The sequence below is a fragment of the Callorhinchus milii genome, unplaced genomic scaffold (genome assembly GCF_018977255.1).
Source record: "Callorhinchus milii isolate IMCB2004 unplaced genomic scaffold, IMCB_Cmil_1.0 Scaffold19, whole genome shotgun sequence".
NCBI classification, from domain to species: Eukaryota; Metazoa; Chordata; class Chondrichthyes; order Chimaeriformes; family Callorhinchidae; genus Callorhinchus; species Callorhinchus milii.
The window spans coordinates 7950062-8022150 of NW_024704760.1; the positions used below are offsets into that span (position 1 = coordinate 7950062).

At 39.9% G+C, this 72089-nt stretch overlaps 1 protein-coding gene across 1 annotated transcript; it reads right to left on the reverse strand.

The window, feature by feature from the left end:
- Positions 1-3670: 3670 nt before the first annotated feature.
- On the reverse strand, positions 3671-51184 carry LOC121848031 (protein phosphatase 1 regulatory subunit 12A-like). Its single transcript, XM_042342229.1, has 10 exons — positions 50776-51184; positions 19622-19752; positions 16229-16347; positions 11027-11186; positions 9319-9463; positions 8503-8577; positions 7144-7214; positions 5734-5891; positions 4525-4640; positions 3671-3765 (listed from the first exon to the last, which is right to left on the reverse strand). The coding sequence occupies exons 1-10, from the start codon at positions 51028-51030 to the stop codon at positions 3685-3687; spliced, it is 1311 nt and encodes a 436-aa protein (XP_042198163.1). The 5' UTR covers positions 51031-51184; the 3' UTR covers positions 3671-3684.
- Between the last annotated feature and the right edge of the window lie 20905 nt (positions 51185-72089).

Here is a 72089-nt window from a genome sequence, read left to right on the forward strand (position 1 = left end):
ACTATATGCTTGCAATTTGATTCCCTTTCACCCGAAGTTCATCTCCCTGCTACAAGAAAAACAGTCTAGTTCAAAGCATCTTCACAAAAAAGGTCACTGTTGCTCCTTGGTTGACCTGTCAAGAAGCACGCTCAGATAGTATAGGAGGGTAAGCTTGGCTTGCTTTCTCCTTCCATAAAACTGACCAAGGTGAGACTGAACGAATGTCACGCCAGGCTAGACTGAATATTGGGGTGAGGAATCAAATACCCCCAGAGTAGTTATTACTAGGGTGAGGGGGGAGGGGGAAAAAATCTGGAATGGAATTTCCGGCTAAGCGTAATTATACCGCTGGTACGAGCATTTATCGGCACTGAAAAATGCCGGTACCAACATTGTAATTGTTTGAATCCCGCGAGCAGAAGATACCAAATACACTATCTTCTACTCATGGGATTCAAACTAAGTCAAAGTCGATACCACTGGTACCTGAAGGTCAGCAAGAATGGTCGGGGTGGGATGTGGGGCAGTGGGCTGGCGAGAATCTGCACACAATTGGGGCCACAGATTTTTTTTGTTAATTTTCCATTTTGGGCCTAGTCCGGCTAGTTTCAAATTGGGGACACGGAGTCCACCGGGGGCCATTGTATAAAACTGTAGTAGCTGACTAGGTGCAAGTAATATAAAGGGAAAGCTCATTTGCTTCATCCAGGTTGGATGTATAATATCTTGTATGATCCCCTATGTTGTTGCTTCAGTTGATCCATGTATGTAAATGTTGTCAATCTTCTGGTAACGATTGCAAACTATTCATATTTTAAGAAACTGAAATCATAAATGTTTCGTCTCAACAAGTACACACAGATTACTTTAGATACTTTCATCAGAAAAGGCTGCTTATATAAACGGTTTAAAATATTTTATAAAGCCTTACTTAAATCTACATAATGGAAACGTGTGTTTGCTCACCTTCTCTGATAGGAAGGTAATATGTTTGTATTCGATGAGTTTAGTGAAGTGCCTCCTTCATTTCCGACATGATTTACATCCTTTAAATCATCCTTCCACTGCCGCCGGGTGTAAGAACCACTTCGTACGAGACTGGCTGCAGATTCCCTGCAAGCATAAAACGTTTCACGCAACATACAGTTTGCACTACAATTATATTATAATTTTAGGTCCATTGACCTGATCAAAATATTTTCTGAATTAATACAAGAACTTAACAAAACAGTTATTCAAATTTTTTTTTTACTTTGCCAGCTTCAAATGATTACATTTGTGCTGTGTATATTTTGGAACAATATTTTTTGCAGCATTAATCAGTGTGTAGCTTCTGAAAAGCCAGGCAAAGTGCCTTCTCTGTCATAACCTGGATCTGGAAAGGAATTACCTTTTACTCATAATGTAACAATTATATTTGTAAACAAAAGTATAGGTTTTCTAAAAATTATACTTTGGAAAAGCACAATTTAAAATTCCATTTACTTATAACAGTTGACATGCTACAGTGTGATTTTACTGCAAAACAACCCATACCTATTTTCTTTCTCTTCAATATCGGATGTGCTGTGCAGCCTTCTGGTTGGTATTGTTGGTGCAACATATACAAGCCTGGTTTTATTATCTTTATCCTGCATGATTAAACCAAAAAGTTCAGTGAGTTTGGTTATTGTTCCCATATTTAGAACAATCAGCATTACTATTCACAGAAGTCTTAAATTTTTATACCACTTATGGCAGGAGGAAGGAAGGTATTCAAAGCTTTTTACAAAAAGCCTGCATTACATGGTGCTTTCATGTATAATAGCAACTCATAAGCTAGACCAATAGAAAACTACAGCTGCAATTTTCTGTGGAATCTGCTAAAAACACCCTCTGCTAAAATCAGCAACCCCTGTTATAAACAAACACCCCTTCGCTAAAAAACTGGAAACAAAAATTAAGTTTTCTCGTCACCCGGGCCTTTGCGCTGCTGCCGGCTGTTTAATCGAAGCCGCTACTGCGGGAGAAGCGATTTCGGATGCACCTGCGCAGTGTGGCGCGAGCATGAAATCAGCTTCGCTCCACTCTTTGGTCCCACTGTTATGATTGTCTGAATGTCTCTTTCTCCTCTGTTTGTGCGTATCTCTCTCTCCTCTGTATGCGTGTGTATTTCAGTGTCTCTCTCTGTGCGAGGGTGTCTCTCTCCTCTGCCTGTGTGCAACCATATGTGTGTGTCTATAAAGTGTCTGTGTGTGTGTCTCTCTGTATCTGTGTGTGTCTCTGTCTGTATGTGTGTGTGTGTCTGTATGCGTGTGTGTTTCTGTATGTGTGTGTGTCTCTCTCTTTGTATCTGTGTGTGTGTATGTGTGTCACTCTGTGAATGTGTGTCTCTCTCTGTGCGGTGGAGGGCCCTGAGAGGCAGGAAAGTGGGGACCTCCTGTAAATCCAGTCAGAACACTGGCAAGAGCAATGATGTTTTTTGGCAGATCTCCAGGCCCTTCAGGCCTGCACTGGTGTCAAATTTCTCTGCAATTTCCCACAAAATTTGTTGAATTTACCTCACAATTTTTGGCAAATATTTCCGTAATTTTCTATTGGCCCTGGTCATAAGCTCTCTACAGATGAAGTACAGTGGAAAAGGGAGTAGGGAGAAGTGGTCAACAAAGTAGGTCTTTAGAAAGGTTTTGAAAATAGGGAGAGAGGGCAAGTTAAATCAAGTCTAGAGGTGCTAAAGTTGTGGGTGAGGGCGTCAACATTGTGCTGAGCAGTATATGTCTCTCCAGAGAGAGAATGCACACTCCAATCAGAAGGGGAAATGATAATAATAATAAATTACCATGCATATGCGGAAATTTCAGCAGGTTGGTTTGTTTACTCTTAAGCATGACATTGGGTTTACTTTGTCAGATACTTAGGTGACTAAAAATTCTGCATTGTTTTCGTATCCACAATGAAACTGGACCCAATTTGTATAGATGATCAGTTCTTCACTATTCAAATTGAATCTCCTCTGGTCAATCTGAATGCAAAATTACAATCAACACCATTTTGCACTGGTAAACTTCTTGATACCTGCCCAGGTCATACGTACTATGTTATTCAGTTTAGTGCTTCAGTTCTCAAGGCTGAGGATATGATTACATCTCTTCAAGCCTCATCAATAAGACAGATGGTCAACCAACATTGCCTTGGATGATTTATTACTGCCTAGAAGATGGTTCAACCTCAAAGAAACACCATTACTGCATCCACTCCACAAACAGAACAAAGAGCAAATCCACAGCACATTCTTAAGCTCCATTTTGAAAATCTTGAACTCAAAATAGTTAAGCGATAAATGTTTGCTCCACAGAAATAGTATTTTGAGATAAATATGAATATAGCTCTAGAAATTTATAAATTCAAACAAGTTTGAAAACAAGAGCAATATGCATTCATATAAAGTACCCTTCACATGAATAGCATCTCAAGAGCGCTTGAACAAACACCCTTAGCAGCCTTGTTATGTTGCAGCAATTAATTTGTGTCACATTCTACAAAAAAGTGTACAAAATTAGAATAAATTGCAATTATAATGTACCTTTTCTTTTTCCTTGTTATCAAATATAGTTGAAAGGCGGGGACTTGAAGCAGATCGGATAATCCCAAAGGCTTCCTTTTCCTTTAGTGCTTCTCGGGAACCACTGGTGTCGCTCAGTGCATCATGGCTCCCTGTTTTTCTCAGACCCAGTCTCCAAGATGCTGGAGACTCATCCTTACTTCCTCCTCTTTGGCAGTAGGTTTAATGAAAGGGCTAATCACCTGCGAAAAAAATATACAAACTAAGTACAGTAAAACTCACATAATATTGACTTATGATTTATGCAAAGTCCAAGTTACTTATATAAATCATATAAAATCTGATTTAATTAACAATCCACACTGCGCATGCGTAATTCAATGCAACCAGTAAGGTTGTATGTGGTACTTTATCATAACAGCTAGTAAATACGCATGCAGCGACTGATCAAGACTACGTTGCCCACGACTCAATGCGTTTTGATCCATTGCCGCATTCATACTTACCGGCAAACATTGATATTGCAGGCATTAAATTGTGAAAAACATTTTTTGTACACAAAAAGCCTGCATCACATTTCTCAAATAAAACAATGTTGAAATGATATTTCACTTAAGGTAAAGTAGTGAGTATGAACCGAAAGATAGCTGAGTGCAAAAGGCAGGGATCAATAAGAGTGGTAAGCAAGCACCTTTAATCTATATTTTAAAGATTCTCTCACCCCACCCCTACCCAAACTGCTTTGGTAAAATAAAGAGCCCTCATAATCAGGACTAGTTCTGAAATTGTCAGTATGAGGAAGCTAAATTAACATTCATGAATCTACATTAATAATAAAGCTTCTTGGTTTGAGTATAGATTAAGCATATTAATTATTTTGTCCAACTGCTGATGCAAAATCCACCAATTACACCACCAGCTCTTACTGTTGAAGAATATTCAAACAGAAAGACAAACATAAGGGGAAAAAAAAGAGAAGGTAAATATCAGTGATGCCTTACCTTTCTTGCTGTAGGAGCTGTATATCGAGCAAACTGCCCTACCGTGGTGGCTAGCTGTGAGTTGCTGCTGTTCAGTTTGCTGTTTATATTATTTTTAGCAGTCGACTTCATTTTTTCTACAAAGAATAACAACATCTTAATAAATTGCATGCATGGTGTAAACTGGGTATGTTCATGTTGGAAAAGAGAAGGTTGAACGGTTATATGATTGCTGTTTTTAAGATTCTAAAGGGACTAGATATTGTAGACCACCTTGTACAGAACGGTGGAACCCAGAGGACACAACCTGCAATTGAAGGGGGTAATTTCAAAATTAAACTGCGGAAACACAATTTCAGTGAATGAGTGGTAAATCTATCGAAAGACTCCCTAAGGAGACAATGGAAGCAGAAAGTGTCAATTCATTCAGATACAAATTAGATAGATTTCTTTTAGAAAACAATATTTTGGGATATCGTACATGAGGGATTTGAGACAAGTGTAGAATGCTTGGTAGAACCGGGCAACTTTGGATCTAAGATTCCCAAAGCTTTCTACTCGGTTGTAGACTAATCCATACAGAATTAATTGCTATCAACATCTCCATTATTGTAACAAGCGACGACCAGGATGGCAGAAGGCGAACTAGATGGACCTTAGCCTTTTATCATCTAGGAATTACTATGGTGTAAATTCACAACTACAGCTTCTGTAAACATTCTTTTTTTAGAGATGCATATTATAGCATATCATCACTAAAGAAGGTTCTTCGGTCTAATTGATCTCACACCACGTGAATACTCGCCCAACTGTTTTCCACTTTTAGCATCAAGCAGTTTCTCAATCGAGTCCAATCTTTCCTGGTAAGTCATTACAGATCCTGGTGCACCGCACCTAACACCTACCTAGCCTATTTAACCTTCCCTTCAGCCATTTATGAATCCATGTCCATGTCTTATCCTTGATACCCAGTGACATTGGGTCAATGCAGCTAGCAGGGCAGATTTTGCGTTGAGTGTATAGATTAGGTTGTGCATTCTCCTGGTGCACACCTGATGTATAATTAATAGTTCACTGTAATGTGAAGACTTTGTTGTCTGCTATCACATCAATTCCATGCATGATCTTGAAGATTTCAATAAGATCGCCCTCTACACCAATAAACAGGTCAGGTTCACATTAATCATTAACTTTTTTTTAAATTCCTGCCTTGGTGTGTGATCAGCTTACCTGTAGCTGCTTCAGATTCAGAATCAGAGCCATCATCATCTTCCTCAGAACTGGAACTACTCGATTCATCTTTTTTGCTCTCTTCCACTTCATCAGGCTTTTCTGGCTCAAGCGATTTGTGCTTCATTTCCTTCTCTTCGGAAAGTAGATTGTCTTTACTAGGATATTGATGAAATGTAATTTAAATAATTAAAAAATAGAGCATGGACACATAGCCTGAAGAATATAACACTGAATGGGAATGAAGCAGAGGGATCTGGAGAACAAATACATACATCACAAAAAGTGGGACAGCAGGTACAAAAAGCCACCAGAGAGGCAAATGATGTTCTGGATTTTATAAACTGAGGTATTTAATATTACAGAGAATTAAACAATTCCAATTGGAATTTAAATTGGTTAGCCCACAATTAGCGCTGCATTGAGCTACAGACTCCCTATTGTAATAAGGATATCAGAGATGGGTACAATGCAGATTCACCAGGATGATATTGCGCATGTGGAATATACAGGGTAACCCTGTTAAGAAAACACTTGTCAGAACATGCAGTGTGGGTCCACAGTGTTGTACATTTTCAACTTGAACTAGTCATGACCATTCTTAACATTCTGCACAGGAAACCAGCTGGTTCACACCGAAAGCCGGAGTGAAATTATTGGCAGTCTAATAACCTAAAAGTGTCAGCCAATCTTTTTGCTGATCTCTTATAAACGCAGCGTCTAATTTTTAGATCCAAAACAATGTTATACTGTACTTAGAAAGAGAAGCTGGATAAATAGGATTGTTTTCCTATTTATTCCACTGGAGCAGAGGAGATTGAGAAGGGTTGTTTACGATTCTAAATGGCATGACAGGTAAATGAGGGAAAAACGGAAACCAGAAAAACGATCCTGTAATTGGGCATCAGTAACAAAGGGAAAGTTCTCAGAGTTAACAAAATTGCAGGGAGGGAGGAGAAGGTAGAAACAATGTCTTTAATCAAAGTTTTTGTAAGGTATGATATTTATCAAATATGGCTCTGGAATTAAAATTAATAGAATAATTCAAAAGAGAACTGTATTAAAGCTATAAAAAATTAAGTAATACGGGAAAGAGCTAGAAAGTGGGATTAATGGAGTGATTCCTGGTTTTCTTTTCTTCATCCCGTGAGTATAAGAGATCTTTTAAGCACAAGTAAAACTTTGCTTTTAAGTATACTGACTTATGATAAATTAGTATATGCAAAGCCAGAACCATTCTGATTTCTGAACTGTGTTCTCTTCAGCCAGAATGAATGGTTCATTAAAAAGTTGTTTCACCTTTGCTGCAAGACTCGCCAGGATGGATACCGGTGTCACCATAAGCTTCAAAACTAAAAATAGACTTTTTAATATTTCAGAGAAAATCAAACTGTCATTAATTCTATATACCTTAAGTGTGGTTTGCAGTTCACAGTTGACTCAATTAACGTTGACCGCACAGCTCGTTTCTCAGTGCGAAGCTGCCACAGGGAAAATTACATGGTCAGAATTGTTTCATGGTCACACACTGAACATTCTTCAAATATTAAATCTCTGTAAATAGCAATTTTGCTTAAAGAGTATCAATTGGATATGTGGTGGTAATTGCACAGTTTCTACCTCTCTCCCAGTTTAGGCATTTTACCCACTTTTATTGAAATGCTAACTCAATGAAAAACTTTTAATCTGGAGCCACATAATCCACTGGATCAAATATCACATGGCCAAGACAATCTTTCTATTTCAGCGTTCTGCAAGGAACTATTCTCTGCAATAAAACATTGTGTGTAATCTACACTAAAAACATATGTACACATGAATCCAAACCACCAAACTAACTGAACTGAAATGTTTTCTCTAGATTCTCTAGATTTCACAGCTTTTTCCTGCAATGTGCGACCTTTGCACTGAATTGCAACCAGTTTATAAATGCTGAAATTTCACAAAAATAACTTTGGGGACACTTTTATTCATTTATATCTGCACAAAATTTGGCGAGTTACGGGCACCCCTTCATTCCAAGATCTTACTTGCAACTCCTTGGTTGAAGTCATCTCCATATGAGTCAACATCCAAAACACTTGTGTATACATTTATGTGCAACATGCAGGCAGTTAAAAACCCTCACAAGATCACAATATTGGTTCGGATGAAGAAGGCCCTTGGCCCATCTGACCTCATTCTTCCAGAATACCCACCCTACTGTCCTCCCATCACAACATCAACCTGCTTTTTAAATGAGTCTGGTGTGCTGGCCTCAACTGCCCTCCCTGGTAACCTGTTCCAGTTTACATAAGGTTACCTTCTAAGTAATGAAAAACGTCCTAATATTTGTTCCAATTCTGATCTAAAAAGCTAACTAAGCTTTCATAATTTCTTTGTAATGAAATATTTGCATCCCAATACGTCTACTCTAGGGCATGGAGAAAAATTAGACATTTCAATACAAAGCTAAGTAAGGAACAATAATCATTTACGCCATCTATTTACCATATTCAGAGCTATGCAAAATCTTTCCAAATGAATACTGTTAATATTAATTACAGTTAATACTGATGCCATATTATTCAAATCACCAATGATGTCATCATTTTTAGGCTTAAACCAATATCTAGCTATTTTATGGTATTTTAGAGCTCCAAGACATTGCCCCAAGTGAAGGGCACCACATAAACACAAGTTGAGCATGTTGAAAATCATTCATTTTTGAAATTTAAATTTTATTGGCAAAAAATAAGACTAGAAAACTAGAAAATAAATAATACTTACAATGTTCTGTTTCTTCTGCAGTTCCTCTAAATGCTCAACAATACTTTCATCTGCTAAATCGAATGGAGTTTGGCCCTGCAAAATATTACAACAGAATTATAAGTGAAATAAACAAACTACAATAGAATTAGCAGACAAGGGTAAAGAAAGAAAAGTGCAGCAAAATACATTTAGAACTCGGCAAAGATTGCCAACTTTCGTCTTTTAACCTTCTCTGAAAGTAATAAAATTCGGGCTAGACAAAAAAAACAAAAGAATTGCAAGTAACCACAGAATACATCAGAATAGTTACTTCCATTCTGATCTCAAAATGACACGGAATTAAAAATGGCACTCGGGATGGGAGGGTATTCTCATAAGGCATGAAGAAAACACAATGACTTTTTTGCTGTTACCCCACGTGAAGGACGCTAAATAAATGCAAGTTCCTGGTGTTGTTGTTGGTTAACCAGTCGTCACCAAAGTAAGTAGCGTGTAAAAAATAAATTGGAGATTTTAAAAGTGGCTGCATTTTTCACCTGCGCTGTATATTTCTACCAGTCGTGGTAAAAAGATACACCGATATGAAAGTATATGTTTGACCAAAACATGTTTTGTTACCCTTTCACCTTTCGGACTAAATTTTAATTCAGACCAAACAAATGATAGTTCTCTATAGAATTTGCTAAGCTCGTTTGTGAAGCAATATTCTGCCATCTCAATTCATTTAGAAATGCATTAGTTCTAAACAGCATATGCAGTACATGAACACTAAAATAGCAATTTCCATTAAAAACAAGATTTAAATAGTTGCACTACCACGTGTTAAAAACTCACCACTTTATTAACAACATCCATGTCACAAAGACTCTCCACGAGGATCCTACAAGCTTCTTCTTTGCACCAATGGGCAGCTGCATGGAGTGGAGTCCAGCCATCATTGTCCTTGATATTTACATCATATCCAGCCTGTATCAGCAGCCTTCAAGATAACAATCAATGGCAAATTATTGTAAATTGTGTTGCCCTCAAACTTGTTCCCCTTATCCGTGATTGTATCATGTCCAGGCTTGACTACCCCAATTCTCTGCTTGCTGGACTTCCCAACTCTTCCCTCCACAAGCTACAGAATATACAAAACGCAAAATACTGCAGATGCTACAAAATACTACAGACTATTTAGAATTCTGCAGTTCATGTTCTCTCACCCACAAGGCTCCATGAGCCTATCACGCACTCCCCGCCAGGCTCCACTAGCTATTCTTTCCCCGAAGGCTCAAGGTCAAGATCTTCATCCTCTCAGGTCTTGTCTCTGTTGCCTTCTAAAACTATACCACACCAGCCCCTTTCTCTGCTCAGCAGACACTTGGCCTGCTTTACATCCTCTGCCCGCTTCACCATTGGTGGTCGGGCCTTCAGCCTACTTGCTCACTCTCTGGAACTCCATTGCAGAGTCCCTTCACCTCACCCCTTCCCTCGGCTCCTTCAAGGTCCATCTTAAGACCTTCCTCTTTGACCACATCTTCTGTCATCACCCCTCTCCGAACCCCGGCCACACCCCTCCAAAATCCAATCCCCAACTCAGGTGTAAACCCCAATTGTCCAGCATTTTGGGACGTCCTTCCAACATAAAAGGCGCTATATAAAGCGTTTATTCATTTTGGTTATTCTAAACAAACACCATACTCATCATGTTTTATCCCATCTACAAAGCAGTGGGGAGAGAAGGCATTGTTTGTCAAATAGCGATGAGGATTTGGCCCTATGTCACATAGTCAGAATGAAATAAATTGTAATACCCATACCACTGTCTTACAAAGTACAATCTGGGGATTGAACATGGAGAATTCCTGATCATGGAATTCAATGTTAGGTACACATGCAGCTCATTCACAAATGAGACATCTCCTAGACTTTTCTACAAATCTTTTAAACAGTAGTTTCGTCTATAACTACATTTATAAAAGCTTATACAGGAGTGTTCCATTCTGTAATAAAAACTAATAAAATACACCGTTCTATTCTAGATCTAAAGAATAAAGCAAAATCAGAATCTGGTCATAGGGAAATGCACACTTCATTCAGTGAGTCGCAAATCACTACAGATAACCCCTTTATAATGCAAATGGGTTATGGACCCAGACATTTTGCCATTTGAAATGCAAATCCTGTCAATGCCCTTGAAATCCCATCGCCTTTCAAATGATGTCACCATTATACTGGAGTACCACAGGGATTTTGTCAGCTGACAGCAATGACTGTACAGTGCCAATTGGCTGTCTGCATACATGTGCAGTGACATCCCCAGAAGCACTGACTAGCAGCTGCTCTCGAGTTGCTCTGTGGCTTGGGTCATCCTCCCGACGTGAAAGGTGTTATGAAAATGTAATTTATTATTGTGGTGCCCCAATATAAGACAGCCTGCTTTTTTTGTGCACCTCAACTAGCGCCTTACAACAGGATTGTCTTATGAATTATCTAGTACTAATATGGATACTATAGTTAGTAACGTACAAGCCATCTTTTACACCTCGCATTCACTTACTTCAAAACCTCTAGGTAGCCTTTTGCAGCAGCCACATGCAGAGCCGTTCCACCTGATTTTGAATTCTTTAGATCTTCTATTTTACCACTATTTAACCACTGCCTAGCATCCTGGAGCATTCTGTGCTCTTCTTCTTTCCTTGAAGCTTCAACATCAATTCCTATTGAGGAGAAATTGTACATCATTCAGTATGTAAGATGTAGCCTGTATACTAGCAATGTTCCCATCCATCTTAGCAGGTAACTCACTAATTTCACTTTACAGCATCTTTTGTTCATTACTACCCCCTGACGTTCAGTCAAGTCATGATGCAACACATATAACTTTTTTTTATTTGCAAACAAAAACAAGGAAAGTATACTGTACATAAAAGAATGGCCATACTATTGCTTAAATATAGAAGGTTCCATGGTGGTTTAATGTACAGTACTTGCATATTCCGAACTGATTAAATCAATTTTGCCAATAACAGACTATCCCAATTGGTTCATGATCCATTATTCAATACAGAACACATTCGTCATAACAAATAGATTTTACATTATTTACACAATAATAAGATTTATAAGTCAATTGACCAATTAAGTTTCTTTCACACAATTGGGGTCATCTTTGTTGCCTTGACTCTATATTTAGCTGTATGGTAACTGAATCTTGCTCACATCTCATGTCGACTCAGCTGATCTAAAGATACTGAAAGTTACAGAAATTAATCAAGAACTACAATTCTGGGTGCCCCACTTTAGGAAGGATGTCAAGGCCATGGAGAGCATGAAGAGGAGATTCAATAGGCTGATACCACAGTTGAGAGGTTTTAGCTGTGAGGAAAGAAACTAGGCCTGTTTTCAGTACAAAGAGAAAATTAAGTGTAGACTTGATCGAGCTGTGAGTTTTTTTTAATAATGTAAAATAGAGAAACTATTTGCAAAGTCAGTAATTAGATTACATAAATTTAAGATCATTTAAAAAAGTGTGAGGTTGGGTGAAATGTTCTTAGACAGAGTGTATTAGAAAATGGAATGCTCCATAAAGGATTATGGTTGAAGCAGAACAGATATTAACTTTTAAAAGAAATTTAGATAAATACAGCTATTTAGAATTAGATAAATATTTGAAAAAGAAAAAATAATAAAAAGGGTATATACAAGGAAAGTGGATTGGGACTAAATAAATAGTTCTTTCAGACAGCCAGAACTGAGAGCTTTAAAATTCAAGGATTCTACAGTGGGAATAGTGAGGCTACAAATCCATGGTTAAAAGGTTAACCCTCATTCCACTAATTTGCTGGGAACTAGGGCAAAAACACAAATAGTTAAAAATCTGTGACTTATGCGCTTTTCACATACTTTGTAGGCTAAAACAAATCAAAACTACATTAAACACAACATTTTCATGCAATATTCATTAATATTCAGCAGTTAGTGGTTGCTATATTTGGATTTGCTGTATGCATAATATGAAATTTACAAAAGTGCCTCAAGAGGGCAGATTTGTACATTAACTGCTACTAAAATGTAAGATATGCTTTTTCATACTTTCTAAAATATTTTTGCAAAAACAATCTGCACCACACACCAGGTTAAGTTTATTGCTCTGAGTAACTTCTTATTTCTGAAATTGCAGAAACCGGAAGAGATATTGTGAAATATCAAAGATAACAGAATTTCACATTTATACACGAGTAGAATGCTGGTTAATCGTACACCCCTTATAAAAGGATAGGCAGGCAATTTTAATTGTTTAAATTAATAAATAATATGAGGAGTCACAAACAAACTTATTATTAGAGCTCAACTCTACTAATTTCAAACAGTTATTTAGAATTTAAGGCTGCTTCCTAGAAATTATGCCAACATTCATCAAGAACAGGTTTTGGTGGTGAAAGTCAATTTCAAGAATGCAGTTTACATGCTCACATGACTGACCTGTTCTTTGCCACGAGTTCGTACTAATTGACAAAACGGGCAGAGGACAGCACGAGTACACAAATATTACGTATTTTTGAAATTGATCTGTACTGTAACACACAAAACACAACAACCTTCATAACAGACAATGAGCAGAGAATTTTGTTTTGAAAGGGAATATTAGAATGAGTATGCTTCAGTTCCAACTTCTATTATTTTGATACACATCCATTTTCATATTTTTGCACTTGTTACATATTTAGTGCTTAAACACAATAAATGATTAGCTAAGTGAATTTAGCTGAACTCCTGTCAGAATAAAATAATAATACTTGCATTTGATATAGCGCCTTATGTCATAGAAAACATCTTAAAGGGCTTCACTGGATTTACCTAGGGGATTGTTAACCAGAACAAAGGGAGAAATAGCCATCTCTTTTCGAATAGGAATAGCACCTTGGGATCTTTAATATTCACCTGAGCATGCAGATGGGACCCCAATTAACGTTTCATCTAAAGGATTGACTGTGTATTTTGACTGCGTATTTTGTGGTCGAAACATGGCACAGCAATTTGCACACAGCAATGTCGTACAAATGAAGTGAATGACAATTTAATTGGGGGTGGGGGGGGGGTTGTTTGCTAGGAAACCGAAAGAAACTCCCTTTTTGTTTTGAATAGTGCCACGGGATCGTTAACGTCCAACTCAACAGACAGATGGGGATCTCGGTTTAACATCACCTCCAGAAATGGAACATTGCACTGGAGCGTCAGCTTAGACTATTTGATCCCAAGTTCTGATATGAGGCTTAGCCTGTGCGATTCTAAGTTGTTACATAACCTTCTGACTCAGAGGCGAGAGTGCTACCACTGAGCCAGGCTGATATGTATTAAGTAAAAAGTATGTATCAAGTAAAAGAGTATTACTCACGTACTACTTGATCCAGGTCAAATATTTCTGTGGGTATTTTTAATGTATGCTCTGGTTGCCAATTCTGTTTTCTATACAGAGTGAATTGGTACATTGAAGATGATGCAGCAAATACATGTATTTGAAAGCTGAAAAGTTGTTTTGGCAATAGTATTTGCATAATATCTCAGAGAAGTATAGTAGTTATACATGTTCTAGTAACATAATTGCATCCAAAGTAATAAAATGGAGTCCTGTAGTTTAGTGATTAGAGCATCCACCTCACAAGCAAGATGACCTGAGTTCGATTCCCTGGCAGGGCGAAACGTTGGGCAAGTTTCCTTACTCCACAAGCCTCTGTTAACCTGGCAGTAAGGAGGAACCCGGTTGTTAGTCGATTGGGAGATCGATTCTCCGGGGGTAATAATCCCTTCAAAAAAAAATAATAATTTGGTCACACAATCCACAACTGTTTGTTGTACACTGTTATGTGCAATTGTCTGCCGCGTTTCACCCACAAAATATACAATCAATTCACATTACAGTATATTCAGTAAGACGTGATAAGGCGCTATATCAATTGCAAGGATTATTATTGTAATAAATAATCCTTGCATTTGATTTTTGCTTATCTCAAAAGTCAAAATGTCTCAAATTGCTTCACAGGATTTATTGTAAAATGTAGTAACTGTGTATTTTGTAAAATGAACGCAAATAGCCATGAAGTAAATCATCAATTTTACCTAGCGGATTGTTAACCAGAACAATGGGAGGAACTCCCTTCTCTTTTCGAATAGCACCGTTGGATCTCTAATATTCACCTGAGCATGCAGATGGGACCTCAATTAACATTTCATCTAAAGGGTGCACCTCCAAAATGCAGCGCTCCCCCGTACAAATAGTACTGGTGACTGTTAACCTAAACTACAGTACAAGCTTAAAGTCCCAACGTGGGACTTGAACCCAAAACCTTCTGACTCAAGAGGTAAGAGTGCAAACAACTGACAACCGGTCGTATAGTCTCCTGAATAAAATATATACACGCCATACAATGTCACATGTTTCATTGTACATCTTCTTGGATACATTTTGGAAACTGATGACAACTGCAATTTATTAAAATTGGAAATTACAACAATTGAGTCATAGTTGGCAGGACTAATTTACAGGTATGTGGTGCATAATTCAGTGACAATTGGTTAAGGTTTGATGCAACTGAAACTAATCTCACATTTCATCATGCAAGATTATTTGTTTCTATGATGGTATTTATACCCCTGGATGTAAGTCTACAACCAAATGTGTACGATTGCATGCCATTGCTGCAACTGTGCTTAATTTATTTCTATTGCCTAGAGTTAAAATAATAATTCTTAGTGGTTTACAACAGTAAAAAGCCAAATAAGGTCTGGATTATATCAACAGATGAGTGCAAATCAAAACCGATTATAATGTTGCTGTATAAAGCATTGGAAAGATCTGGAATACTGCATGCAGTTTTGGTTACCCAAAGATTCATCTATCTTTGGACAGAAATTGTGTTTAGAGATTCAATGAGAAGGCAGATATAGGATTGAAAACCCATCAAAAAGGGAAAGGCCTTCTCCACTATTCTCCTTATCATATACACTGGTGGTCCAATTTGAAAAACTGGATCCCCACTGGATTTCTGTCATGTTCTTTGTTTATCCTCAACTATCTGCAACCAAGTCTCCTTTAACTGTAGATTTGACCGCTCCAAAAGTCCAAGTTTACTAAATTGCGATTGCAAAATTTCAGTTTGGAACAGTCATTATTTTTGGTACAGAACACTTCCAATCTGTGTCAAGTTTTATTTATGCCAATGTCCACTCCCATTTCTAGGGGTGATTCAAGATTAAATAAAGTTGAGCCAATTTCCTCCTCTGCTGGCTTGCAAAGTTGGTGACTTCAAAATGAATAGCATTCCCCACAATCTGTACCTCATTCAAATGTACCCAGTCTCTCATATAGTTATATTTCTATGGTTGTTTTGAAAACCAAAATAAAATCATTGATAAAACACTTTTACAAAGGGCAGATTGTTGTATCTAAAGGTCTTTTCATGCTCTAAATAATCATGTTCTATGCAATAATTTAGTCACTTGAAAAACAAAATTCTCCATATCCACATCATCACTTAACAAAAATCACTGTTTCGGGATCACCTCATAATTCAATGCTAAAGCTAAAAATTAAAACAAAATCTTACTGCTCATTTCTGGGATACCACCTGTGAGACTGACAGACCATCAAACCTCACTTGCTCATAAATATCCAACTCAATTTCAAGAATGATAACATCTTTGAAAATACAGATCAAGACACTGGCAGAAAATTTAGATATTCTAGAATTGCATACTTTACCTTGCCTACTGATTTCTTGTTGTAAAAGGTCTTTCATTGCTGATTCCTCTGCAATATCAGATGGAATTTCTCCTTCGCTGTTAACAGCAGCAACATTGGCTCCATTATTTATTAAATACCTGCAAAAAAAAGATATCTAACTTTCTACTGGATAATTACTAATACATCCTTTAAGAATTAAATAACTATGGAGAAAGCAAAACAAAGTACAAGCCAAATTCATTGTTGCAGTACTAAGCACAGAAAGCAATTTTCAGCTTTCAAAACTGCATTTGTAGTCATCGATGGCAAAAATGATCATCTACAAACGTCAATTGTTAAGACAACAAATCTATCAAATAGAAACTTGGAATTTCATGAAAACAAAATCAAGGAACAAATAGATAAAAACCAGTGTTGAAAATTATATTCTTGTACTCAAAATATACGGGGTAAAATCTATGGCATTCTTTATATTCAACCTTTATTTAAGCAACATTTTAAAGGCACCAGCAGATGGCACACTTCTCCAAGTAAATGATTTGTTTCTCTCGGGGTCCGGGTGCTGACATTTTCTGACCCTGAGGGGAGATCAATTTTATTTTATGAATTTTAGGCCCCAGATCATATTCTTAATTTTTATTTGCTTAAAATTGATTTCAAAATGCAAGAACAGTAAATCTGCTCCTTCCTCAGTCAAAAAAAGATCAACTTTTAGCAATCAGTTTAGGGTTAAGAAATATTTTTAAAACAAGCACCACAAGTTTTACCTCTATATAATTCTAAATATGAAAGAAAAAACCTGGGTCTAGATTTTCTTATCTTCGACAATTGTGCTATCCACAATGTTTACAAAAATGAATTACAGTGAACTCCTGGAAATAAGACCGTCTTATATCATCTCATGGTTTATAACATCTGTCAATATCCTGGCCGCTTCCACGCAAACTGTGTATAAGGGACCCCCTTACCTCTTTATTTAATCACTCGCTTATACGTATAATGTCGGATTCTATACATCCCAGTAAGTAAAATATCGATACATCAGAATGAATTTACCTGCACTGCTCAGTCAGCCGTACCATGGCCATGCAGTGAACTCTCTTGGGAAAGAATCAGCGAACTCTCGTGTTGAACAGCCTAGTACTGCAGGAAAATGTTGCCCTCAACCTCAACCAGTCGCATGGTAGGCTGTTTTGACACGATCGCTATGTGTAGAAGTTTTAGACCTTGCCTTTTCTGTGAGGTTCTGCCTAATTGTTAAACTTTGATTGTTTCTGCCTATTTGTTAAAGTCTAAGTGATTCAGGTTGTTAACAAATAAACTGACAGTTGTGGGGACTGTTTCCACTCTGTTATACTGACAGATGCACGCTCTGCAGTGCAGTATGTGATGCTGTAGGTTGTAACAGCCAGAGGGCTCTTCGTGGCACCGGAGGACTAATGCCCACCTAGTCATCCTCCCGGATCTAGTCACTGAGCTATTTTCCTTTGGGAATGATGATATATTGAGTTTACTGTATTTACCAGATTGATCATTACTAAAATAGACACAAACTCATAATACCATGGCACTTTCCTATCAGAGAAAATAAATTAGTTAATAAAGCATTGCTTTTATTGGAAGTCTGTTCCACATAGACAACTCCATACTGGATATCAAAATACCTAAAGATATAGCACATTAATGCATTTTAAATTTGGTCCTAAAGGATAAACCCATTTTCAAATTGTTCACAAACTGGCACAAGAGAATAATTCAAACAAGAATTGTGTTGACCTTGGAAACAGTCACCAAACAGTTACAATTGCTCATAATACAAATCTGTCTCTTTTTTTCCCATCCTTCACAGCTGCACATTACCAAACAATGACCGCCTATACTTCCTTCACTTGGAGAAAATTAGCTGGCATCATTGTCTTTAATTCAAGTTCTTTAATTCAGTTAGTAACAGTCCTACTCTTTTCCTGGCACATTGTGTTCCCTTTTATTTCTGAAGCTTGAAGTCAAACATTCTATAAATTGTACACAACAGTATAAAATGAATGATTGGACAATACTAGTTATTTGTGATAAATTTAAAAGAGATTGAGAAACTTAAGATTCAATTATAGATAAATGCTGCTCATTAAAGTAATATCAACTTGAACGCATTTGCAGTGATTAGCTCCAGACTTCCTCTCATCTTTTACACTGTGGTATTTAAGATTATGAAAGGATTTAATAAGGTGGACATTAATAGACTGCTTCTAATTGTTGAGTCCAAAACCAGGGGGCAGCATAGATATAAGATAGATGAACCCAATAGGGAATTTAGTAGGAAGTATTTCATGCAGAGGGTGGCAAGAATGTGGAACTCACCAGCAGTGCAGTGGTCAAAGCAAAAAGCATCAATGTATTGATACTGTTCATATTGATAAGAGTGTATAGTAGAAACCGAGGATAGCACGTCAGTTTGCTCATAGCACAGTTCGGTTTGAACCATGTGGAACATTTAATCACCCAATAATTCCAAAATGCATATGTGGTTCCATCAAAATCCCAGCCAGCATATGGGAAGAGAAAATGTCCAGCTTCCTTTTCCTGAGGTTACTGCCAACATCTCATTGAATACAGAAGAGCTGCCTCCTATTCATATCCTGTCATAATGCTGGTTGGGCTTTTAACGGAGATCCCGAACTATCCATCATAATGGGGGGGGGGGGGTACTCTATCGTAACGAAATAAGTATTTACACTTTTATTTTCATCTCCTTTCATGGATGAAAGAGAGCAGTGTTCCCTGACAACTCCCTAGTGGGAATAATTCAGTGAAGGTTTTTCCTGCTATACAAGATCAGCCAAAGAGAAGTAGCAGGGGAAGAATATCCTTCTCTGTTCTCCTCATTCCCATCCCCTATCATCTCTATAAGGATTTACACTAGCAGATGAGGAATATCATTTGAGTACGTTTTATCCAGTTTCTGTTCAGCTACCAGAATATTTTCTCAATTGGAACAGAATATAGCACTAGCCATTCCCTCCCCCACCTGAAAATGCCAAATGTTTGAATCTGCATAAGTATTTTAGTAGTTATAGTGCAACAAATATATCTTCCAAGCCAGAGAAGGACGGGCAATGGCAAACAGCATTTATGGAGAAATATGAGCACGGTTAAAATCTCATCTGCAAAATACAACACACAAAGGTATACATCATCCAGGAAATATTTCATAGCTATCTACACTACAATAAATTTGTTTGTTGCGGAGTATGTGCTGTTGAAAATGAAATAATACAGAGATTTTCTAATAGAGAAACGCTAAGCAGTGCAGCAACATTGTATACACACGAGTCCTGTAAAGCCTATCATTTCAGCTACATAGCAAGCCTGGAATGTATTTATAAACATTGCCCTGTGCAAACTCCCACTTACTCAGCTATATTTATGTATCCACAGGATGCCACAGCATGCAACGGGGTCCAGCCCTCGTTATCTGGCTGATTGGTGTCTGCGCCATGCTCCACCAAAAACTTCACCATGTCGAGGTTTTCATCTATGCAAGCCTGCAAAACAAAAGTTACCTTACTGTTAAATACAACATACATCTGAAAGTGCATTGCAATTGTTAAGAATAATAAATGTCACGGCAAAATGAAGCTCTTCCTTTTTGTGCAACAAAGTAATGTGAGGCACATTCTTAAAACCATAATTTGACATCTCTGATCAACTAGTGTCCACTATGTTATACCGTATACATCTAAGCCTGTATGCTGGAATCGAGTCTTACAGTTAACCAGTTTAATTTCCCTGGTCAGCATGGACCTGTACTTTCATATCTTACAGCTAGCTTTATATTCTATTTTAACATACACAAGCTGTTCAGTCTGCATGAGACCATTAACTTCACTTTTAGCATACTGCAATAATTGAGATGGATCCCTAAATTTCACATGTGATTTTGCAAAATCACATTGGTAGCACTAGCCATTTTTCACCATTCAGGTGGACATAAAAAAAAGTAAATGTTGTGTTTGACTGAAATCTTGGCATGGGTGAGGTTACTGGTGCACCTTCATATGCCAACCATTATACTTTACTGACATCTCAATGACAAGAAAATAACAAATTGCATATTATAGGGGCTTTCAAGTCAGAAGGACTTCCCAAACTGCTGGATAATGAAGAATTTGCACTCAAACTGGGGGATGGAATCAAGAGGGGTGGAACGTAGGAGGAGTAGGGGTGGAAGGGTGGTCAAAGGCACAGTCTTGAGATGGGCTTTGAAGGAGGTGAGGGAGGAGTGAGGCGGAGGGATTCTGGGATCGAGTTCCAGAGGATGGGGTCAGAAAAGCTGAAGGCCCAATCCCAAATGGTGGGGCAAGCAGGGTAGGGGACATGGGAGCAGACCAGTGCCTGGCGAGCAGAGGGAGCGTACAGATTGGTATGGGCAAAACTAGGTTTCAATCATTTATATCTATGAAATTATATTGTATTAAAATTGACATTACTTCTAACAATGCAGCACTTTTCTAGCACTGCACTGAAGTGTTAGCCTCGACTATGAGCTCAAAATCCCGATTTGGGGCTTGAAGTCACAACCTTCTGACTCAGAGAGAAAAGTGTTTCCAACTGAGCCAGGCTGAAACCTGGCACAATTAAATAGCATGACCTCCTACAACACTTAAAGCAAAATCGCTTAGTCCCATACAAGCAAAACATACCCAATTTCCAAGATATTAAGAAGTAACTGCATTGAATCATACTGCAATGTTGTACATCAGAAGTAATCACTACAATTTCCCTGAAAAAGGATTAGTACAAAGATACTGTTCCCTATAAGTAATCATTTACTCTGAAAAATAAAGTTCAGTCTTTCTTGTATTCTGTGCACAGAATTGGATAACCTGCAGTTGCCAGTTTATAATTCCATCAATATTATGTGGCATAATATGTTATACATGATGGATTTTTAAATTTTCTATGAAGTTTCAATGCGATCATTTGAGATGCAGTACTTTGTCAGCAACTGAAGTCCTGCAACAATTCTATGTGACCCTGCAATATGGCGATGTTACTTCAATACTCAGTCTCAGTATGGATCTTGTTCATAGATGATTGTATAATTCAGACTATCTTTATAAGATAGAACCAGCCATTCAAGTACACTTAATACACTTACAAAAACAAACTTAATATAAATAAACCAACTTGCAAGATGTACTTTGGCCATTAATTACCATTAGTTGAATGCATTTCTTTCTACAAACTGCAAAGGCTACGCATAATAACTATAGGTATATATAATGCACTTGATTCCATAATAATGCAAATAACCTGCTCAGAGTGAGTATAGTAAACGTTCAAAAATCCACATTATAACTCATTTTGAATTAAGTAGGAGCCATTGTATCTCTCCCCCCACCTCTCCCCCGCAGAAAAAAGGCTACAACTCATCATGAACAGTAGAATAACAGTTTGAACTTCAGAAGTTAGAATTTCTTCCAAAATATCCTCTGTGCTTTAAACCAGAACACATACTACAATAGCAATGAATGCAGGATATCCTGAGGGTACAAGTGTTTAAAGAAAATTCCTTTGCATGAACAAAATATCTTGAAATGTGGCCTCAAGAGTTTGTGCTCAGAAGCCAGACACTGCATAGAAAAACAAGAAATATGAACAAGTTATCAAGAAATATTGCAAGTGAGAAATATTAATTGTAACAATTTCTCACTCAGATCTTTCAACAAATGCCTCCAGCTTTGTTAATGAACTTTTAAAAGCTATGTTACAGCAGTCACCTTTCCCAAGCAAAGACCCAATCTTCAGCTTACATTGACAGCCAGGTGGCTGTCGTTCATCATGCACCTGGACCTAGCATTTGCCAGGACGCCAGTTGGAACTTGGCCCAGTGTGAAACCTGTAGAGAACCACTTTAAATCAAACCAAAAAGACTGTCAATATGACAACTGGGACTACTACAGTGGACCATTGAACCATTTAAAGAGCAAGTTTAAAAACACACTCCTTCCAGCCACAAGAATATATTGATAAGATTGTTTATGTAACAGTGTAGTCGTGGATATTAACATGCTCTAAAATCAGACTATTTATTGTAGGAAAACTATTTATTCTGGAAAGGTTTGCGTTGAACTGTCAGTTGGAACGCTGTAAAGATAACCTCACTTCAAACCATTTAAAACCAGCAGAATTCATTGGGAATAATTTTATATCATAACTATTTTGTAGATTTGGTACCAATGGAAGCACTTTCCCACTGGGTCAAAAGGTTATGGATCAAGAATGGAGACCTTAATTTAGGCTGACATTCCAGTGCAGTACCAAGGGACTGCTCCATTGTTTGAAGTGCAAATGTTCTGCTCAGAGATTTAAAACCAGGTTCTTTCTGTCTGCTTGTTTGTTTGGTTAATGTGGGCATTAAAGATTCCATGATACTATTTTCAAGAGCAGCAGATACCTCCCCTTGGCTAATATTCCTCTTTCATCAAAAGCAACAAAAAAGGATTACACTCATTGTTCATCTCATTATGATCATAGATTACCTGCCATGTGTGCTTTTAAGTTTCAAAGCTCACAGTAAAATGGTTTTAAGGCAAGTAAATATTATTAGCACTATATCAAATCAAATATTTTATTTGACTGAAACTTGGAATGTACAATTAAATTATTTAAATATGTATATTTAATGAATTATTGCTAATATACTCTACACATGCCTTTTATGTCATGAATTCAGATGCCAGGTAATGTCTTCCAGCAGCTGTCACCCCAAGCCTCAGAGTTTCCTCATCAGCTATCTGGCAGACATCTGCCTTCAGTGTGGTGAGAGGACCATTACAGGACAGCTTGTGATGTGTTAGCCACTTTGATGTTCTCAAGGTCTCAAGTCCAAAACCACAGACCAGGTCTACTCAGCACCAGCTGCTTCAACCAGATCCCCATACGGGGGGCCCTTGGCAAATAGACATGCCTCCTACGTAGCAGACTCTGTTTCCAGGGTGCTCAGCGACAGTTCAGTGTAGGCCAGAGCCCTCACTCCATGCAGTCGCTTCCTGTGTTTGCCACATATCCACCACACTGCTTGATCCTGGATTTTGCAAATGGGTCAGAGGAAGTCTCTCCACTGCATCCCCTGGAGATTGGATCCATAAAGGAGGACTGTTTTCACACAGGTTTTGTATTGCCAGAAGCTTGACCTGTAATGGGAACTTGCTGACCTTGAAAAGGGACGAGCTTAACCAGAGGGCCAGCGCCCCTTCTCAGCGCAGTCCTTCAGGACAGTGTCCAAACAAACGCTGGTGTCCACCACAACCCCAAGGTACTGATAAGAATCAACAATTGGGACTGATCACCTAGTATCTTCCAATCAATTCCCTCAATGTCATCTCTTGTTTTCTACTAATGCATTCACTATTCTGTGCATCTCTATCTTAGCTATGGGTGGGGGGGGGGTGATTCTGTAATATATATGCAGTACAACATGTTCTGAATGCTCATCTCCTGTCTTGATTGGAAATTGGTTTGAGTTCTGGGAATGTCTATCACACACGCTGACCTTCCACAATTGGCGGATTTTGTTTTCATTATGCTGCCAGATAGTGCTTTGTTACAGTGGGATCGATCCTACATCAAGTAGGGGTCGAGATGAAGGTGAAAGAACCAAAACGAGGACAACCTTCAGAGGCAGTTCTCCCTCTGCAGGCAGTTGCACTCCCAAATAGTCAGTACCACAAAGTCATTAACAGCTGCACTACAGAATAGTGACCATCCTTTCCAATTTCAGGGCAGTAACTGGAATATTCACATTATAGGCCATATAAAAATGCATACAAATATGTGAGCAAAAAAAAATATTAAACTGAAATACACTGAAGAAATGACACTTTCTCAAAATCTTATTCACAGGATTTTACTTTAGTGTATATAGTGGGTTTTAGTTACACTCTTGCACCTCTGCCACATCTCTGTTTAAGAAAGAAAGGGAATTAGTTCAGTGAGCCTAACATCAACAATTTAAAGAAAAGTCCTGTAGCTCAGTGGTTAGAGCACTCGCTTTGCAAGCGAGAGACCTGAGTTCAATTCCAGGCAGGGCGAAACCTTGGGCAAGTTTCCTTACTCCACACAGAGCCTAATAATAATCCCTCCAAAACCAAAAACAATAATAAATTGGTCATTTTCAATCTACGACTGTTTGTGGACATTGCTGTGCGCAATTGGCTGCCGCGTTCGCCCACAAATATACAGTCAATTCACTTTACAGTGTGTTCTGTGAAGCGCTTTGGGACGTCCTCCCGACGTGAAAAGCGCTATATCAAATGCAAGGATTATTATTATTATTATTATTATTATTAAAGTATATAGGATTAAATTGATAATTCCTTCAAGAGACATGGGTTAAATAAAAACGGACAGCCTATGGATTTGTAAAAGGCAACCCGTGCTCAACAAATGTAATAGTTTTTGAGGAAATAACAGTATATTTTCACCCACAAATATACAGTCAATTCACTTTACAGTTTATTCTGTGAAGCGCTTTGAGACGTCTAGAAGACGTGATTATTATTTATTTATATTGATATGAGGAACGTAGTGGATATTCTGCACATGAATTTTCAACTAAAAAGTTTGGTAAAGTGTCACACTTGTTGAAATAATTAAGATTCACAGTATCCAAGGGAATGTAACACTAAGGAAGCAAAGTTGGCTAAAAGGCAGAATACAGAAAAGAGGGTAAAAGGAAGTTTTTCCAGACTGAATGGAGATAAACTGTGCTGTTTCCCAGGGGTCAGTGATAGCATCACTGTTCTTCTCTCTCAAAACATCTAAATTGGGGATAGAGGGTACAATACTAAATTTGTAGACAACCCAAAAAAGTGTGTGACTAACTGCACGAAAACTGTTAGCAATTTCGGGAAGACAGCTTTTTTTAAAAAATAGAAATTGTTTTCTTGCAACAGAAAAACATCACTCACATTTATATAGCATCCTTCACATAAGATAACATCTTGGGAGTTTTTTACAATGATGAGATCAGCATTACACAAGAGAGAAGGGGATAGTGACTATAGGCATGGTCGAAGGTTTCAACATGGGATTTAACGACAGATAGAGAGAGGGCAAAATGGAGAGATAGGGTATTCCAGATGTTACAGTCATAGCAGCCAAAAGCTCAGTAGAGCAGAAGGGGCAGGGACAAGCAACAAACCCAATTTGGCGGTACAGAGAGGATGAACAGAGAAGTGGAGTAGGAAAAGTAGCTAAGGTATGAGGGTATAGGGAAAATCATCCATTGGGAGACTGGGACCCAGTGAAGCCTGGTGAGAACTGGGCTGATGGGCATGTGGGGTTCGATGTCGGTGGCCCGCACTTTAGCTGGAGCTTGTGAATGGAGGAGCTAAGGAGACCAACAAGGAGTGCATCAGAAAAGTCTAGACAGGAAGTAAAGGCATGAGTAAGGGTTTGGCTGGGTTTCGGGTAGAGGTAGGGATGGTAGGCAATGTGGCAAAGGTGAAATAAAGTAGTCTTGGACGGGAGCAAATGTGAGGTAAGAAGGAGAACTGGGCATTGAACCAATCACTAAGGCTTCAAAAGGATCTTTAAGGGGTATAATGCCCCCAATATACTCAAGTACAGTATTTCCCCAAAAAAACTCCAAAACTAAAAATGACAAGAGTTTAATACATTAAAAACAGTAAAGCCACAATGTAAATGCAATCTGTTGTTGAAAACGATATCTACAAAAACTACAAAAGAAGCTATTAAGAAAAATACTGAAAGCAAAGTGAGTACCTTCCTGTCTCTCTTTCCCCCATCCTCTACCCAAAAAAGCATCAGTTGCATTACTTTCCAAATTTGTGAATTATTATTGCCAGGTTGATAATAAATTACAGATATTTGGCAATCCATATGGTCACTGCTCTCTGGGGATGCAGTGTACCATGGGGATGGATGGGTGGAGTACTAAAAAGGAACACGCACTTCATTAATCAGAATGATTGTTTCATATCTCCAGCTATAAATACGCGATCATACAAAATTACTGCTGCAATGAAGCATGGATTCATCTCCGAAAGTTCAATCCAAGTTGGTTTTGACTCCTTTTCAAGAAAGCGAGCAAAGCTGTCAAATCATTTTGCCTCCTCTCTTCTTTCCAAAGAAAATCAAAGAATATCCTGCAAACATTTTGATCCACATCCTTTTGAACTCATAATTTGGACAATCAAGCAGTTTTGAATAACAAATGTTACTCTTAATGCAACTCTGGTATTTATAGACAGACATTTTCTGCATTTTCTGTGTTCCTTTCTAGTACTTCACCCATCCATCCCCTGCTGCCTGTTGATCTTATTCACTGCTGCCTGTTGATCTGAAATTACCCCTTTAACTAATACCACTTTTCAGCTCTTCCCCTAAATCTTTTTACAACAACTTGCAATTATATAATGCTCTTCACGCAGGATAGTCTCCCTAACTAACCCTTAAAAACTCTGGGGCAACAAGACAACAATAATATTTACATGCGATATAGCACTTTATCACAGCAAAACGTCTCAAAAACTTCAATTTTCTGCAAAATGTACCTCATGTATTTGAGGGTGAAAGTGGCAGTTGGTTTGCACATAGAGATGTCCCACAAACAGCCATGAAGTGAATAACTAATCTTTTATCTCTATCTTAGGGGCTGTTGGTCAAAACATTGGGAGAAATGCCTTTTCTCTTTCTGAATAGTATAATGGGGTCCATTGTGTCCACCTGAATAGACAGGACCTCAGTTTTAGCATCTTATCTAAAGGAAAGCACCTCAGCTTCTATTATTTCACTCACCTACATGTCATGAAAATCTTTTAATAATGCTTTATGTCAAATACCCCAAAGCATTTTTGCAAGTAGTTATTAATGTTAAGTGTAGTTTGAGGGCAAACAAGGCAGAGAGTTTGCATACAGCAAGATTCCACACACAGCTTTGAGGCAAAAGACCAATTAATTTAGAAGAGTGCCCAGGGAGAAACGTTTTAATAGTGTAAAGGGATCTTTTATATCCACCTGAACAACAAAATTATATTTGTATAGCGTCCCAAAGCGCTGACATCAATGTTAATTTACTGCATCATTTTAAAATATGATACCCAATTGTTTTCTGACCAGAATCTTCCATTAATACAGCAGAAAGAGGTTATATCATGCATTTAAGGAAAACTATCAAAATAAAAAATTTCTAGCAACATTTTAAAGAAATACATCTTTAAAAATGTGGTGTTAAACACAGTTCCTTAGAAAATCTGTTCTAAAGAAATATTCGAAACAACAGACATCTCCTCACCTATCGCTACTGCTAGTGGGTGGCACATATCCAAGCTTTGTGTACACACTTATGAGACTGTAATGAGAAACAAACAATCTTCCACATCTTCTAGATATAGGCAGAGATCCAACCCTACTGGTGAACAGTGCTGAAAGAAATCAAACATATTACCAAGCACAGAATCACACAATGTCACAATGTCTTCCAGGTCTTTGGATAAATGACTGCCCTGCAATCCAAGCAGACAAGCTCCTAGTTTCCTCCTAACTGCACCCTGATTCTGCATCCCATTAATTTAGCAGGTAACTTGTTTATTGTTGATTCCCTGGATAATTTTCTACAGTGCTCTAACTAAGATATCCCATTCCATAAGGACGATTTTACAGAATGGAACAGAGTGCTGCAAATCTTCCCAATATTTGACCCCATCCCTTGATTGCTGCCAGCAACTGGCTGACATGTCAACAATCTCCATATAGCTGAGGTATCATGAAAGACACATCCACCCATGTTTCATACTGTAAGAGTTCAGGACTCCCAAAGCCATGGCATTGAAGCCAAAAACCCAGACACAAAACGCTGTTGCAGCAGCACAACCACCCTTTGTCGTCCAATAGAACTAGTTACTATTGCAAATTCAGCAAACTCACTACCTCTCACAATTCAATACTCATGTAAACATATGTCTCAGACTCCTGCAATTAAATGGTTGCAATGGAAACTTGTTTTAAATAAAAAAATCAATTCTAACCAATTGACAAACTAAACAACAAGAATACCTTGCATTCATATAGCACCCTTCACGTGGAGTAGCGCCTTGGAGTGTTTAACAGTGCCGGAGCTTGATGCAAAGGAGGTGACCATAGGCACACTCGAAAAGGAAGGTCTTCAAATGTGATCTGAAGACAGGGAAGGAGGAAGAAAAATCTGAAGACAGGGAAGGAGGAAGAGATATTGAGGAAGAGTGTTCCATAGTTTCAGCAATTGAAATAAAATTGACAAAACTTAGGCTAGCAACAAAAAATTGTTTTTGGAATGTTAACTTAAAAACATACTGAACTCCATTAAAATAAATCATCTACACTCAGGCTTAAATGGGCATATTATCAAAATTTACAGATGACACAAAAATAGCAAGTGTGGCTAACTATGAAGCGACTTCAGGAAGACAAACAGACCAGTAGCAAATAGATAGTAGATGAAATTTAATGCAGAAAAGTTTGAAGTGATACACATTGGCAGGAAGAATAAGGAAACAAAATTTAAACAAACTGGAACAGCACAGAACCCTTGGGGGTTAAAGTGAATGAAGGTGAAAGGCACTCACAGAAATTTTACATGTATTGGAAGAAATCAAAACCTTAACACATTCAAATATCATTACAACCTTCACCTTCACCAAGATAAACTATGGTTTATGCCATCTACAAAGCTCCGTTTAAGCTGCTACCAAAATAATGTAATATCCTACTGAATGTAAAAGGTCCCAATAAACATGAAAATTGGAGGCCCTCTACATGGGTTGGCCGTTAACAAGCTTTTTTTAAAGAAAGTGAACAAAACCCAAAGGAATTTGGTATAACATTCACCAAATATAATATAGCAGAAAGAATTACCGCCCCACTTGGGATGTCCTCCCGATGTGAAAAGCATTATACAAATGTAATCTTGTTGTTGTATGTCATTTGGAGAAAATATTGGATCTCAAAACAATTGAAGTCAATGGTTCTCCAGAGCTCAGTCCTAGTATTTATTAAATTACATAGTTTTCCTAGATCAGCACTTCAACACTCACAAATCAAAGCCATGTGCTAAAATAGTTGTTGGCCTGGTAGTCCCCGATATACATAAATATTGCCCTTCATTTATATAACTATAATGAAATTCTTCCTCAGAGAAACAAAATTGGAAGATAATTTAAACTGTCTTTGGGATTATGGGGAATTTAGTGAGGACAAGACCAACCCCATTAGTCTATACTTTATAATCAATGTCCCATAAAATTACATTTCTTTGACATTTGGTTATAATGAGGTAAGGCATTTTCCCAGGAGATGAAAATGGATTGTATCTAATGTTTGCAAGAAAACATTACAGTGCTTAGCAACATTGCAATTATTAAAGTACATTGTTGGAATTCAGTGACACTCTACCGATTACAGAAACCTCGCTGGTAAATCAGATTGAAGATAATTGTTATAGCAAACTATTAATTGACCAAGAATGCATTAAGACAAGCATTGTAAATTTATTTTTTTGACCGTAGAGATTCTTTCCAGCTTTCTGCAACTACAACTGCTATGAAGTATATTTTATTCAAAAATATATATATATTTCAAAAATCGCATTTATATAGCACCCTCCCTGCTGGGTGGCGTCCCAGAGCGCTTACATAAAAAACGTATATAAAACGCTTTATTTCTATCTCCAAAAAATTAAGTTTTGCCTTTAGAGTCAAAGCTAAAAATACATGTCACCAAAATGCACGTTTTAGCTTTAAAAAAATGTAACTTTAAAACATTTAATAATGTTTCAATGAATGTAAAATATTTTCAGCAGGCATTACCACAAAACGGAAAAGAAATGTAACAACTATTTACTTCCATCTACTTGGCCGGAAGGAGAACTCCTGACTCTTCTTTTCCCAAGAACCACTTACTTGTCACTTTCATTCGATCCGCACAACAACAACAAGATTACATTTGTATAGCGCCTTTCACATCGGGAGGACATCCCAAGGCACTGAAATGAGATACCTAATGAGATTTCTGATATCTAAAACTGTTGTCAATCAGCTGTGCTCATCTCCTGCACATTACACTTTTACTTACCAACTCCTTTTCCTCTGTCCCCATCAGTTACCTACCCTACACACCATGGTTTCCATCTTCCCCTCAACTCCCTCCACCCTTATCTCTTGCACTGCTCAGTTTACTCTATGCTTCCCAGCTACTGATTACACAATTACCCTCTTCGACATCAACCTCTCCCTATCTTCCATTAGAATCATCTCTAGTCCCCATTTAAAAACTGCCATCAATACCTCCCTCTCAATGCTCATCCACCTCTCCAAACTGTCTAGCTATCACACCAGCTACAATCTGTCCTTGCTCTTCCAAGGAATTGGAATGTGTTGCAGCCTTTCAGTTCCACTCTACCCTTCCCACCTTTTCGTTACAAGATGCGCTAAATTTATTTCATTTCTTCCCTAGTCAAGTCACTAATCACATCGGTTCTGCCTGCGATTACAGCTCCCTGTGCTTCCTTATCCTCAGTCTCTCCACTACATTCAACATCTTTGACCATGTCATTCTTCTACACAGCACAGCATTTTTCTGGCTTTACCTTACAGCTATACCTACAATCAAGTGTCATCTTGAATCAGTTAGTAGCACTCTCACCTCAGAGTCAAAGATTTTGGGTAAACTTGATCAGGGAAGGCTAGAGGAGAGGTACACATAAGCTGCAGTAAGCAACGGAAAGATTCATATGGTCATCACCAGGAAGTGGACACCATGCCTATGCATAATTTAACCAAAGGGGAGCATGTAGATGAAGTAACAACAACAAATAGCATTTATACAACACCCTTTACAAGGGGTAGAGTCCCAGAGCACTTGACAGTGGCAGAGTCTGACTCCAAGCCAGGGGGAGAGGGAGTGGGGGAGGTGACTGTAAGCATGATCAAAAATGATGGTCGTTGGGCAGGATTTGAAAGTGGGCAGAGAAGAACGTAAAGGAGAGGATCAAGGACTAAAACAAGAAGATATGCGGGGGTAGAAGGAGAAACTGTTGGAAGAGACATAGTGTAGACACCGGGACAGGTAGAAGTGGAACTAGGAAAATACTGAGTCTCAGAGGTATATCAGGGATGAAAGATGATGGAAATGGTGGAGTGGTTAACAGTGTCATAAAATTCAGAAAGATGTAGCAGGATAAGGAGGTACAAAATCTCTGGTTGCAGATGGAGGGGAAGTCATTAGTAACTTTGACCAAGGCTTGCCCACTTTATATCCAAACCCACACTATCCTAAACTAGGGCGTAACAGAGTCAGACTGTACTACTATTATCTTTGTGTGAAGGAGTATTTTCTCAGACTTTCTTGCCACACAAGAAAGGAATGCTATTTGGGACGTCCTCCTGACGTGAAAGGCGCTTTATAAATGGAATCTTGTTGTATTTGGGTATTGTAGTACTGTACAATACCACAACAAGTTACAAAAATCCAGACAAACTCCAGTAGCTGAGCCAATGCATCATTACGAGGGCAGTGAAAGGACATCAAATGATTTAACTTCATGGGTAATTGCACTCCATTACAGCCATTCCAGCCCCACAGAATGTAACCGTACAAGGACTGAAAAATCAGTCAGAAGCTCCAAACAAAAGTGTGGTTTGGAAACATCACTTCAATTGATCTGCAACCCAGTAGTCACGTAAATAAGCGTACTGGAAGCATTACCGCCATTTACTTTTCGTAACAGTTAAAAACAGTGCAGTAACAACAGGTTAGTTTAAAAAATGTAGAACCTTGAAATTATACTTATTATAGTACAATCTTCTATGAGAGCGTGTGAATACCAGCCCATAACAGTCTATACTGCTGGTTAAATGAAATTCAATCTACAAGCACAGTAACTTGCATTTATATGACACCTTTCACATAGGCTAGATTCTCAAAGCACTTTACAGAGTACTGAACAGAGTGTGGACGGGGGTGGGAGGGGGAGGAGAAAGGAAGAAGGCAAGCATAAAGCATAGTTAAAGAGGTAGGTTTTCACACAGTTGTGAAAACTCCTGAAAATTAACAACTCCAGATGGCATCAAAATCTTAATTCCGTGTGATTCATGACCGGTAGCAAACTGTGGCGAAATTTGCAATCACTGCCAATCATGCAGTATGTGATTGCTGGAATTACAAAAAAATCAACATGGGGTTGTTTGGATTAACAACACCACCACTCGGTGGCAATATCAATTAATTTAAGGTTACCTGCTTTCAACAAGCAGTATTTTAAATGACGTTTAACAACTTTAAGTATCTATCAAGATTAAAATGTTATTATGGCTACCAATTAACAATATAGCAAATATGGTACTTATTTTCTTTAGACAAATTCAGTGTTTACAATTTTTTTAAAGTTTTCTCCCCAATGGCATATGCCTATCTGCTCCTAGTCTGGCCCCCTCTTCCATGGGTGCTTGTACCCCGCTCATGGCCATTGTTCATATATTAGCGGTGGCTGTAGAGGGCATCGCAGCAGAGTCTGGCATCTCCCAACCCAGCTGCCACACATGCACAAGCAGTAGAGGGTGATGTAAAGGAACCAGAAACGGAAATCCTGACTGGTGTTCTGCTCCCTACCCCTGTGAAGCCAATTTAATCAATCTCAGCACAGACCAATATTCGGACCAACAAGCTCCTAATCCATAAAATGGCTCCATCTACATCAGGACTGCTCCAGGTAAATACTTATTTCCCAGTGTAATATCTGCATTGCAAGTAACTTGGCTATATTTTGCACCAGAGTAGACTATTTGCAGACATGACTATTAAAATGCATTGCCCTGGAATTGTTACACGTCCTTGAATTCCATTTTCAAGTCTCAACTTAAACGTTCTATTTTACTGAAATCCAACATGAATCAAAAGCAATAAAGTACACAAAAGTAACAATTATAAATTGCTAATCACTGGTAAAACAAGATTTACTACAGACAAACAGAAAAACTGGGATTTAAAAGGTCAGAAGGCAACATTCTTAAACATGGACAAAATACTGCAGGTGCTGGAAATCTGAAATAAAAACAGAAGTCATTGGGAACCCTCAGCAGGTCACGCAGTATTTATGGAGAGGGGAAAGTAAGAACGTTTCAGGTTGATAACCTTTCGTCAGAACTCAAAGATGGTATGAGATGCTGAGAGTGCTAAATCGGTTCTTGCTTGAAAAAATTCTTCAGGACAGAGAGAGGAAGATAAGAGATATGATTAAACTCATAAGACAAAATAAATAGCCAGTGGGTGGATGTGGAGAAGTTGGAATACGCTTGGAATTTAAAAAAAAAGGATGGCAAGACTACTAAGAACAGAAGCTAAATCGAACTGCCTCCATTTTTGAACTATCAATTTAATGAACAGAACAAACTGCAAATAAGCAGCTGAAACAACCAAACGAAAATTCTAGATACAAAAGGAATAAATAACTGATTAAAAACTGAATTTTTAAGCAGGAGCAAGATTAAAATCAACCTATGGCCCTGAACAGAGACCTAAACAGCCAAATCTATATGTCGTTCTCCTATGTTCTATATTAAAAATATAAAACTAGTTTGTATTGAACTAAAAAACTGAAAAATTTATTTTTTGAGACACAACTTCGAACAGATGTGGCTCATTTTCTCCAATACTTTAACCTGCACTTTGTAATTTTTTTTAAAAAAAGTTTGCTTGAAGGTCCAGTGACTATTGTTAGAACGTTTTAAACTGTCATCATCTTCCCAAGCATGGAAATGAGCGAGTCTGCATTGTATCAGAGCACGTGTACTAAAAATAGCACAGCTGACAAGGACAATGCACCCTAGCATTTCTCATTACAGCTGCTATATTTCTTCGAAAAAGCAACTAGAAAATGATTCAAATTACTTAACCTCCATTTTGCAATATATTAGTGAAATAAAAAGATGGTGATTAGGTTTTGAAGACAATGATGACTATTTGAGTTTTACTTGCAAGGATGAAAATTACTATCATGAGAGAAAGATTTGAAAATGTCTTTACATGGTTTAAGCAGAAAGCAAAGGTTAAAAGCAACCATCATTTTTTTTTATCTTGTAAAATAGGAACTAACAAGGTCACATTCCATTTTTCCCATTGAAAACAATGGAATTACAGAACAGCATGTTTTAAAATACTTATAAACTGGCTATAAAGTTATGAGAAACATCAACATTTAGTTCAACATTTCTGTCCAAAATAAAAAGTTTAGATATTTTTTACAAAATTGCTTCATAAATTTGAAAGGGTGGCAAAGTTGAGCAGTTATTTAGGATGCCAAAAATGACCATTTAAACGAGAACTCTTCTGCTGTGAGCAGCTGACAAAAGCTTTCTCCTCCGAGCCTTTATTTTCATTCAGGGTCAGGTCAAGAATGTTTATGGAAACACATGGTAACATGGAATTTACCCACCCATCCAACAGTGTCAAACTCCAGAAAGCAGCTGGGCTCTACATGTCAGAATCTTCGTGTCAATGTTCTTTTCAGAATAAATTATAATGACGCTTTTAATACTTATTTTCTTACCTCAAATTAAGTATACACGTCGAACAAACAATTCTCCACAATCTTAGGTTTTTCTCATCAATCTAGTGTTTTCGTTTACCAGCTTGTGCCATTTAGCTTCACAATGTTTCAACATCTATTAGATTGGTCTAATTAACTCAATGACACAAAACTGAAATCTTTTGTGCAATCTAGTAAAAGATTTGAATGCATTTTCCATTTGTGGTTTTTTAGTGCTGGACAGGATTCTACACTACTCAGTGTAGAGAATCTGCAATATTTACAGAACAGTTAGTTTGTTATAATAATACAACAACTTACATTTATATAGCGCCCTACATGTGGGCTAGTGCCTCAGAGTACGAACAAAGGAAGAGTTTGAAGCTAAGCTGGAGAGAAAGGGCAGGCATTGTTGAAAAGGAAAGTATTCAGGTGTGATTTGAAGAAGGGTAGAAAGGAGCAAGGAGATTGAGATAGGGAGTTCATGGGTTCAGGGTGTAGTGGATGATGGCCAATGGTGGAGTAGACGGGTCAGGGAATGCGCAAAATGTCTGAGCCGGCCAAACGAAGAAGAAGTCAGAGGAGTGAGGTATGATCAGGATGGAGCGGTAATAATAATAAATAATCCTTGCATTTGATATCGCGCTTTTCACGTCGGGAGGACGTCCCAAAGCGCTTCACAGAACACACTGTAAAGTGAATTGACTGTATATTTGTGGGCGAACGCGGCAGCCAATTGCGCACAGCAATGTCCCACAAACAGTCGTAGATTGAAAATGACCAATTTATTATTGTTTTGGGTTTTTTTTTGGAGGGATTATTATTAGGCGTGTGGAGTAAGGAAACTTGCCCAAGGTTTCGCCCTGCCTGGAATTGAACTCAGGTCTCTTGCTTGCAAAGCAAGTGCTCTAACCACTGAGCTACAGGACTCCGAAGGTAGGGAGGTAGAGGTAGGAAAGTAATAATAATGATCCTTGCATTTAATATCGTATCTTCTAGACTTTCTTCTTCTCCCACTTATTACACAGTTCATATTATACATATGGATTTCCCTTGTTTATGGAACATTTGAAAAGAAAGGAATATTAAACTTAATACTGTACATGCAAAGTGTTAACTTTGGCTTCGTAGAAGTACTGTCACCTCTGAATCACAAGGTTGTGGGTTAAAGGCTCATGTCGGGAACTGAGCTCATGGGCTAGATATCTCAAAGCACACAGCAAGCTCCAAAAACAGTCATGAAGTCAATGATCAATTAATCTTGATGGATGAAGCAGTGCACAGTCAAAGTTCAGTTCTTTGGATAAAACTTTAAAAAAAGGTTAAAGATCCCCAGGGCTATGTGAGCAGAGGGGAGTTTTTCCTGATTGTCCAACAATTCTCCAGATAAAATGGTCATTGAATTCATTGTTGTTTGTGGGACATTGCTATATGTAAATTCAATACACAGAAATTACCCGTGAAGTGCTTCGAAATGTTTGACAATATAGGCACTATATATCAAATCCAAGGCATATTTAGTAGCCATAAATTTGGCGAGTGAATTCCAACCACTAATAAACTACAGCATTTCTCTTTGTTACCTGAGTTTCAAAAGTTCTCAACCAAGTTTGACATCAACAACTTCCCCATCTCAATTTGCATTTATATACCCTTCTCGCGGATAGTGCCTAACAGCCGCATTGCAAAATTATTATTATCATTTTTTGACCATATGATTGAAAAGAACAGATTTGTAAGTTCTTATCTCAACTTCTGTTGAAAGATAGTTCATGAGACAGAACAGCACTGTAGTAGAAAATTAGTCTAAATAAACCAACATTATTAACAAGACTGCTGCAATGGGCTGTGTAATCGTATGAGGTAACATTTCAGAACTGAGAAAACACAAATCTTTCGAAAATTTGTTCTTTGGCTCAAAACATTGTAATAAAAATCTATTTGGAATAAAACAAAAGTCTATCGTTTTGTATATAACTCAAGTGTTCTATTCAAATCAAGTAAAATAGGATTGGGAAACCAAGCACTTGTAAGTTCTGCTCCTGAAAACAAGTTAGCACATGAAGCTGCCCAGAGCAAGATACAATTTTCTTGTTTCTCAGATTCCATTTACCAGTCACTGATGGTCAAAAAGATATTTGAGTGTTTGAACCTCAACACAGAAGTTTTTGTTTCAAGCATCTTCGTAAACAGTACACAAAACATTAATGTACAATAACTCCAGTGGCCAATGTTTGGCAGGCTAAAAACTCTAATGGTACATTCAAGGGCATCTCTTGCCAGTACATGTGATCTTATCGCAACTTTTGTTTAAAAATAGTTCATGAGACAGAACTGTATTCTATTTGATAGTCTACTTAATAATCCATTTATATGCCAAGATAATGATAATTAATGTATTGTAGATGATTCCAAACATGTGGGATACGACTGGTAGTTTGCTGCTCATTTGTGAATTTTCAAGATCACAAGGTTAATTTGGATGAAGAAGGCCCTTCAGACCATCTGACCTCATCCCTCCAGAATACGCACCCTATCAGTAAATGTATTGAGTGTCCTAGCCTCAACAATGCTTCCCAACAATCTGTTGTAGTTCCTGATTACTCTGTATAAAGAAACACTTCCAGGTATTGGTCCTGAAATTGCCCTTTGCAAACTCTAAACTTTAGGATACGCAAAAAAGCAGCCTATCGTTTTTGGGTCTGTGGTCATTTTGTTGTGTGTCGTATTATCGTTGCTTGCAGCTTATCCATGCAGTTAATGTACACCATTCACTTTCTTGCATTCATGTAACAGCTGCTGTAAATATCTTGAATCTCAGCTCAAACTGGCACCAGCCTCAATTCCTCCACCTTGCCCCTTCTCTCCCCTTTTACAAGTCCTGCCTGAAAACCTTGCTTTTCAACCATGCTTACAGGCACCTTCCCCCACCTCGGAGTCAGGCTCCGCCACTGTTAACTGCTCTGAGATGCTATCCTGTGTGGAAGGTGCTATATAAAAGCAAGTTGTTGTTGATTCTTTTTTAAAAAGCCTTAAAGAAATTTAGAAACTTCTTTATCGATTTGAGTAGTTTATACTTCCACGATATTGCACTTTGGATAACTAGTCAACACTGATATGTAGTCACTTGAGCTACAGTAAACGACTGATCCTGACCTAACTTGTCACTACCACTGAAGTCATCATGCCCGCCACATTTATTTTTGTTTTCTTAGATATGCCTATCTCACCACGCCAGATAACTCATCACTGAACCCTTTCTCCTTGGAGTGAGGAGTTATCCAGAGTTTGCTGTACTTCCCTTGGTGTGTTCACTGTGGTTCTACATTTAGCTCATGTACATTATACTGTAACACATGAATACAGGATATCATGTTGCACACAATTCACTTCCAAATCTGAATTGATCTGTTCTCTCTGTGAAGATGAAATCTACTTCCATGCTCTAGTATATAACTCTGAAATGGATTTCTATGAGCCTTCCATTGTGGGGAAGCATTTAATCCAGGAAAGCACCAGTTATTCCACACACATAAAACCTTTTACCCTCCTGTTCAATTGCAAAATACTGGACCACCACTCATTCTTGGCTTTGGTTACTAACCTAAACTTAGCACTTTTCCGATTATCCAAGTTCTCTATATCTGCTACAAATTGAGGTTGTGTTTCAGTTCAATGTTATCTTTAAATACATTAGCTAACATTAACCTAATGTCCCAAATTCATTCAGGAGCAGCATGTTGTCTAACATCGTTAAATTAAAAACAATGGTATACATTTCCTTTTATTCAACAGCCTCAAAGTATATATTCTTGTTGGGTGAAAAATTGTATGTAAATAATATTTTACGTATTGATCAGCAATGCTGGTAGCAGTTACTAGTATCCATATTTTACTTAAAAAATTGCAACTGTGCTTTAACAGAGCCATATTAGACATTAATAGATAAAAAAAGCTACATATTCTCGTACAAAAAAAGTTCATTATTCCACTGGTCGAACCAGTTGATTAATTAAACTGGGTTTGTTTTTAAATACAGTATTTTTTGAATATAAGGTATTCTGTGTGTATATATATATATATAAAAGACTCAATTCAAAGACTTGCTAATTTTCAGTTATGGTTGAGAGGGAGAACAACAACAAGATTACACTTGTATAGTGCCTTTCACGTCAGGAGGACGTTCCAAGGTCCTGGACATTGTACAGTATTTCAGACCCAAGCTGGGGTCAGGGGGGAGAAGGGGGGGAAGGGGTTTGTTCTTCTATTATGTCATATGTAATTAAAAAGCACTCAAAAACGAACCTTTTATACAATTTTAGAATGCTGCATTGGGGTACATTAAAATTATCCTAAAAACCGCGATAACCCGTTTTCTAAATTAGAATACTCTAATGCTAGGAATCATAGAATCATACAGCACAGAAGAAGGCCATTCGGCCCATCGTGTCCGCGCTGGTTGTTGGAAAAGAGCTATCCAATTCAATCCCATTCCCCCACGCCCTCCCCATAGCCCTGCAAACTTGTCCTCTCCAAACATTTATCTACTTCTCTCTTAAAAGTTGTTAACGAATCGGCTTCCACCACCCTTTCAGGCAATGCATTCCAGATCAGAACAATTCGCTGTGTAAAAAAAATTTCTCCTCACCTCCCCTCTGTTTTTTTTAACAACTATTTTAAATCAGTGTCCTCGGGTTACCAACCCACCAGTGGAAATAGTTTCTCCTTGTTCACCCTATCGCATCCCCTCATAATTTTGAAAACTTTTATCGTCTCCTCTTAACCTTCTCTGCTCCAAGGAGAATAATCCTAGCTTCTCTAGCCTCTCCTGATAAATGAAGTCCCTCATTCCTGGTACCACCCTGGCAAATTTCCTTTGCACCCTCTCCAATGCCTTGACATCCTTCCTAAAGTGTGAGGCCCAGAACTAGAACGTAGTAGCTGAGGCCTAACCATCGTTTTATAAACAACAACAACAACAACAACAAGATTCCATTTATAAAGCGCCTTTCACGTCAGGAGGACGTCCCAAGGCGCTGCACAGTTGGGTCATGACCCGAGCAGGGGGGAAATGGTCAGGGTGAGGGAAGGGAGGGAGCAAGGAGGGGGGAAATGGTCAGGGTGAGGGGAGGGAAGGGAGGGAGCGAGGAGGGGGAAGAGAGTCGAGAGGGAGTCGAGATAAAGGTTCATCATAACTTCCTGACTTTTGTATTCTATGCCCCTATTTATAAAGCCTAGTGTCTCGTATGCTTTTTTAACAGCTTTATCTACCTGTCCTGCCACCTTCAATGATTTACATATATGAACCCCCAGGTCTCTCTGTTCCTTCATCCCCTTTAAGACTGTACCATCAGCTTTTCGTGCCTCTCCTCATTCTTCCTCCCAAATGCATCACTTCGCATTTCTCCACATTAAACTTCATCTGCCACATATCTGCCCATTTTACCAGCATGTCTATGTCTGTTTGCAGTCTGCTACTATCCTTCTCACTGCTTACTACTTTTCCTTGCTTAGTATCATTTGCAAACCTGGAAATTGCACTCCAATTGTACCCAAGTCCAGGTGATTTATATAGATCAAAAACAGAAGTGGTTCCAATACTGATCCCTGGGGGATACCACTGCACACTTCCCTCCAGTCAGAAAAACAACCTACTCTTTGCTTTCTATCTCCCAGCCAGTTCTGTATTCATGCTGCCACTGTCCCTGTGGGCTTCTATTTTGCTTACAAGTCTCTTATGTGGTACTTTATCAAACACCATATGAACTACATCAACTGCACTACCTTCATCCACCCTCTCCGTTCTTTCATCAAAAAACTATATCGGGTTTATTAGACATGATTTGCCTTTAACAAATAAATCTTGAATTGAATCTTGAATCAAGTTTTTTTTCCAAACAATTTACACCATAAATACACACATTTAGATGGATCAGATAAAAATGATTCTCTGAAAAAAAATGAAATCTCTGGCAGTTTTTAGCTTTCAGAATGTGAGCGCATCACAGGCTTAATGATTGAGGCACAGATTGTTTGGTTCAGAAGGAGGGCATCAGAGAAAGAGCGATCAGAAAAACAGATCAGAATCCTCCGGACATGAAAGGCACTCTATCAAATGCCAGGATTAATTATTATTTATTATAAGAGGGTCAGTAAAGGGGAGAGACAAAAGGGGATCAGTCAAATGCAGGCAGTGGATCATAGAGAGAAAGAGAGAGAGAACATCAGAGTCAGGATCAATGAGAGAGAGGGACAGGATCACAGACAGAGAGAAAAAGGATTCGGGAGAGGTTTGTGTGGGAGCATGAGAGACAGAAAACCGGCTGTAAAGAATGGGAAAGTTATCTTGATCAGCATAAAGGTTCATCTCCTAAAACACAAATCCTTAGGTAAAAAGGCAATCCATATTTGCAAAAAAAAATGAGGACGCTCCATTTCAATTTATAATATTAAAACCATGTTACAAAAAGACCATTAAAAAGATCAGAATGGTAATTATCTTTAAACAATCATAATGTTGATTGACTTTTTTCACAATTTGCCTTTACATATGCATTAAAGTTACATTGGAAATATTGAGATCTGTCTCAGTTACACAAGTGATATTTTTGGTCCCACATATACAATGTATTCAAATAATGCAATGTGTAATATTAATAATTATTAAGCAGCTTTCTTTTTCCATCTCAAAGACTGGGAAAAGGGTAGCTAAGTGAAAGGTTTTGGATAACCAATCATATAATGCAATTTATTATTACAGCACACAAATTATAAAACACTACAGAAAACCTTACACAAAAGTGATCAATAATAATAATTCTTGCATTTGAGATAGGCCTCATCATGTCGTCGAAACATCACAGCGCTTCACAGGATATATGTAAAGTGGATTCACTGTGTATTTTATGGGGGGAACCGATTAAAATATTTAAACTTTTAATAAAAACTTTGCATTCAAAAACTTTTTTTCCTTTCACCAATATTCACAGGTGTAATGGTGCATGGGTGCTAGCACCCTCCCATAAATATTCATAATCAACTTTAAACAGTAAATGATTGCCAAATTATTAGACCATGCAAACTTCACAGCCGAATCCTACCCTCACTCAACTCTCACACATGAACAATACCCATGCAGGATCAATTCATAGAATTCAAGAGCAAGGCTGTCCAAGAGGTCAGTTATCACCCTTCCACCTGAAATAGCTAATCCATAACAGATCTGGGAAACTGAGTATCTTCCAAGTCGCTATGACTCGGTCCCAATTAGAGAGTAAAATAAGTTAATATTAATTACATAACCTTGTTCTGAGCAAACAGTTTTGCTACAGAAAGATTTGAAGTACCTAATCTAGACATGACATCATAAATAAATAGAAAACAAATTTCTAAATTAACTCATTTAAAGAATTTTCCAAAATGTTGTCCAACCCAAATAAGGCAATAATCTTAAGGTTAAGACCCAGTAGTATCATTAAAGTCATTTCTTTTTGAAGTAAAAAAAATGCTGACCCAAAGTTGAGACCATTCGTTTCCATAGGAATATAAAAAGTACCATAGGTTTTAAATCCTTTATTTCTTAATGTTTCACAGTATGCTTTTGAAAGGGCATTTGCAAATGGCCACAATTTTTTAATTATTGTTTGCATTGCTGGTTACCCTACTAGGAATCTTCGTTAAAACACACTCAAGTATTTTCAATGGAAAGAAATTAAGACATAATCCAGACAGTCGACAAATGTGAAAATAATAATTATAGAAATAGTTCATGTGATTTAAATGGTCACTGTAGAACTGTACAAGTCCTGAATAGGGCCACAGTGGCTGAAGACGTGACCATCAACGGTGGAGCAAAGAACGTGCTGCAGGCATGCTGTTGCCATAACAGAGGGGTTGGGCAGGAGAAGGTCACAGAGGAGGATTTGTTTTGGTCAGCCAAGCGTCTGACCCTTGTGGAATCCCATTACCATACTTAAAAGCATCCAAACAGAGTTTCATGCATTCTAGCTATACCTGAAAATTTAATAAATATTTATTGGAATGAAATGAACACTCTCTTCCTGGAGGGACACATCCTGCTTACTTAATTCCAGAGAGTATTAAGCCAGCTTGACAAGAGCCGAGGCTTGAGATCCCCAGAGTACAGGTTGGGGTATTGCTGGAGTCTAACCAGCTAAAACCACATAGCTTGCCATTGAAAGTACTACCTGACAAGCTTTCCCACTGCTTGTTCAGTTAGGACCATCCAACCCATTAGTGCTTTGGCTTGCAGGGTTAACAGGAGCTGAGAGGGAAGAGTTTCTGTCTTCAGTGACTAATCTGCGTTTCCAAGTCCGACCGATGGGCCAGGCTGTCAACAGCAGTGCCCTGGAACCCCAGGAGGATGGGGTTGATGGGCAAGCAAAGTTTAGTGAGTAATAATGTAAGCTGGAGCTTGTAGACAGTGGAGTAGGAATAAGAGTTTTAGGCTGTGAGATCCCTCTCAAGACTACGATGAAGTTTAAAACAATTTCACCGCAATTTTCAGTGGGCATCCACAACACAAAACTGTTCATGGACATTTCACTCAAACAATGCATATGTGGGAGATGTAAAAGTGGCTATGGCTCAGTGAACAGTACATTTCTGACATTAAGATCACATTGAGGTAAATAACCAGCTTGGAAGCGCTCAATGAAAATTAGTTCAAAGTAGCAAGGAATTGACCACTTAGGTGTATTCTGATGGATACAAGGCAAAGCTAGGAAAAAATATTCCCACTATTGACTTCAATAGCTGTGCGTGTGTGTGGGTGTCATGAAAAGAGTCCTCAGGCAAAAAGTAATTTATGATTTGGAAATAATTGTACAGGTGTGTTGCCGCCAGCACTCTGGATTCTGCTCCACAAGTGAAGGGGTGATAACCACGTCACCATTAAGCTTTTGTTTACTTGAATTAGCTCTGCAGAATAAACTCTGGATGAGTACAGTCTAAGAACCTCATTGCCCTATCTTTTTTTAGCAGACTGTTAACAGGTTTACTCATTCAATCAATCGCTGCCTTTCCGGTTTTCAAAACGTTTTATACATCTCAGGTTATAACTAGAGATCTTTAAAACAGCTTTTTTTTATTAAAAAAGTACCAGTGAAGTCAGGTTAGCCAATTAAAATGATTTTAACCAAAATTTACATTATTGTCAAACAGACAACAGCCAGATGGAAGATAAAACAAGGTAGGTTACATGTTTTAAAACTGTAGACAAAAAAACTACAGGTCCGATTGGGTTAAAATAGAGTAAGATTAACTTTCTTTTAAAAAATTGGAAGAGAATGAAAGAATAAAGGGAATCAGATAGCACAGTGTGTTAGCAATGTTAGCCCAGACTGATGGGATCAACACTCTCTTGACTGTACGAGGCCTATGTGAAATTGAATCCAATCTTAATGCAGATCCTTGTGAACGCAGGCTTACAGAAACAAAAACTACCCTTAATTTGACACAATTTCTAAGTGGACCGCAAAACTGTTGGCATAAGAAATGGAAAATGTCACACTGGTATATTAGGGATGCACTTCTGAGGTTATGGCTGAGGTACTTTGTAGAGGCAGAAATCAAGAGAGTATTGCTCTTCAACTGACTGAGCTATAAAATTACCCCCGGAGAAGAGATCAGACAATCAAGTAACAACCGGGTTGCTATTTACTGCAAGATAAACAGAGGTTTGTGGAGTATCGGAACTTGCCCAACCACTCACCCTGCCCAGGAATCAAACCCAGGTCCACTCGCTTGCAAAGCGAGTGCTCTAACCACTAAGTTACAGAACTACACAACAATGCAGTGCACATTTCTGATGTGCAGAAAAGGACCAGCTACACTGCAGATTTTGCATCATACTTATGTAATCTGCGCTGCCTTTGAAACTTTAGCAACTTTCCCAACTTCATGTGGAATAGCATAACAAGATGTGCAGAATATGTAATGCTTTCAAAGAAATAACAGCACAATACATGGGAAAGAAAAAAACTTGCATTTCTACAATGCAGGATAGCAACTCAAAGTGCTGGACAATGGTGGTGTTGAACCCCAAGCAACAACAACTACTTGCGTTTATACTGCACCCAGGTGGCATCTTGGAGCACTTAGCAAGTGAGAAGGGAGAGGGGACCATAGGCGCAGTCTTAAACTGGAATTTTAAAGACAGATGGAGTTAGAGGTTTGCGGACACCACGTTAACACCTATCAAGTTTAAGTGTGATGTTCCCAAGGTCCATTGATCCAGCAAGATTGGTTGTCTAGATTTAGAAAAACAGTCTTTTTTGATCAGCTGGGTATCTAGTACATGCGGAAACCCAACAGCATTCTTTACAGTGTGTTCTGTGAAGCGCTTTGGGACGTCCTCCCGACGTGAAAAGCGCTATATCAAATGCAAGGATTATTATTATTATTATTATTATAAGACCCTCAATTGTCTTTTCTTCCCCACATCCAAGCCATGACCCGCTCTGCCTTCCCTCATCTCCGTAACAACTCCGCCACTACCTCACCCCTCAGGCAGCTGAAACTCTTGTTCATGCATTCATCACCTCCAGGCTCGACTATGCGAATGCCCTGCTTGTCGGCCTTCCCAACTCCTCCCTCCACAGGATGCAGATAATCCAGAACTCTGCAGCTCGTGTCCTCTCCCGCACCAAACTCCGCAGCCCATTTCCCCCATTCTCGCCCGACTCCATTGGCTCTCTATCCTTCAGAGGATCCAGTTCAAGATCCTGGTCTTCATCTACAAAGCCCTCCATGGCCTCGTCCCACCCTATCTCTGCAACCTCCTAACCCCCTACCAACCCGCCTGCTCCCTCCACTCAGCCGGCTCCAGCCTGCTCCACATCCCCCGACCCACCCGCCCCACCATTGGCGGGAGAGCCTTCAGCCACTCTGCCCCCAACCTCTGGAATTCCATTCCCCAATCACTTTGCCTTGCCCCTTCCTTAACCTCCTCCATGTCTCGCCTCAAAACCCTCCTCTTCGACCATGCCATCGGTCACCCACCTTCCCCACCCTTCTCCCTCCCTGACCCCAGCTCGGGTCTGAAATGCTGTACACTGTCCAACTCCTTGGGGCGTCCTCCCAACGTGAAAGGCACTATACAAATATAATCTTGTTGTTGTAATAAGAGTATCCAAACCAAATAGATTTCCATGCATCCCACCTGAAAATTCTTGTGTATTGAAAAAGAATCCACACTCTCTCTGGAGGAATGCATCCTGCTTACCTAATTCCAGAGTATTAGATGCACGCTGGCAAAATGCAAGGCTTGAGAACCCCAGAGTGTGCGTTGAGGTATTGCTAAAGTTTAGCTAGCTAAAAACAGGTAGCTTGCCTGCTGCTCATCTAGCTAGGACCATTCCACCCATTAGGGTACACGGACAAGCTCGCCCAGGAGACAGTGGAAGCAGAAAGTATTGTTTGTGTGAGGAGTAACAAAGTATTATTTGTGTGTAATAAGAGCTGATTGAAACAATCCCTGCCTCCATCTGTCTCTCCAAGTAAAATCTCCTACCGATGAGGTAAGCTAGCTGGGTTGTCATCAGCAATGCCCTGGAATGCTGTGGACCCAACTGGCTTAGGAATCGGACTGCCAAGACCACCACAGAGGGTTGACTCAATTCTGACATTTCAGTTGCAAAGCATGTCAGCTCAAGAGCTGATTCAGCTACAAGGAGACCCCACTTAACTCCCTCTCCCCGCCCCCAACCGGAGAAAAGTTATAGTTGGTGTCCAACAAGGGTAGCCTTGAACCCTCTAGAAGTTTAGAAAAGATGGATACTTGTCTGCTGATACTCTTAGAACTAAACGGCAGTATGAGCCATCTTAAGGAAAGAGACTAAACTGAAAAAACAAATGCCATCAGAAAGCAAAGAAGAAATGATACTGGCATCAATTCTTCTAGGGATCAGTTCAGAACAAATCCGTGGAGTCACTACTTCAGTGTCTTATGTTATTTTACTTTAATTTATTTTGTATTTTACTTCAGTAAACTTATAGAACAAGCTCCCTCTGGAGACGGTGGAAGCAGAAAGTGTTGTCTGTGTGAGGAACAAATTCGATAGTTTTCTGCTTGAAAATAATATCATGGGATACAGTATATAGTTAGGGACACAACATGTCAAGCAACTGCCACGATGATGGAAGGAGAACTAGATGGACAGATGGTTGCTCATTCTAATTCCAAAAACTGCCAAAGGTTAGAACTGCAGAGACAAAAATGTTCTGGTCGGTATAGATGATTGTATTTTACATATAATACAGCATAGGTGGATAGTAGTTTTTAAAATAGGTGAATTGGCAAGACAGATGTCCTTTGTTGTGCAAATCTTGCTGTAAGTCTCGGGACAGCTTTTAGGTCCAGGGAATTCACAATTGCTGGCTCTTTGCAATAGGATACTGGGTTACAAGATGCAAGCTACAACCTTGAAAACACACATCTCAGCGGGAACCTAATGGAATTATTTAACATTCCAAATGGGTTTGAGAAAGTAAATCCAAAATACTTTCAGATACGCCAAGGCAGCAACAAGGGAGCACAGGTTCAGAGTTGAAAAAGGAAATTTCAAAACACAGAGAGCAATTAACTGCACCGCACCAGGAACAGGTTACCAGGTAGGGGGTTGAGTCAGGATGCTGAACTCATTTAAGAAACAACTTGATGCTGTAATGGGGTGGTAACAGTAGAGTGGCTACTCTGAAAGGATGAGATTAAATGGGCCAATGGACCCTCTTCATCCGAACCTCTCTTGTGATTTGCAAAAGGTGTGTCCAGCTGCTTTCACTTGAGCTCAAAGTTGTTGAGCTGAGGAAACAGCAGGAGACAGAAGGGTTTCTGGAACAGAAGCAATTAAAAATGAGAATAATATGATGCTATAAAAGTAAAATTCCTTGCTAATGTAAAATGGTTTTACCTACAGTCTATCGAGATTGCACAATTGTCCCAGTACTTATAAATAAAATAAGGCTCTTGTTGATTCATGAAAACCTAAGTGTATTTAAAATAGCAAAAAGTTATAGATATTTCGACAATTTTGATGGACAATTAATCATAGCTAAATTAAGAATTTGGCACTAGTGCATATACATTTCAAACGCCATACATTCTAAAATCATTTTTATTTTAATTCTATAGTATATATTAAATCTGTCACATAAATAGGGCTGCCAGCAGTAAAGTACAAATCTTTCTTCAATGTTCCAGATACATTATTGATTTAGTAATTCCATAAACAGATTACTGACACAAGGATTGTTTTCAAGCAATTTCAGAACTTTTTCTACCACATAAATGTAGTTCAGAGATCTTCTATTCGATGAAGACATATTAAACCACAATACCATCAAAATCTAAAGTTTGATTTCTGGTATTGTACAAATTATCTAATCTCAATATGGATACTAGTTTTCCCTCCCGGTAATTATCAATGCTTCTAATTTAACGTTCTGGCAGTATTATTTTTACCATACATTAACAATATCCCTTAATAATAAGGGAAAGTGAAGAGCTTTGAGTCGTCGAGACGTCTCAAAGCACTTCATGGATATACTGTAAAGTGTAGTGACTGTACATTTTGTAGTTTACCTTAAGATAACGGGCAGCTATTATGGAAGACAAGTTTGATCATGTGTTCATATCACATGACAAACATTTTTTAAATAGATGCTCATAGCAGCACTGCACCAGGAGTTCAAATCACATGACCACACACCATTTTTCCCTTCAAATATGACCTGTTTTTCTGACAGATCCAGAGTATACATTATAAATAATACTGCATATTTCTCACAAGGGTTACGGATTACATAACTTTAATATATTTTCCCTTAAAACTTGTCATAACAGAGAATTAAGGAAAACATTGTCCTTGTCCATCCGCCTGCATTTACTGCCAAGTCCAGGAATCTCATGTTTTCTGCATGTCCACTTTGACTGCCAATGAGTGACCATGAGATCCATCTATCTATTCAAGTGAATTTGTGGTTTGTTTTGTGAACTTAATGACCCGTAGAAAAAGGATATTGCTTTTACGAACTGGAAAAAGGAGGCAAGTGGGCATGTCTGACTGAGTAGAAACTACTGTAAATGGGATTTAGACAAAAACAATGTCCTCCATATATTATACAGATAGGAAGTGTTAATCCATAACTAGGGCAACTGTTTTGCAATCAGTCTAGTTTATTCACACTTACAGGTCATATTTTAGTCTTCGAGATATCTCAAAGTGCTTCAAAGAATATACTGTAAAGTAAATTGACTTTTGTGGGTGAAACGCAGCAGCCAATTGCGCACAGCAGTGTCCCACAAACAGTGGCGGATAAGATAAGAACACAAACCACATTTCATTAAATAATAGCAAAACATAAACTGCATAGTAGTCAACAGAAATAGTATGTAAGACAGGGAAACAAATATGTATTGATAATTTTTTAAATGGAAACATTCTCCTACAGCAAAATGATAATAATAATCCTTGCATTCGGTATAGCACCTTATCCAATACAATTTTAAACACTTATTTCAGCAATCTGTGTATTGATCGATCACTTGTTCAGCCTGTGCAGGCTTTCTATTTATAACAAAAATTATTGCATTTGATAGAGTGCCTACAAGCTCTAAACATCTCAAAAATCTTCAATGGTGACTGCTGCGCAGTGAGTGGACTATACATTAGCAGACAAACACGCAGCCAATGTGCATCCAGCCAGGTCCCCCCCACAAACAGCTGAACAAACAACAATCTCCAGTTATTAAGAATAACATCACCCCTGCAAAAAACGAAACCTCCGAGCACTGACAACTGCAATAACCCTCTAAAAGAATGTGCTCTGATCATTGCTGAGTGAGAGGAGAGTTGCTGTTACTGTTACATTGCCTGTTACGTTCAGTTCAGTCAAGGCTGTGGCTATAGCTGCACAGCCCCGGGGTGGGATGGGGGGATGATGTCCTCTGAGGACAGTCATTAAATCATTGAATTATACACCACAGAAGGAGGCCATTCGGACCATCGTGTCCGTGCCGGCTCTTTGAAAAGAGCTATCCAAATCAATCCCACTCCCCCGCTCTCTCCCCATAGCCCTGTAAACGTGTCCTCCCCAAATAATTATCTAGAGGTGAGTTATAACAATAATAATCCTTGCATTTGATATAATGCTTTATCAAGTCGTTGAAATGTCTCAAAGGACTTCGCAGGATTTACTCTGAAGTGGATCGATTGGGTATTTTATAGGGGAAATAAAGCAGCCAGTTTGTGCTCAACAGTGTCCCACAAACGGCCATGAAGTGAACGATTTTATTTGGGGGGATTGTTTGCCAGGACTCCGGGGGAAGAGAAACTCCCCTTCTCGTATCAAACAGTTCCACCGGATCCTCAACATCTTTAGACTGAACAGGCACAGTGGGGACCTCGATTTAACATCTCCTCCGAAGGACGGCACCTCCGACAATGCGGCACAGCCCCCAGCGCTGCGAACGGCGCGTCAGCTTAGACTATGTGCTTCCAAGACCCGAAGTGGGGCTTGAACCCCTCCCCACCCCACCCTCCCAACCACCTGTCTGTCTCAGAGGCGGGCGAGAGTGGGACCAACTGAGCCCGGTTGACACACAATCCAATCCGATAACAGGGGCTCCGATGTCAAGAGGAAGGAAAGGGGAGGGGAGGGGAGGTAGGAAACGCAGTTGGTTCATACTGTACTACAGTAACCGCAACTGCACGCACACACTCACACTCACCGCAAACCGTGGTACAGAGTATTGCATTGTAAGTTACACCCAGTGACACCCTGATGGACCCACAACCAACGCACGCTCCGGTGCCCGCACTGCGGGCTTTGAAGGTTTAAAGGCGGCACCGCACCGCACCGAAAGCGCAACGCGTCGCATTCATTCGGGGGGGGGGGACGCGGAGTCGCCCGTCGGTGGACCGACGGACCGGGCAACACACCGGGGGGGCTCGCTCGGTACCTGGTGCAACGCTGTCAGCCCGTCCACATTGGCGTAGTTGACGAGCGCCCCGCGGTCCAGCAGCCGCTTCACCTCCTCGGTGTCGCCGCTCGAGCACGCCGCCAAGAACACGGCGCCGTCGTCGAACTTGACCCTGCTCTTCCTTTTCTTCTTCAGCACGGGGGGCTCGAGGTCAGTCTCCGAGCCCAGCCAGCGCTTCAGCTGCTCTCCCCGCCGCTGCTTGGCGTTATCCGCTCGCCTTCGGTCCTCCGCCATCTTCCCTCCCGGGAACGCTCTCCTCTCGCCCCCCCCTCCCCACCCCCTCTCTCTCTCTCTCTCTCGCTCGCCCCCTCCGCCAACCCCTGCCCTGGCCGTTCGTCCGTCCGTCGGCGCGCAGGCGCACGCGCACCAAACCAACCGCCGCCGCGCGAGACCAAGCGCCCGTCTCGCACCGCACCGCCCCGCCTTCTCCTCCTCGCGCAGGCGCACACGCCACCCCTTCCCCCAAACCAACCGCCGCTGCGCGAGACCAACCGCTATCCTCGAACCGCCCCCCACACACACACACACACACACCCTTCTTCACGCATGCGCCGTGCCGCACCGGCGCGCTGGGCCCGCCTCCCCGCTTCGCTCATTGGTTGCTGCCTCCCCCCCCTCCCACCCCACTCGCTGAGCGCCTCGGCGCCGCCGTCAATCAAAAAATCTTGCCGACGTCACCCAGCGCACCGCCGGCCGTCTTGTCAATTTCGCCCCGCCCCTCCGTGCGCGTCATCCCGTCGCCGGCCAATCGTGGTTCGGCCAGGATCCCTCTTCCCGCCCACCCGCGCCACAATTCTGCCCGCCGAGTGGTCAGCGCGGCCGTCCATCAAAAAAAACTTGCTGCGCGGGCAGCGGGTTAGGCTGCACCGCGCGATGCTGGTACCACAGCGCCACCCGGTGGCTGCGGCGATGAGGAGCAGCAAAGAGAGAGAGAGAGAGAATGGCAGATAACGCAACAGTCACATGATGGCATTGCCCTTAAGCAAATCTTATCAGTTATTTATGATTAAAGTGTAATTAATATAATTATACGCAATAATAAATCGCTGCGCTCGATGCAGCGCCTCATCACGTCGTTGAGACGTCTCAAAGCGCTTCACAGCACATACCGTAAAGTGTAGTGACTGTGTGTCTTGTGGGCGCACAGCAGTATCCCACAAACAGTCGTGGGTTGAGTGACCAAATTATTATCATTAATTTATTTTGTAATAAGTTACCCCTTTCCCCCCCCCCCCCCCCCGGCAGGTGGGAGTCGTGTACTTTGGTTGATTATGAAATCCAAACATAATTATCGTTGATTAATTATTATAGCGTTAATATAATCCCTATCTACGGATGAACAGCAATGCTCTTTGGCTTTTGGTGGGCCGGGTGTCTGACATACACGCAGACCCATCACCGTGCCTTAATGATATCCCATAATAATAATATTCTGTGCAATCCCACCCACAAACGCCTGCCTTGGAAATACACAGTCACCGACTGTGCCTTACAGTGCAGTAATAGCCTGGGAAGCACTTTCGGTCATCTCCCCGACGTGAAAGGCGCGTTATCAAACTCAAATGATTATTATTATTTTTATTGTTGTTATTATTATTATTATTGTTATCCGGGGACCTTTCCCCCGGGGCTGGAATGGAATGCGCGCTCTCTGCCCGGCCGGAGGTTCGGGGTCTCCGAGTGTGCTTCGGGGTAACAGCCGGTGTCTGGTCGGCTTTCCCGCTGTTGTCCGGCTCGGAGCGCTCTCCCCGTTGAGGCTTTGGCTTGCAGGAGACAGACTTTTTTCTCAAAGTCCTCGGCTACGATCCAAGCGGACCGGCCCGTCGTTAGCAGTTTAACGGAGGAGTGCTGCGGATCTGCCAGGCTCCGGAACTGGACGGCCGGGACCGCCACAGAGGATCGACTCGTTTGCGATATTCTATATTTCACTGACGGGCAGATTTCCCCGGAGCCAACTCAGTCGGAGACCCGCTTATCCTCTTTCGCCTGCGAGGATAGTTCGTTATAATACAATCAGAACATTTTAAAGGAGGCCACTGCGTCTGTCCTCGCTCTCAGAAAGAGCTAACCATTTCTATCCATTCCCCTGACATTTCCCTGTACCTTTTTATACCTTTTAAAACATTTGTCCAGTTCCCCTTTATGCTCTTATCGTTTCTGCTTCGATCACACTTTTTAATAGTTGGCAGTTCATTTTTAATATTAAAACATTTCAACCTCACTCTAAGTGTACAACGCACAACTGACCACACAATAAAGGTTTTTCTGCGGGTTTTTATGAGACAGGTTGACAATAAAGTTTCTTATCACACAATAAGCCTCAGAAGCCAGTGATTCGAATCGAGTGTGAAAGGCATAAGTTTGCAGTGTGTCGGTTTATCATTTTGATTTTGGTCAGCCAGGTGTCTGACCCACGCAGGAACCCAGGACCGTGCTTCAGGGTATCCAAATTAGATTGAGACTTCGACATGTGCATAATATTCCTTGCATTTCGTATACCGGCTGATCACGCCGCCGAGACGTCTCAAAGAGCTTCACAGGACTATTGTAAAGTGGTGTGACGGTCTATTTTAGATGAATGCAGCGGCCGATTTCCACTCGGAAACGTCCGCAAATAGCCAAGAAGTGTTTGACCAATTTTACCTGGGAGATCGTTGGCCAGATTGTTTACCTGGGAGAGCCAGCCGGACGCCTCCTCCACATGGAAATTGCCCTGTGCCTGGAAAGGAGTGCCCATCTCTCTCCCTGGATTCGGAATATCTTTTTATTTACATCGGAATCGGAACTTATGAAATATCAGGCTCCAGATGGATCCTGCAGTTCCATCCATCTGCTTAGCCTACTTAGCTCCTTTCCCACCTGCGTCCACGTGTTAAAACTATTTCTGACTGAATGTTTGGCACAGTTTATGATAATTTCAGAGAAGATTCGTACCTTGCTAGAGTCATATCCTTTTGTACACTGCATCATTTTTGGTGTTATTTTTCGGAGCTGAGTGCCATGGTGTGGCAGAGTTCCTTAACCGGACTGTATCGCCCACAAAACACACGGTTACTACACATTACAGTTTATTCTTATGATGCGCTTTGAGACATCTCGAAGATGTGATAAGGCGCTGTATCAAATGCAAGGATTATTAATATATTATTAACATTAAGTTGTGCTTTAATGCTTTTCAGTGTTAATTCTATCCAGGCTGACCCCTGTTTTGGTCTGTTAACTCACTAGATTTATATTTTATTTATATAGGTGATAGCTTGAAGAGATCCCACAACGCTATCCAAAAAATAAATTTCTCCAGATGTCCTGCCAAGCTGCTTGCAAATTAGCTGCTCATTCACTTACAAATACACAGTTCCTACACTTGACGCTTGCATTTGCGAAGGACTGGGAGACTGGCTGACTTTAAAGGCACTATATATCAAACACAAGATTATTATATATTTCCCAAACAAATGAAAATGACGTTTTCTTGACTTCTGACCAAAAGAAGGAAGACCAAACAATTATAAAGTGAACACTTGAAAATATAAAACAAGATGAATAAACAATACTGTCAGAAACAAAACGCTGGGTTAGTGAGCAGGTTTCTTACCCACAAATTGAGGAAAACATTCACAGAATAATAATCCTTGCGTTTGATACAGTGCCTTACCACGTCATCAAAAGGCATCCCAAAGCGCTTTCACGGCATATATTGCAAAGTGGCGTGACGTTGTGTAAAAAGTGCTGAAACGTTGAAAGAATGTACTTTTCGTAAGGATTTCATAAAGTTTGTTTATTCACAAAATAAAACCAACATTTTTTTTTGATTGATTTACACGTCAAAAACCAGACAGGGAACCAAGGGCAAAGGAAAAAATGTTTACATAGTGGACAATATCCCTTTGGGAATAAAGTCCCAGTGGTTATATCAGTACGACGACCAAAGCTGCAGCTTTGCTTGAAACACAATGTGGCGTTTGTCTGTCAGTAGAGAGAGAGAGAGAGAGAGATGAACCCTTTCTGAGGATGAGAAAACGCTGTGAGCAACTCACACTCCAGATTGCTCTACAATGAGGCTACCGGGCCTTCCAATTTGTTAGCCGTCTGCCAGAAGGATTCACGTGACCGTAAGTGAGCTCATTGAGTCCTCCGTGGGCTCTGATTATTTCTAAAGTTGGTAACAAGCTCCACATGCTAAACACATGACATGCTGCACACACATTCATTACCATGTAGGGATCTAAGCTTCATCACTGCAACAGCGGAGGGCAACAGCCTGCTGCAATCTCACCTTCTTTACAACAAACACGATTCCACATAGTTGGTGGAGAAATTCCACTTGGGTCCAGATTTGCTTTGTTTATGTAGCACATTAGAGCGTCTGGCGAATCCATCCCTGACTTTGAAGTCGGACTTTCCCCGTTTCCTTTGAAGAGAAAGCTCAGGGAAAGCCGGCTTGAAAACGGAGCGTTTAAGAATTTGCAAAAATCCTGGAAAATCTCTGAAATGGCAATGTTGATAAAGTCAATCCAGGACTAGGTGCACTTTCTCCCCAATTCTTTTTCTCTTACACGTGAAGATTGACACAGACATTTTCACCCTCAATATAATATAATCCTTGCATTTGATATATTGTCGTATCACATCTTCGAGCTGTCTCAAGGCTCTTTACAGAATATACTGTAAAAGTGAATTGACTGTATATTTTGTGGGCAAAACGCGGCAGCCAATTGCGCTCTATAAATAATAAACAGGACAAAAAGACAGAGACCAAATTAACCTTTAATGTTTTACAATGTAATAGCCTGTTTGACACTTTATAGTCTAGGCCAACAGTGCTAGTTTGAGCTTGGACCTTTCAGCTCCACATTTCCACCCCCACATCACCATGCTCCTTTTCCCCTTCCGTTTTCCTTCAAACGTGACTTAGCTTTGATCCTTGTTTAGACTTGAGTTTGACGTTTCATTCTTTTACAGCATTGTATAAAGTCTCGGAAAGCCACTGTCATTCATCTACACAGAGGATACAATTCAAGATTCTGGTCCTCACCTTCAAAGTCCTCCATGGCCTCACTCCCCCCTTACCTCTGCGACCTCCTAACTCCCTACCAACCTGCCCGCTCTCTCCGCTCAGCGGGCTGAGGCTTGCTTCACGTCCCCCACCTCGCCTGCCCCACCATTGGGGAGTTTCGAAAAGAGTTTCAACGTTTCCACATTTTTAACTTTGACCGAATTGCACAAGTAGCTGGTGAGTTGGCTCACATTTCAGTTTAAGTAACGTGTAGCAGAAAGTCTACAGAAAGTACACAACTTGCCAAATCCGCTTCTTATTCAGACACTGAAAAGCGCTATATCAAATGCAAGGATTATTATTATTATTATTATTACTATCCTACGCCTCAACCTCTCATTAAAGGCCTAATGCAGGGGACGTGTCTATGGTGAGAAACGAGCCATTTCACAGAGCACAAGACCCAAATCGACTGCGCAAATGGAAGATTGTGAGACATCGACCAGAATCTTTTTCCGGATCTAAGTGCCTGGCCAGGGAAAAAAAAAAACAAAGAAAAACACGTGTGTGTCTGGGGTGCTTTCACATGTTAGCAAATAAACCAACGAGAATTAAATTCGAAACACCACATTTTAGGAAAAAACATTTTTTTTAAAAAATAGTGAAACTTCCATCAGGAATGTGAAATCATTCATGAAAACTATTGCCTTTGAGCGGAAGGAATAATAATAATAATAATAATAATAATCATCCTTGCATTTCATATTACACCTTTCACATCGTTCAGACATCTGATTCACGATTCACAGGATACACTGTAAAGTGCAGTGACACAGTGACACTGTATTTATAATAATGATAATAATAATAATAATCCTTGCATTTGATATAGCGCTTTTCACGTCGGGAGAACGTCCCAAAGGGCCTCACAGAACACGCTGTAAAGTGAATTGACTGTATATTTGTGGGCGAACGCGGCAGCCAATTGCGCACAGCAATGTCCCACAAAAAGTCGTGGAGCGAGTGACCAATGTTTAATGGAATGCTGTTAAATCTGAGGATTTGACTGTCTAGTGACAAGAATATGTGATAATATCACAGAGCTGTGTGCAGTTCCAGTGTAACTTTGATTGTGACACAGATCTATGTGCTATTACAAAATGTAAACTCTCTGCATGTTTGCAACTTGTTGAAGGACACAATAGGGATAGTGTATTACGGAGGAACGAATCCACAGTGAGGACCCTCACAGGAGCCGAAACAGTGAGAATTGGGTATTATTCACAGAACACCTGTTAAGAACGTAGATTTTAAATGTGCTTCCAGCTTTCTTTTATTGGTATACATTTTACGATTTACAGAATGTTCCTTAAGTTACCTATCAGTCCTCCAGCTCACAATTCTCCAACAGACTGTTTATAATACTGGGAAGGGCATCATCTAGTGAGGTATACTCCAGCCTAATTACAGAGCCGAAGAACACAAGTCTTGTAATCGAGGCATTTTCGATTCTATTATACAGCTCCATCACTTCCAGACTTGACTCCTCCAATGCTCTCTTCAACCACCTTCCTCGCTGCACCCTCCATTAGCTACAGCTTATCCAGAACTATGCAGTCCATATCCTCTCTTACCACACCAGGTTCCACCTGTATCTCCTCCAGCCCCACGCACTCCGGCCAAACTACTAACTTGAGACATTTAGTCACTCAATCCCTGGCTGTATGTGGGACACTGCTGTGCACAATTAGCTGCTGCGTTTCGCCCACAAAATACACAGTCAATCTACTTTACAACATATTCTGTGCAGCGCTTTGAGACGCCTCAATTGGACCTTTTGTATACCCCTGAAACCCTCTCTCCACCATCGTCAGCTGTGCTTTCAACCACAAAGCCCCAAAGCTCTCGAACTTTGATTCTATCCTTCCACCTCATCCCCTCCTTATCCACCTGCAGATAGCACCTGAACACCTTCCTCTTCAGCAGTGCCTACAGTCACTTCCCCTTTACCCCTGGCTCGGTGTCAAACTATACCATTGCTAAGTGATCCGAGATGCTACCCTGTGTGAAGGGCGCAGTATAAATGCAAGTTGTTATAGAAATTCCAATCCAGGAATTGCACTTGTCAGCAGACCCATTGAAAGTTTCTTAGGATTCAACTGATGTTCAACTAATAGTGCAGAAAGTACAGTCTATCTGGAATCATTTGTTCATGAGAGCATGAAATTTGCTTTGACCTCATGAAATATCACAGCGTCTCCGACTACTGTATAAGTAACTTCTCCAGTTTGGTTACCTTCACGTTCCAGTTAATAGTGGATTTTATTGTTAGCTGATGGATTTCCGGAAACCGCCTCACTCAGCTTTGGCCGACAAGAACTAGAAAAATTCTGTATTTTTTCGCATTGTAAAATATTCCTTGCATTTCATATTACGCCTTATCAAGTCGTCAAAACTCTCAAAAGCTTTTCACAGGATTTTTACTGTGAAACGTGGCGACTGTGTTTGTAGACAAAAGCAGCACAACAATATCCCACAAACAGCCATGAAGTAAATGAGTAGTATTATTCGGAGGATTGTTAGCTAGGACATCGGGAAAAAATTATCTTAATAAACATTAGCAGAGGTGATTTTATCTCAGTAATGATCAGTTCAGTTAAATGTACATTTATCATGCTGAATAATTTTCAAACTCTTGTCACCAGTCAGATGCTGAATCTTTTATGTCTCTGGCATGTGGATTGGATTTTAATTGAGGATAATAATAATAATAATCCTTGCATTTCATTTATCGCCTTATCACGTCTTTGAGATTCCTTACTCCACACGCCTCTGTTTACCCAGCAATAAGTATTAACCCAGTTGTTAGTCGATTGGCGGATTGCTTTTCCGGGGCTAATAATCCAAAGTAGATTACTCCCACCTCCCAGGGGCTCTGTTGGGGTAATTTATTAAAAAGATAACAAAATAATAATAATAATTTGGTCACTCAATCCTCGATTATTTGTGGGACAATGCCGTGTTTCGCCCACAAAATATGCAGTGAATTCACTTTATAGTACATTCTGTGAAGCGCTTTGAGACGTCTCGAAGATGCGATAAGGCGCTGTATCAAATGCAAGGATTAGTGTTATTATCTATGTCCTCTTGTACTGTCTTGATGCTTCCAAAAGCAGAGGTCACCAACTGGTTGGTCATCACTAGATGGCATTCTTATGCATGATGAAAAAGATAAGAGGTGAGAGCGAGAGACCTGCATTATTATTGAGTCAAATTGATGCACCAAGTATTTCATGCATCTCAAAATAAAAATGTAAACTTTCATATTTAAACTGTGCTTAATTATTGCTCCTGCCTCTTAATAATAATAATCCTTGCATTTGATTTAGCGCTTTTCACGTTGGGAGGACGTCCCAAAGCGCTTCACAGAACACACTGTAAAGTGAATTGATTGTATATTTGTGGGCGAACGCGGCAGCCAATTGCGCACAGCAATGTCCCACAGACAGTCGTAGATTGAAAATGACCAATTTATTATTGGTTTTTTTTTGGAGAGATTATTATTAGGCTCTGTGTGGAGTAAGGAAACTTGCCCAAGGTTTCGCCCTCTGCCTGGAATTGAACTCAGGTCTCTCATTGCAAAGCGAGTGCTCTAACCACTGAGCTACAGGACTTTTTGTTGAGCAGGTACGAGATGCCACCCAGCGGTGAGCAATCAGTTGGAGACCCCTGTCCTAAAGTGTCAGACTGAGAGGTGCGCTCTCTGTTGTGTAAGTCACTTTCAGTCACATGCAATTCTTTTCATTGATTGATAATTAACTGCTAATATTGACCTCAAAAGTCCACAGTCACTACATTCTACAAGATATCTTCTAAAGTGCTTTGAGGTGTCCTCCTGATGTCGAAGGCGTAGTGTCAAATGCAACGATTATTATTTATTGTAATTACATTATTAAAGGCATCTGATATTCACTGCATACACATGCTTTTACACACGGTTAGCACAACACACCAAATAAGCACCAATTTGATGGAAATTACAAGTCTTCAGAAACCCACTTTAATTGGCAACACTGCCAAAGTTAATGTCTCCTCTCTAAGCGTACAAAATGTCCTCTTAATAAATACTGATGTCCGCGCAAAGTAAATCAGCAACAGATTGGTTCAGATAAGCCATCAGCTTTTATAATAAAAATAATCCTTCCATTTGATGTTGCGCCTTTCATGTCGGAAGGATGTCTCCAAGTGCTTCACAGAAGCCAATTTGTGCACAGAAACATCCCACAAACAGCCATGAAGTGAATGAACAATTTTATCTGTGGAACGATTGCCAGTACACACTGGGATGATTTCCTTTCTCTTTTTGGATAGTGCCCCGGAAATTTTAACGCGCACCTGAACTGTCAGACCGGGCCTCATCCAAATGATTCGTCTGAAGGACAGCAATGGAGGACTGTCCGAACACTGGATTGGAGTGTCAGCCGAGAGTAGGACCTCAATATGGTGACGCAGGACTTGAACCCACAAGTTTCTGACTCACAGCTGCTGCCAACTGAGTCAGGCGGACACTTGTAAAACAAGCTACACTGAATTACTCAACATCTTTAACTATGGTAACCAGGCATCCATTTCCCAAGTGTATATTTTACCAGTGCTTTTATCTGTTCTGGTCAGAAGACTAAAATAATCAATACAAATTTACACCATTGCTGATAGAATTCCAGTACCTGTGGTCGAAATGTTGACTAAGACAATCTATTGGATAAGTTTTTGAAGATAGGGTTCAACAACAAAATTACATTTGTACAGCGCCTTTCATGTTGGGAGGACATCCCAAGGCGCTGGACAGTCAGTGTTTCGGACCCGAGCTGGGATTCGGGATTGGGGAGGGTGGAGGGCGGGGGAGAGGAGGAGGGTGATCGAAGGCACGGTTGAAGAGGAAGGTCTTGAGATGGTTCTTGAAGGAATCAAGGGAAGGGGCGAGGCGGAGGAACTGCAGGATGGAGTTCCAGAGGGTGGGGGCAGATTGGCAGAAGGCTTCCTACTCCAAGTGCTTTCTACTCATAATGTTTAAAATTTAATTTCCTTTTTTCCATAAAAATATTTCATCATTTGGATCTGGTGTCTTTCCCAAATTCTCAATTTACTCTTTATTTATTCATTCGAATTATTCTTCATCTTGGATATATATGACAAATGGGAACTGTTTTCAACCAATGTAGAAAACACTAATGACAAGTTTTGTAAGGGGGAAAAAAAGCTACACTTTTCCAACACATCCAAGACCAGGGCATCATGAGATCGAAATGCATAGTCAATTCAATGGCTTTTAGATCATCAAGTCATTTATGATCTAGAGTAAAACATCTATTTAAACAATATCTAATTGTATAGTCTAACAGTGGTAGAACTGTAGACTGAGACCGTGTCTGACTATAGTTTCCTTATTCCATAGAAATCTGGATTTCTGAGAAACAGGCATATGGATAGGTGGTATAATAATAATCCTTGCATTTGATACAGCGCCTTGTCACGTCTTTGAGACGTCTCAAAGCTCTTCACAGAATACACTGTAAAGTGGATTGACTGTATATTTTGCAGGCGATTAATGAGAACATTGAATTGGTCAGGCAGTGTTGAATTCGAATTTAGGCTTTTGAACTTCAAAGTACACGTGTAAACACTTTGAGACATGATAAAGCGTTATATCAAATGCAAAGAGTATTATTATTACAATTATTTGAATATTTCTGTCCGGCATTCGGAACATGTCGCAGCAGTTACCTTTTCTGCAATACCATAATTTGCGAGACAGACAGACGCCACTGAACACAATGTTTTACGTCTGCACTCATCCAATTAGTAATCGGCCGTAATTCTGATGTTGTCCCACCGTTCCTACTGCAGGTACCAGACATTGTCTGCCACGAGGTGGCGATAAAGGCAAACTGTTCCCGCTGACTGGTTTTCCTGATACACAATTCTTTTTTGAGGAAAACAAACAGAAAATTACAATGTAAACCAAGCGATAAATATACATCAAAGAATCTTATTACCGGCACCATGTCAGAAAATAAAATGAACCCCCACCTTGTACATACCAAAATAGCTCGGAGATCCAAGATATATCCCGACTTGTAGTAAGTTCAAAGTAAACAAACTACATTTACTTCCAGCACATCTGCTGATCACCGCCAAATTAACAATCGGGAATTCTTCAGGGGCATAATTGTGCAGACAGTGGGGTCTGAATTGCAAAGTGGTTTGTAAACATCAAATCCCCCTGGAATCCTACTCAGCCATAATTCAGTTTGTTCCTTCCGTGACTTCAGCATTCAATAGAGCCTGGCTCAGTTGGTAGCACTCTCACTTCTGAGTCAAACGGTTGTGTGTTCAAGCCCATGATGGGACCTTGAATTCACACTCTGGGCTGACACTCCAATGAAGTGCTGGGATGTGCTGCTGCGTTGAATCAGATGTTAAACCAATGGTTTGTTCAAGGGCATTAAAAATCTCATGACACTATTTGGTAACAGGTGGAGTTTCTCCTGGTGTCCTGATCAACGCTTTGCCCAAATAAATTGATCATTCACTTTGTGGCTGTTTGTGGGACATTGCTGTGCCCAAATTGGCTGCTACGATCACACTAATGTGATAGTGAATCTTGCTTTGACTTTCTCCTTCCGCTATATAAATATAAATTGAATGTGAGTGTATGTTTAGGTGCAGTTTGTTCACCTAAAAAATTACAGTCAGTAACACTTTACAGTCAATCCTGCAGATGTCCTGACAACGTGAAAGGCATATCAAATGCAACAAAGATTATTTATTAACATTATAAGGCAGTTTGTCTAAGTTCAAGATGTGGTGCCATTTTTAATGTCTCTTGACAACCTTTGCCTAAACTCTCCAGGATTAACTAAGCCGGCTGCATCCCTCTGGGAACAGAGTATCCTGGCTTTTTGTCCCGATGTGAAGCACTCGGCATTTCTCTCCATTGAATTGCATCTGTCATCGATCTGTAATTCAAGTGATATTGACACCAAGGTGGATTTCACCCCAGGGGAGAGGAGTAATGCCTGGAACTAACTGATGGCATTATTCAACTCCATTTCACCTAAACAGCAGCTTGTGAGTGGCCTGAGCAACCCTTGGGCTTTTGACACTGAAGAGCATTAAATAAATAGTTCTGACCAAACTCTGAAAGTTTGATTCTGCGATAAACTCCTGCATTTAAACTCTTTGCAGCAATATTTTGTTCCTTCACATGTCTTATCATGGTGAAAATAATAATAATAATCATAAGACTTCGTGGCACATTTCATTGTCAGCCTCCCACCACTGTGCTTTTGAAGGTAACATTTTTGTGATATTTGCACTTTTTCTTCTCATCTCTTTTCGGCGCACGTTTGAAATCAGCATGTGCCTAAAATACCCCACATTTTTACCACAAGGATATCTTTGTCTTGAATATTCTTGGGGAGGAAAGCAGCTTCTTGTTAAAGCAAAACTACTTTGTTGTTCTCCTTTGTAAACCGAAATCAGCAATAACAGGAATCTGCTGTATTGCCAAGAACATCAATGTATCAAGATATAGAACCAGGAAGTACAGATGAACACAACATCTTTCGACCGGGTGGGAACTCCTTACGGTGCTGATTGTTGTGATAGGAGCAGGGTCCCACTCTGTGGCCAAGACACGAGGTACAGAGTTCAAGCTCCAAGGTTACTCCAGACAAATGTGCAAGTTCAAGCAGCTGTTGTTGTTGGAAGATGAAACGAGAAGCTCTGGATTGCATGAAGTTACTAAACCCGGCCTCTTCCACTGCAAGTTACAATGCACATCATTAAACACCATCTTAATAGTGCAGGAATATCTTCAATTGCATCGGCACTCGCAATAACCCCAGAGGTCACCCACAACCGTAAAAATACAAAGCAGAGGACGCTAGAAATTGCTTACGCTAGGAGCGGAAAAAGTCTGATCGACAGGATGTATCGGGCAAAGAATGAAGGAGAAATAAGAAGGAGCCTAGTCTATATGCTAGACGTTTATTGGCATCCTTCAGACATTTTATGGCAGTTATCTCCTAAGGATGAAGGCGGGTGTTCTGGAAGTTTAAGACCAAGTATTCTGTGAAGTATTTTGTTATTTCTCTTGCAGCCACTGCAGAACTTTGACTTCCGTTTTTATTTCGGATTTGCAGCATCTGTAGTATTTTGCCTTTTGCAGAACTTTGACTGTTCTGTTGAAGTCACTTGCTTGTCCCTTCTTTTTTGCCGGCTGAGTCTCTTGCTCTATATCAGTCTCATCTATTTCAGTTTCAGCTTCAAACACACTTAAAGGCTTACAGCTGCACCCATCCAACCGGGGGATGGGGAGGGATGTGTGTGGGGGAGAGAACAATACTGACCTGATCCTTGTCCTCCCACTGTTGCTGTTACAACTATTCACAGATGGAAATCATAAGACACATTCATTCTCTGTGGAGCAAATTCCTTCTTACGCATGGAGCTTGCTTACAATGTCTTGAATTCTCAGCAACGTTAATAATAATAATCCTTGCATTTGGTATAGTCCCTTATCAAGTCGTCGAGACGTCTCAAAGTGCTTCACAGAATATACTGTAAAGTAAATTGACGGTGTGTTTTGTGGGTAAAAGAAATGTGCACAGCGGTGTTCCACAAACAGTCGTGGATTGAGTGACCAAATTATCATTATTATTATTATTACTACTCCTGGAAAGCGATCCGCGAATTGACTAACTGTGTTCCTATTTACTGCTAGGTAAACAGAGGAGTGTGGAGTAAGTCTATATAGTACATCCTATAGGAATCACAGAAATGTACAGGTCAGAGGACCATTCGGCTCATTGTAATTGTTATTTCGTTAAAAGAGCAATCCACTCAGTCCCTTTTCCCCATCCACCATTGATACTATTGTGGGCTTTTACCCACAAAACACAGATTAAAATGCAGTGACTGTGTATTTTGTAGGTGAAACGCGGAAGCCAACACAGCAATGTGCCACTAACAGCCATGAAGTTAACAACCATTGTTATTCGGAGGATTGTTGGCCAGAACATCCGGAGAGAGAAACTCCCTTCTCTTTTTTAGTTTAATTAATCGGCATGAAAAGGAGTAAAATCTCAAGAGGTACAACCAATGGAGAAACGCATAAATTATCCATTTTTTACAGACTGACTGAATCCTAAAATGAATTATTGGCCTTCACAAAGCCCGTTTCAGGCACAAAATTGTGCCATATGCAAAGATTTGTGTAAAAAAAAACCTGTAGGAATGCTGCACGAATTTAAAACAAAATGAATCCACAGTCAAATTCATTAATATTTGAAAACAAAAATTAAAATTAAATTTAATAATAATAATCCTTGCATTTGATACTTCCTTATCAATTCTTCAAGACATCTCAAAGCCCTTCACAGAATATAACTTAAAGTGAATTGACTGTATATTTTGTGGTCAAAATGCAGCAGCCAATTGCGCACAGCAGTGTCCCACAAACAGTCGTGGATTGAAGTGACCAATTTACTATTTTTTTTGAAAGAATTATCATTATTGAAGGAATAACAATTAATTTAGCTGCATGAGGTATATAATAAAACTAAGTAGCTAATAGAGGTAAACGACTACAATCTGGGTGTCAGTTTAGATTGCTGGCATTGAAGTACAATCTGTAATCTTCAGATCAAATTCTCAGCTGCCTTTTACAATACAAGTATATGGTATAATAATAAATGATAATAATAATCCTTGCATTTGATATAGCGCTTTTCACGTCTTCTAGACGTCTCAAAGCGCTTCACAGAATATACTGTAAAATGAATTGACTGTATATTTGTGGGCGAAACTCGGCAGCCAATTGTGCACTGTTAGAATAGACCAATTGCGGGTACAGAGTCATTATAATATGTATGTTATTTTGAAACATGTGAATACCTTTGCAGGTAAATGTGGTACGGATAAAGTGTGTAAATTGAAAGGGTTGATTGCCCAAGCCATAATTTTATTTCCATTGATTGTGTCTTTATGTTATTTGCGCTCTTATTAAGGGTACAATCTGACCATTTACAGTTAGCTAGCTTAATAAATCATAGATAAATGAGCGATCGAAAATCTTTATTGGGGACTGTTGAAATATACTGATTATCACCTCGGGATACACTGGTGTATTTCAAACGACAACCGAATGTTCCAGAAGGTTTGATAGTCAAATGGTTAAAAGTAGCTTTGCTGGACGGGCTGAGGTTAGCTTCTGATTACATTTCATATTTTCCTGGGAAGATGTTCACTCCTCTGAGATAATGAGCAATCGGGTCCTTGAGCGTAGATGTAAGAACAATGGACCACAGAAAGAAAGTCCTGCAGCCTCAGACACCTGCCTATCTCAAGGCTGAGATACAAGCCGTCTGAGGAAGACTGCCCAGAAGTTATCCATATCTCTCTCTGTGCAAAGCAGCCTACGTAGGGTGGGGGCTATCTCTGTGACAAGGGGAGGTGGATTTAGAAACATATGAAAGAAAGATGTAACTGAAATAGTTGGAGTCGTGCAGAGGTTCAGCACTTCCCAGTGGAATCGATATTGATTCTACTGTATCTATGGGTATGCACAGGGGTGAGGGAATTTACCTCCAGTAAGAAAGTGACCACTAAAAGTGAAATAGGAGTAGTGGGCAATATGTTTTCGGTTCTGTTTTCTGGGCAGAGAAGTAATAACGGTAGTTAGTGGTTGGTCTGGGAAAAACCCAGAAGTCAGGTTAGGCAGCACGGGCGAGGTGCTGGGCTAACAGCTGGTTGTGTCTGTTGAGTTTACAGGAGCCACTCTCTGTGATTGTTGTGTTACCATTGTCGATTGAATATTGTTGTGTATGACTGGTTGGGTCCGAGGGTTTACCGGACCCCAATCCCTGTTTAGTGTTGGTATTATGAGAGTCAGTTGTCTCTGAGGGACTGATCTCTCCAGTGCATGTCAAGGTGTGATCCCAGGTCTACTGTTTAGTTTGGAGTACAAAATAGTGCCTGGATACATGTTGTCGTCTTCTGTATCGTCAGCATTACTGTTTCATCCAGAATATGGAACAGTGTCTGGAAACGTGTTTGTTTCGTGTATCTGTGTCGTATTATTATTGTGTTGCTGTATGTCATAAAGTTAATTATAGTCAGCTTTACTGTTTGTTTTATAAAATAAACACTATACTCTTACTTCTGTCGAATTATTAAGAGCACAGCAGTGTCCCACAAACAGTCATGGGTTGAGTAACCAAATTATTATTTTGTTGAAAGATTATTATCCCCAGAAAAGCGATCTGCCAATCGATTAACAACCACTTACTACTAGGTAAACAGAAGCGTGTGGAGTAATGAAACTTGCCCAACGTTTCGCCCTGTCGGGAATTGAACCCAGGTCTCTTGCTTGTGAGGCGAGTGCTCTAACCACTTGAGCTACAGGACTCCGCAAATGTAGAAGGTACAGAAGGGTGAAAGTGATCACTGTTTTAGAAACTTATTTATGGTGTATGTTCTGTTCATTGGATTAACAGTGTAAAATGTACAGAAGTGGTTTCAGATTTGATGCTGTGATAATGAAACCCCATTTCTCAAAAAACAAAAAAGCAAGATTTGTCATCAAAAATATCTCTGTAAATGGTCACATCTGCAATATCTCCATATGCTTCCATTCGCCCACAAATATACAGTCAATTCACTTTACAGTGTGTTCTGTGAAGCGCTTTGGGACGTCCTCCTGACGTGAAAAGCGCTATATCAAATGCAAGGATTAATATTATTATTATTATTATTAACAAACATTTTTTATTGTGTTATTGTAATTAAAGATACTCCTATAAATACAATAATTTGGCACAATATTTAATTCTAAATGTCACTGCATTGCACATATTGCATTAATCTGATTGTTGTTTACATCTCTAGCAAGTTCAAGGAAAATATCTGCATGACCGAATGCAACTTGTGATCGACTTTTAGTTGTCTTGTTTGTGGTTGTGCAATAGAAAGAATTATTTCTCCCTCAATGGTTAAAAAAAATCAAAGCGGAGGCAGATGTTATTTTCAATTGGGCAGATTTTGTAACCTTGGCATTGACATTGTAACAGTTCTTTACTTATTCGTAGAAAAGGAACACAGAACACCCCCTCAATTATATTGTCCTGAATGAATAAAACCGTCTTGCATTTGTAGAGTGGCCTTCAGGCGGGATAGCATCTCAGAGTGTTGAAAAGCACGAGAGGCGTTGTAAACATGAAGGGCTAAATTATCTGATTCCCCACTCCCCTCACCAACAGCTTCTCAAGTGTCTTTTGATCTATTTCTTGCACCTCTCAGTTATACTAATAATAATCCTTGCATTTCATACAGCGCCTCATCAGGCCATCAAGACGTCTCAAAGCACTTCACAGGATACACTGTAAAGTGGAGTGAATGTTTTTTGCAACCATTACACATAGTTGATTGTCATTTGTGTTTTTGAGACTTGGAGTCATAGTTCGAGATGTCTCAAAGATGTATTTAAGCGCTATGTCAAATGTAAGGCTTATTATTAATATTATTATTATTATAGTTCAGGCTGACACCCCTCTTGTGCATAGTGTATTTCTATGGGATTGCCTCATTGTCAGAGATACTTTGCATGAGATGTAAAACTAAAGCTCCCGTCTGCTTGTGTAGACATTAAAAATCCCGTGACACTATTAGAAAAGAGAAGGGAGCTTTTCACAGCGTGCCAATCTGATAACAGCTTACAATTATACAGCGTCCCTCACACAGGGTAGCATCCGGAGAGCACTTGGCATTGGCTGAGCATGACACCGAGTTAGGGGGAAAGGGTGGTGACCATAGGCATGCTCGAAGAGGAAGGTCTTCAGGCACGATTTCAAGATGGGGAAGGAAAGGGCAAGGCCGAGGGATAGAGGAAGAGTGTTCCAGAGTTTCAGGGCATAGTGGCAGAAAGCACAGAACTGATGGTGGAAGGGAGGGCACGAGGGACATGCAGGAGGCCGGAGCCAGTCGAGGGAAGGAGCAGGTTGTGGGTGGGAGGGTAAGCAGGTCGGAGAGGTAGGGAAGTACCAGGGCATGAAGGGATTTGAAAATCAGTGTGAGGATCTTAAAACCGATCCATTCAGTGATAGGGAGCCAGTGGAACCCGTCTCTGCTGAAGACCTTTCTTTTCGACCGCACCTTTGGTCACCTTCCCCCCCCTCCCCTTGGTTCGGTCACAGGATCCTAAACTGTAAAGCGCTCTGAGACACCGTCTGGCGTGGAGGGCGCTATATAAATCCAAGTTGTTGTTGTTGTTGGAGCCTGGCTAGAAATGGTGTGATGGGGATACGGAGTTTGTGCGGATGAGGCGGAGTATTAGATCACCTGGATTTTGTGGATGGTGGAGACCAGCGAGGAGGTCATTTGAATCGTTGAGTCTGGAGGTGATGAATGCATGGACAAGTGTTTTGGTTGCATTTGGGGTAAGGTACGATTGGAGGGAGAGGAAGGCAATGTGGCGGAGGGAGAGGAAGGCAGTCCTGGTCAGGGACTGGATGTGGGGAAGGAAGGACAGCTGTAGGTTGAGGCTGAAGCCAAGGTTTCGCACCGGTTCAGTGAGTGAGGGATAGGCCGGGAGGTTAAGGAGGTCAAAGTCCCAGGTTAGAAGACGTTTACGGGAGCCAAGACTGATTGAAGGGAGGTAAATACAGTACAAATCTGCGGAAACACTATTTCAATAAGCAAGTAGTAAATGTATGGACCAGGCTCCCTAGGGAGACAGTGGAAGCAGAAAGTGTTGTTCCTTTCAAGAATAAATTAGATAGATTTCTGTTAGAAAATAATATTGGGATATAATATATAGTTTGGGACAAGACATGTCAAGCGACTGCCAGGATGGTTGAAGGCGAATGGATGGACCTTGGTCTTCTTTCAGGAGTCTTCTTGGTCTTGGTCTTCTACAGGAGTCCTGTAGCTCAGTGGTTAGAGCACTCGCTTTGCAAGTGAGAGACCTGAGTTCAATTCCAGGCAGAGGGCGAAACCTTGGGCAAGTTTCCTTACTCCACACGCCTAATAATAATCCCTCCAAAACCAAAAACAATAATAAATTGGTCATTTTCAATCTACGACTGTTTGTGGGACATTGCTGTGCGCAATTGGCTGCCGCGTTCGCCCACAAATATACAGTCAATTCACTTTACAGTATATTCTGTGAAGCGCTTTGGGACGTCCTCCCGACGTGAAAAGCGCTATATCAAATGCAAGGATTATTATTATTATTATTCTTTCGCCGAGCAAATTCTTATGTTCTTATGTGATGTCAGGAGGAGTGCTAAACAATCCTGGATGGACACCTGAGCTGGGGATGGCTGTCGAGAGGGATTGAGAGGGGAAAGATGACCAATTGGTGGTCTAAGAGGTACATCTTGAGATAGAACACAAAATACTACAAATGCTGGAAATCTGAAACAAAAACAGAAGTCACTGGGAAGTCACTCAGCAGGTCAGGAAGCATCCATGGAAAAAGGAAAGTGAGTCTTGACACAGGCCTTGAATAAGGGGAGGAAGCAAATCGGAGGGATTTCGGGATGAAGTACAGAGAGGAGGGCAGATTGACTGAAAGCCCAACCACCTATGGTGGACCAGGTAGGGTAGCGGACGTGAAGCAGACTGATGCTCCCTGATGGTCCCTGTAGTTTAAGAGATTGCAGAGCTAAGGTGGGGCAAAACCACAAAGAGATTTGAATGCGAGAACAAGGATCTAGAACTCAGTCCTCTAAAGGAGATGGATTGGTGGAGATAAATTGTTCATTTAATTCATGCCCTGTTTGTGGGGTCTTCCTGCGCACCAAGGAAAACACCGTGCTTGACAGAAATGACCTATGAAGTACTTGGATGATATAGGAGCAAATGACAGGTGTAACTATGATTATTTAGAGACTTGCTAAGCCACCGGAAGAACATGCATCAAACACTTTCATAATTATATTTGTAATTGATATAATATTTCCTGTAATGTTTAAAGATGTCTGAAAGCTTCTCATAAGCAATTCCTGCCAAGTGTAGTGATGATGTACCTATAGGCAAACATTGCAGCCAATTTGCTCACAGCAATTCCCAAATAGCCGTAATGTGAACAATCAACTAATCTCAATTTTTGCTGGCCAGGACATGGAGAGAAAAGCCTTTCTCACATGGGATTTGTACCAAACATCTGAACACCAGGATCTCAGAATATCTCATCCAAAGGATAATATCCCCAATGCATCGCTCCTTCATTACTGATAACTTCATGCAGAAGCTCTCATAGCTGTCGATTTGTTTGGTTTGGAACTCCCTCAGTGCATGGCCTGCATTCAGTTCTAATTAAGTGTCTTGTAGATCCTTTTATTACCATGGTAGCAATCTTTAATGACATGATTTGCAGTGCTCAGACCAGATAGCTTGTATGAAATATAGAAAGAATAAATCAATATTAAATTGGCCGCATATTCTGCTGTCCTTAACCGAGACAATGCTTCAGAACCATACAATTTTAAGAAATCTAGATAGAAGCTCTTGCTAATCTTTATGAACACTTTAAGCGCTCCGGTACGCTACCCCACGTGAAGGCTGCTATATAAATGCAAGTTGTCGTTGTTGTTTATCGAGGTAAACTAGGTAATTACCCAGCGTCTTGGAATGTTCTCGCGACGTGAAAGGCGCTATACAAATGTAATTTGTCGTTGTTCTTGTTATCACATCAAAGGCATTACCAAATTAATTTCAACTCTATATTTTGTGTCAAGTTCTCAACAGGATTTCGACTTAATAATGATTAATCCTTGCATTTGATGTAGCATCTTTTCATGTCAAGAGATTATTATCAAGTCTCAAAGCGCTTCACAGAGTATATTGGAAAGTGGATTGACTGTGTATTTTGTGAGCGAACTTCTCTGAATTGCATCTCCGCAATAACTTGGATATAGGGTTTGAAACTTTTCATTGAGACATCTCAAAGTGCCTCACAGAATATATTATAAGTGGATTGACTGTGTATTATATAGGGTTTGAAACTTTGTGCCACTGGATTTGGAATGTTAAAAATACTAATAATCCTTGCATTTGATATAGCGCCTTATCACGTCATTGAGACATCTCAAAGTGCCTCACAGAATATATTATAAGTGGATTGACTGTGTATTTTGTGAGAGAAACCAGTAAACTGATAAAACCAGTGTTAAACAGTTGAAAGTTCAACCAAAAAATATGAAATGCTTTGAACACACTTGAATCCTTTGGC

Excerpts from the sequence above, each read along its gene's own strand:
- LOC121848031 (XM_042342229.1), bottom strand. The coding sequence starts at position 51,030 with ATGGCGGAGGACCGAAGGCGAGCGGATAACGCCAAGCAGCGGCGGGGA. Across the intron at positions 8,578-9,318 it reads TGGATGTTGTTAATAAAGTG|GGCCAAACTCCATTCGATTT; the intron begins GTGAGTTTTTAA and ends AATATTTTGCAG. Across the intron at positions 5,892-7,143 it reads AACTGCAAACCACACTTAAG|TAAAGACAATCTACTTTCCG; the intron begins GTATATAGAATT and ends TCAATATCCTAG.